The sequence below is a fragment of the Ranitomeya variabilis genome, chromosome 1 (assembly GCF_051348905.1).
Source record: "Ranitomeya variabilis isolate aRanVar5 chromosome 1, aRanVar5.hap1, whole genome shotgun sequence".
Classification (NCBI taxonomy): Eukaryota; Metazoa; Chordata; class Amphibia; order Anura; family Dendrobatidae; genus Ranitomeya; species Ranitomeya variabilis.
In genome coordinates, this window is record NC_135232.1 from 585,486,721 (window position 1) to 585,558,809 (window position 72,089).

A 72,089-nucleotide genomic window follows, 5' to 3' on the forward strand; every position below is an offset into this window, starting at 1 on the left:
GTCAGATATTTGGATGACACAGCTGAACCTACAGCCAGGCATGGTCGTGTGTGACAACGGCCGGAACCTGGTGGCAGCTCTGAGGCAAGGTGAGCTCACACACGTACCTTGCTTGGCCCATGTGCTTAACCTCATGGTTAAACGTTTTCTGAAAAGCTACCCTGAGCTGCCGGATCTGCTAGTGAAAGTACGCCGTCTGTCTGCCCATTTTAGAAAGTCAGCTACAGCTTCAGCCGTCCTTGCCGTGCTTCAGCAGCATTTGCAGCCAATGGCTCACCGACTGGTGTGTGATGTCCCCACATGCTGGAACTCTACCCTGCATATGTTGGAAAGAATTTGTGAGCAGAAGAGAGCAGTTGTTGACTACCAACATCAACAAGGCTGTCGATATTCAGTTCAGACTCCACACATAAGACCTCAGGAGTGGACATGGATGTCAGACAAATGTGCCTGGGACAGTTTTCTCAGACCCTCCCATTGTGACGGGACAGAGGCAAGGGGTGCTGTCACAAGAAGTGCAATGTTTGGGAAGATGCTGAGGGAGTTCCTTGCAGATCGTACAAACGTCCTCTGAGATTCCTCTGTGCCTTTTAATTATTGGTATCCAAGCTGGACACGTGGCATGAACTGGCTCTCTACGCCTTGGACGTCCTGGCCTGCCCTGTTGCTAGCGTTCTGTCAGAGCGCATCCGCCTGTCAACTGAAAATGCTGACAGGCTGACTCTTATAAAAATGAACAAGGGCTGGTTTGGGAAAGACTTCTGTACACCAAGTGAAAACAGCAAAACATAACCTCAAATACATTCACTTTTTTGGGGAGGTGTATTCTCATGCACCTCTTCACAACCACACATGGGTATACGCTTCCAGATTTGGTCTGTTTGTTGTTATCCTCCTCCTTATCCTCATCCTCATCATCCACAACCAGTAGAACACCAGGGTGAATGGATTCCGTGATGCCAAAGTCAATATTTTTTGTGCAAGGGTGTTTTTATGATGCCTGTTACTAATTGGAAACCAAAACAAATGTTACTCCCACAGGGGGAAATGTCATAAAAAAGAGATGTATGTCTAATATTCCCATTTATTCATATACTAGATTGTGGCCCGATTCTAACGCATCGGGTATTCTAGAATATGCATGTCCCCGTAGTATATGGACAATGATGATTCCAGAATTCGCGGCAGACTGTGCCCGTCGCTGATTGGTCGAGGCAACCTTTATGACATCATCGTCGCCATGGCAACCATTATGACATCTACGTCGATACTGTGCCCGTCCCTGGCGTCCCGCCAGGCGGCCTCGACCAATCAGAGACGCGGGATTTCCAGGACAGACAGAAAAACCCTTAGACAATTATATATATAGATTTTCCATTTTTCCTATCTCTGGACAGTCCTCTAATGAGGTAGTGTATACCTTTACAATAGAAAATTATTTAAAGACTTTTATATTACATTTTTAATTATAGCACTGTCTCTGAGCTGTTGCTAGGGACAAATATATCTCGTTGGACACATTCTGGCTTCAAATGTATGAACCTGTGTTCACCCCTCCCTTTTTTATTTACTTTCATTGGTGGATTCACATTTTGTATTTATTTGTTTGATTTCATTATGATTTATCTTTATGGCTCCTCATTCTCCACCACTAGATCACCAGGCTTAACGTCTTCTGTGCCGCTACAGGCAGTCCATTTTTTTGACAAGGGGGCATACAGAGTAGAATTTCAATGTTTGCAGATGACACTAAACTCTGCAGGGTAATCAATACAGAGGAGGACAATTTTATATTACAGGAGGATTTATATAAACTAGAAGCTAGGGCTGATAAATGGCAAATGAGCTTTAATGGGGATAAATGTAAGGTCATGCACTTGGGTAGAAGTAATAAGATGTATAACTATGTGCTTAAGTCTAAAACTCTGGGCAAAACTGTCAATGAAAAAGACCTGGGAGTATGGGTGGATGACAAACTCACATTTAGTGGCCAGTGTCAGACAGCTGCTACAAAGGCAAATAAAATAATGGGATGCATTAAAAGAGGCATAGATGCTCATGAGGAGAACATAATTTTACCTCTATACAAGTCACTAGTTCGACCACACTTAGAATACTGCGTACACTTCTGGTCTCCGGTGTATAAGAAAGACATAGCTGAACTAGAGCGGGTGCAGAGAAGAGTGACCAAGGTTATTAGAGGACTGGGGGGTCTGCAATACCAAGATAGGTTACTAGTACTACACTTGGGGCTATTTAGTTTGGAAAAACGAAGGCTAAGGGGTGATCTTATTTTAATGTATAAATATATGAGGGGACAGTACAAAGACCTTTCTGATAATCTTTTTAATCATAGACCTGAGACAGGGACAAGTGGGCATCCTCTACGTCTGGAGGAAAGAGAGGTTTAAGTATAATAACAGACGCGGATTCTTTACTGTAAGAGCAGTGAGACTATGGAACTCTCTGCCGTATGATGTTGTAATGAGTGATTCATTACTTAAATTTAAGAGGGGACTGGATGCCTTTCTTGAAAAGTATAATGTTACAGGTTATATATACTAGATTCCTTGATAGGGTTGTAAGAGGGTGGTGCTGTTATGGACAGTAACACGCTGCCACTTTAAGAAACAGCACCCCCTTGTCTGGTGTGATGGAATGTCCTGCTTCCCCCTGCTTTAGACTGTGAAGATGAACTGCCCTAGAATTAGGGGAGGAGTTGAGCCTGAACTGTGTGTGTGAGCTGAAGCTTCTAGAGAGAGAACTTTGTGCTGTTTGCTACAAGAAAGGTCCCCCAGCATGGGGAAGGAGTGTACTTGTGAAATTTGCAAGACTTTTCCGGGTACAGCAAAGGTGGCTGTTCTGTGCTAGCTCGTGAAGCCACGAAGATACTGAGAAAGGGACTTACAGTTTCCAGGAGCATCCCTAGGATCCAGAAGCAAGGAGAAGACCATGCTTCACAGAGCTGACAGAAAGCCGTGTGCACCACCATATTAGACTTCTGGGGGCCCCCTGGGACTGGACCTGAGTCCGCAGCATCACCGTGAATCTGTTCCTGTTTGGTGCACCTGTTAGAGCCTAGTGTAGGCTTCAGTAGTCAGTACAAGGGAGCCGTGTGGCCTGCTTAGTAAGGGCCAGGGAGGTTATACGTAGAGTAGCATCGTTATTTGTTTATTGTTTAAAGTTGCTTGTGAGACATATTCTGAGTCTGTAATAGTTGGAGCACTGTGCTATTTTATGGACAAGATAAAGTTTATAACTCTTGTAAAGTGTCTCTTGCCATTGCATACCCCTGTTTGCATCTTCCTCACCAACTTCATTCCTTGCCTCCCAATAAATCTACCCTTTGTTGTTTGCACCTCATCTTGTGTACAGTAGTCTTCCGGCACCGTGGTGGTCCCCCGGCCATCGCTTCAAGTGGCGCTGCGAGCAGGGTACTGTCACCAAGATGGAGGCAGCAGACAGCAATGGCGGGAATGCTAATGTTAATGGAGATGCTGTGGGCATTGGTGGAACCCCTGCAAGGACACTCCCTATGGGCACCATATTTAGTGTGCTACCAAAGTTTGACGGCAAGAATATGCCACTGTCCGACTGGGTGTCCCGGCTGCAAAGCACTCTGAGGATTTATAACATCAGCCCAGACCTTGAAGTGGACATTGCGTTAACTGCCCTAGAGGGGGAAGCCCGTAGAAACATCTGCCTACAATCAGAACTCACCCGCAGTACCCTGAAGGAGCTAGTGAAGTTCCTGAAAGAGATCTACGGCGAGACTGCTAGCGCCGGACACCTTCACTCCAAATTTTCCTCTAGGCGGCAGCGGGAAGAAGAAGGAATTTCTCAGTATGCAACAGCACTGCAAGAAGTGTTAGCAGAGGTGCAGAGAAAGGAGGTGGATGGATTTGGCGGCATGGGCTCTAAAGACCGGATACTCCGGGAGCAATTCATTCTGGGACTGCACAGCACATCCTTGAGGCGAGCACTGTCAGAACGGGTCCGGGCAGATCCGGCTCTTACGTTTCGTCAAATCCTGGCGGAAACAGTGGCCCGAAGTAAAGAAGAGAGCTATGTGTCTGGGGTGATGCGTGTCCAAGGCGTCAATACCAGAGGGGACCCAAACCATCAGGAGGTGCTGGTCCAGGTGGTGCAAGACTTGCAGTGGTCCCTTGTCAACGTGCAAGAGAAACTGACCCAGGTGGAGCGAAGAGTGGGGGAACTACAACAGTCTGACCCACCGTGCTCATGCAACCATTTTTCAGCCTGTCCGATAAGGGATCAGTGGGAGCAAGCCCCCTCCCGTCAGGCATCGGAGGCACGAGGACAGGCTCAAAGTATCCCCCGGCGAGGAGGAGGCATCCAATGCTGGGAATGTGGAGGACGGGGGCACCTTGCCATAGATTGTCAGAACTCTGCGGGGGAGGCGAGAAGAGAGGCCGCTCCATATCATAATGAACACTTGATTGCTGGGAGCCCCATCCTACGTGCTGAATTTGAAGGAGTTCTAGTGGATTGCCTGATAGATACCGGGTCACAAGTGACAACGATGCCAGAAGCGTACTTCAAGCAGCATTTCCAGGACCTGGCCAAGCCAGAAAAAGAGACATTGATACGGTTGTTTGCTGCCAACCAACAACCGATCCCGATCACAGGGGTCGTGTGGATGAGTATTCGAATCTGTGGGGAAGAAGTTGGGAGAAAAGGGATCCTGCTAGTCTCTGAGCCTATCAAGGAAGATGTGCCTGTAGTACTGGGAATGAATATCCTACGTGAACTCGATCAGATTATGTTTACCAAACGGGGACCTGGATATTGGAAGAAGGCTACTACACATAAGCCTACTCAAGAAGCCCTTCAACGACTGATCCGCGTCTGTGGGACACAGAAGAGTGTGCCATCTTATCAGACGGTAGGGGTCATCCGGGCTCCTGGTAAAGAACCTGTAATCCTACCTCCCGAGCGAGAAACTATAGTATACCTTCCAGTGGGGACTCACCGCAACCTTGATGGGTTGGAAGTGGTTGTTCAGCTTGTGGTAGGCAGAGGAGTGGACCAAGAAGTCATGATAGCTCGTACGATAGCTGTGGTCCAGCGAGGACATGTCCCCATAAGAGCTTTGAATGTGGGCCCCGGGGAGGTCACCTTGCCACGAGGAACAGATCTGGCCCTGGTGTACCTACATAAGGGTGAAGTTGTGAGTCAGAAGGAGATGTCTTTATCACCGAGAGAAGGCGTGGGGTGGACCCTAGCAGATGCTGCGGGGGACGAAGAGACACCATCCCCGGAGTGGAGTGGACGGGTCATCCTTGATCAAATGGAAGTGGATGTGAAGGCTCTGGGCCCTGAGCATGTGCAAGCAATAGAAACTATGCTGTGGGAAAATCAGGCCGCATTCGCCCATCACGCCGAAGATTTCGGCTGTACTGAAGCCATCACGCATGAGATACCGACTGGGGAAGCTCGTCCAATTCGAGAACGATACCGGCAGATCCCGCCCAAGATGTATCAAGAGGTGAAAACATTACTGAGGCAGATGCTGGATTCAGGAGTGGTGCAGAGTAGTTAGAGCCCTTGGGCAGCCCCAGTGGTGCTCGTCAAGAAAAAGGATGGGACCATCCGGTTCTGTGTAGATTACAGGAAACTCAATGCCTGCACTGTTCGAGACTCGTATCCGTTGCCCCGCATCGAGGAATCCTTGACAGCATTTGGGAAGGCCAAGTACTTCTCCACCCTGGACCTAGCAAGCGGATACTGGCAAGTAGCCATGGCAGAGAAAGACAGAGAGAAAACCACCTTCATCCTCCCTATGGGGCTGTTCGAGTTTAACCGGATGCCCTTCGGGCTCTCCAATGCTCCAGGAACCTTTCAACGGCTGATGGAAAAGTGTTTGGGAGACTTAAATTTTGAGGCTACCCTGATCTATCTGGATGACATCATTGTGTTTTCAGCCTCATTCTAAGAACACCTTGCCTGGCTTGGATAGGTACTCGGAAGACTGCGGGCCCATAACCTGAAGGTGAAGCCAAAAAAGTGCCACCTCTTCAAGAGAGAGATTGAGTACCTAGGCCACATAGTGTCACAAGATGGAGTTCTACCCTCACCAGAAAAAGTGGCTGCTATCCAGAAGTGGTCAGTCCCTCGAACAGTGAGAGAACTGTTGTGAATTTACCTTTTGGCTCCCTCTAGTGGCTACTAGTGATTTGACTCTGGGTATGTCATTCATCCCTTGTATGCTCACCTGGGTCGTTAGGTCAGGGGTGTTGCTATATAAGCTCCCTGGACCTTCAGTTCAATGCCTGGCAACGTTGATATCAGAGCTAATCTGTAGTGCTCTTGTCTTCTGATCCTGGTTCCTGTTTGATTAAGCTAAGTCTGCTTTCTTGCTTTTTGCTATTTGTTTTTGTTTGCATTTTTGTCCAGCTTGTATATATATATCTGTATCCTGACCTTGCTGGAAGCTCTAGGGTGGCTGGTGTTCTCCCCCCGGGCCGTTAGACGGTTCGGGGGTTCTTGAATCTCCAGCGTGGATTTTTGATAGGGTTTTTGTTGACCATATAAGTTATCTTACTACATTCTGCTATTAGTAAGTGGGCCTCTCTTTGCTAAACCTAGTTCATCTCTGTGTTTGTCATTTCCTCTTACCTCACCGTTATTATTTGTGGGGGGCTTGTATCCTACTTTTGGGGTCCCTTCTCTGGAGACAAGAGAGGTCTTTGTTTTCCTCTTCTAGGGGTAGTTAGCTCTCCGGCTGGCGCGAGACATCTAGCGACCAACGTAGGCATGTTCCCCGGCTACTTCTAGTGTTGGCGTTAGGAGTAGATATATGGTTAACCCAGTTACCACTGCCCTATGAGCTGGATTTTTGTACTTCGCAGACTGGCTGATATCTCTGAGACCCTCGCCATTGGGGTCATAACAGTTTGCCAGGCCCGTATTAAATGTTAAATGCATTGCAGAAGCGGGATTATAAGAAAGTTCTGAGGTTTTTTTTTTCTTTCTCTCATTTTTTTTTTTTCTTTTCCCCTTTACCTCTGAGTGGCTTGTGATTGCTGCAGACATGAATGTCCAGACCTTGATTACAAGTGTGGACCAGCTTGCTGCTCGTGTGCAGGGCATACAAGATTATGTTACCAGAAATCCTATGTCAGAACCTAAGATACCGATTCCTGAGCTGTTTTCCGGAGACCGATTTAAGTTTAGAAATTTCAGGAATAATTGTAAATTGTTTTTTTCCCTGAGACCCTGTTCCTCTGGAGACTCCGCTTAGCAAGTGAAAATTGTTATTTCTTTTTTACGGGGCGACCCTCAGGATTGGGCTTTCTCGCTGGCGCCAGGAGATCCGGCATTGGCTGATATTGATGCGTTTTTTCTGGCGCTCGGTTTGCTTTATGAGGAACCCAATCTTGAGATTCAGGCAGAAAAAGCCTTGCTGGCTATGTCTCAGGGCCAGGACGAGGCTGAAGTGTATTGCCAAAAATTTCGGAAATGGTCCGTGCTGACCCAGTGGAACGAGTGTGCATTGGCTGCAAATTTTAGAAATGGCCTTTCTGAAGCTATTAAGAATGTGATGGTGGGTTTTCCCATTCCCACAGGTCTGAATGATTCCATGGCCCTGGCAATTCAAATTGACCGGCGGTTGCGGGAGCGCAAAACCGCAAATTCCCTCATGGGGTTATCTGAACAGGCACCTGATTTAATGCAATGTGATAGAATCCTGACTAGAAATGAGCGGAAAATTCATAGACGCCAGAATGGCTTGTGTTACTACTGTGGTGATCCTACACATGTTATCTCAGCATGCTCTAAGCGTCCTACTAAGGTTGTTAGTCCTGTCGCCATTGGTAATTTGCAACCTAAGTTTATTCTATCTGTAACTTTGATTTGCTCACTGTCATCGTATCCTGTCATGGCGTTTGTGGATTCAGGTGCTGCCCTGAGTCTTATGGATCTGTCATTTGCCAAGCGCTGCGGTTTTGTTCTTGAGCCATTAGAAAATCCTATCCCTCTTAGGGGTATTGATGCTACGCCATTGGCAGAAAATAAACCGCAGTTTTGGACACAGGTTACCATGTGCATGACTCCTGAACATCGGGAGGTGATACGTTTTCTTGTTCTGCATAAGATGCATGATTTGGTTGTTTTGGGTTTGCCATGGTTACAGACCCATAATCCAGTCTTGGACTGGAAGGCAATCTCAGTGTCAAGTTGGGGCTGTCATGGAATTCATGGAGATTCCCTGCCCGTGTCTATTGCTACTTCTACGCCTTCGGAAGTTCCGGCGTATTTGTCTGATTATCAGGATGTCTTCAGCGAGTCTAGGTCAAGTGCATTGCCTCCTCATAGGGAATGTGACTGTGCAATAGATTTGATTCCAGGCAGTAAGTTTCCTAAGGGAAGACTGTTTAATCTGTCGGTACCTGAACATACCGCGATGCGTTCATATATCAAGGAGTCTCTGGAGAAGGGGCATATCCGTCCTTCTTCTTCCCCTCTTGGTGCGGGATTCTTTTTTGTGGCCAAAAAGGACGGATCTTTGAGGCCTTGTATTGACTATCGGCTTTTAAATAAGATCACTGTCAAATTTCAGTATCCTTTGCCGCTGTTGTCAGACTTGTTTGCCCGGATTAAAGGTGCCAAGTGGTTCACCAAGATAGACCTTCGTGGTGCGTACAACCTTGTGCGCATTAAGCAAGGAGATGAATGGAAAACCGCATTCAATACGCCCGAAGGTCATTTTGAGTACTTGGTGATGCCATTTGGGCTCTCTAATGCACCTTCAGTTTTTCAGTCCTTTATGCATGACATCTTCCGGAAGTATCTGGATAAATTTTTGATCGTTTATCTGGATGATATTCTGTTTTTTTCTGATGATTGGGACTCGCATGTGGAGCAGGTCAGGATGGTTTTCAAGATTTTGCGTGAAAATTCTTTGTTTGTTAAAGGCTCAAAGTGTCTCTTTGGTGTACAGAAGGTTCCCTTTTTGGGGTTCATTTTTTCCCCTTCTGCTGTGGAGATGGACCCAGTCAAGGTCCGAGCTATTCATGATTGGACTCAACCCTCGTCAGTTAAGAGTCTTCAGAAGTTCTTGGGTTTTGCTAATTTCTACCGTCGTTTTATCGCTAATTTTTCTAGCGTTGTTAAACCGTTGACGGATATGACCAAGAAAGGCTCTGATGTGGCTAACTGGGCTCCTGCTGCCGTGGAGGCTTTCCAGGAGTTGAAACGCCGGTTTACTTCGGCGCCTGTTTTGTGCCAGCCTGACATCTCACTTCCCTTTCAGGTTGAGGTGGATGCTTCGGAGATTGGGGCAGGGGCCGTTTTGTCGCAGAGAGGCCCTGGTTGCTCTACTATGAGACCTTGTGCCTTTTTCTCCAGGAAGTTTTCGCCGGCAGAGCGAAATTATGATGTGGGCAATCGGGAGTTGTTGGCCATGAAGTGGGCATTTGAGGAGTGGCGTCATTGGCTCGAGGGTGCTAAGCATCGTGTGGTGGTATTGACTGATCACAAAAATCTGATGTATCTCGAGTCTGCTAAACGCCTGAATCCTAGACAGGCCCGCTGGTCATTGTTTTTCTCCCGTTTTGACTTTGTGGTCTCGTATTTACCAGGTTCTAAGAATGTGAAGGCCGATGCTCTGTCTAGGAGCTTTGTGCCTGATGCTCCTGGAGTCGCTGAACCTGTGGGTATTCTTAAGGAAGGAGTTATCTTGTCAGCTATTTCTCCAGATCTGCGACGTGTGTTGCAGAGATTTCAGGCTGGTAGGCCTGACTCTTGTCCACCTGACAGATTGTTTGTGCCTGCTAAATGGACCAACAGAGTCATTTCCGAGGTTCATTCCTCAGTGTTGGCAGGGCACCCGGGAATTTTTGGCACCAGAGATCTGGTGGCCAGGTCCTTTTGGTGGCCTTCCTTGTCAAGGGATGTGCGGTCATTTGTGCAGTCCTGTGGTACTTGTGCTCGAGCTAAGCCTTGCTGTTCACGTGCCAGCGGGTTGCTCTTGCCCTTGCCTGTCCCGAAGAGACCTTGGACACACATCTCTATGGATTTCATTTCGGATCTTCCGGTGTCTCAGGGCATGTCTGTCATCTGGGTGATATGTGATCGTTTCTCCAAGATGGTTCATCTGGTTCCTTTGCCTAAGCTGCCTTCCTCTTCTGATCTGGTTCCTGTGTTCTTCCAGAACGTGGTTCGTTTGCACGGCATTCCTGAGAATATTGTGTCGGACAGAGGATCCCAGTTTGTTTCCAGGTTCTGGCGATCCTTTTGTGGTAGGATGGGCATTGAATTGTCGTTTTCGTCCGCTTTTCATCCACAGACTAACGGACAAACGGAACAAACTAATCAGACTCTGGAGGCGTATTTGAGGTGTTTTGTCTCTTCTGATCAGGATGATTGGGTGACCTTCTTGCCGTTGGCTGAATTTGCCCTTAATAATCGGGCTAGTTCTGCCACCTTGGTTTCGCCATTTTTCTGCAACTCCGGTTTCCATCCTCGTTTTTCCTCGGGACATGTGGAGCCTTCGGACTGTCCTGGAGTGGATTCTGTGGTGGATAGGTTGCAGCGGATCTGGAATCATGTGGTGGACAACTTGAAGTTGTCACAGGAGAAGGCTCAGCGTTTTGCCAACCGCCGCCGCGGTGTGGGTCCCCGACTTCGTGTTGGGGATTTGGTATGGCTGTCTTCTCGATTTGTTCCTATGAAGGTCTCCTCTCCCAAATTTAAGCCTCGATTCATTGGTCCTTACAAGATATTGGAGATCCTTAATCCTGTATCCTTTCGCCTGGATCTTCCGTTGTCGTTTGCCATTCACAACGTATTTCATAGGTCCTTGTTGCGGCGGTACGTTGTGCCTGTGGTTCCTTCTGCTGAGCCTCCTGCTCCGGTGTTGGTTGAGGGCGAGTTGGAGTACGTGGTGGAGAAGATCTTAGATTCTCGTCTCTCCAGGCGGAGGCTTCAGTACCTGGTCAAGTGGAAGGGCTATGGTCAGGAGGATAATTCCTGGGTGGTCGCCTCTGATGTGCATGCGTCGATTTAGTTCGTGCCTTTCACGCCGCTCATCCTGATCGCCCTGGTGGTCTTGGTGAGGGTTCGGTGACCCCTCACTAAGGGGGGGGTACTGTTGTGAATTTACCTTTTGGCTCCCTCTAGTGGCTACTAGTGATTTGACTCTGGGTATGTCATTCATCCCTTGTATGCTCACCTGGGTCGTTAGGTCAGGGGTGTTGCTATATAAGCTCCCTGGACCTTCAGTTCAATGCCTGGCAACGTTGATATCAGAGCTAATCTGTAGTGCTCTTGTCTTCTGATCCTGGTTCCAGTTTGATTAAGCTAAGTCTGCTTTTTGCTATTTGTTTTTGTTTGCATTTTTGTCCAGCTTGTATATATATATCTGTATCCTGACCTTGCTGGAAGCTCTAGGGTGGCTGGTGTTCTCCCCCCGGGCCGTTAGACGGTTCGGGGGTTCTTGAATCTCCAGCGTGGATTTTTGATAGGGTTTTTGTTGACCATATAAGTTATCTTACTACATTCTGCTATTAGTAAGTGGGCCTCTCTTTGCTAAACCTAGTTCATCTCTGTGTTTGTCATTTCCTCTTACCTCACCGTTATTATTTGTGGGGGGCTTGTATCCTACTTTTGGGGTCCCTTCTCTGGAGGCAAGAGAGGTCTTTGTTTTCCTCTTCTAGGGGTAGTTAGCTCTCCGGCTGGCGCGAGACATCTAGCGACCAACGTAGGCATGTTCCCCGGCTACTTCTAGTGTTGGCGTTAGGAGTAGATATATGGTTAACCCAGTTACCACTGCCCTATGAGCTGGATTTTTGTACTTCGCAGACTGGCTGATATCTCTGAGACCCTCGCCATTGGGGTCATAACAGAGAACTCCAGGCCTTCCTGGGACTCGCTGGGTACTACCGCCGGTTTGTTAAAGACTTCGCAAAGGTGGCAGGTCCTCTCAATGAGTTGCTGAGGGGGACCGCTGGAGTGCCGAAGACCCAGCGCATTCCCTGGGCACAGGGACAAGACGAGGCCTTCCAGGCTATAAAGAATACCCTTACTTCGGCCCCGATTTTGGCCTACGCAGACTTCGATCAACCGTTCCTGTTGTACACAGATGGTAGCCTTCATGGACTCGGTGCAGTACTTTCTCAGATACAGGATGGACATGAGAGAGTCATCGGGTATGCCAGCAGGTCCCTGCGAGACAGCGAAAGAAACCCTCACAATTACAGCTCCTTCCGGTTAGAGCTCCTGGCCCTGGTGTGGGCCATGACAGAAAAGTTTGCAGGCTTCCTGACAGGTACCAAGATTCAAGTTCGAACAGACAATAATCCCCTGGCCCACCTTGAGAATGCTAAATTGGGGGCCTTAGAACAACGGTGGGTGGCTCGCCTAGCCAAGTTTGACTTTACCATCCGTTATCGCTCTGCTACCGAAAACGCAAATGCTGATGGGCCGTCAAGAGTGCCCGTGGAGACTCCAGTGGGGGATCTTGATGAGCAACTCGAAGAGGAGGAAACCTCAGACTTTAATAAGTTTAAGCCCCCAATGGTTGCGGCCCAGTCAAGAAGGGGGGCCTGCGCATTACCCCGGTCCCTGGGGAGAACCAATGAGGAATGGGGACACGTTCAGGATGAAGACGAAGGGCTGAGACAGATGAAATGGGGGCTAACGCAAAAGCGGAAGCCTGGCAAACAAGAGAGAGATGATCTGGACTCTGAAATGAGGAGTGTGTTGCACCAGTGGGATAGACTGGAAGTGCGAGAGTCAGTGCTATATCGTAAGAGGCAACAGCCAAACGATATGGAAGTAAGGTGGCAAGTGGTCATCCCAGGAAGAATGGCCCAAGAAGTAGCTAAAGAAGCCCACGAATTCAAAGCACACTTCGGTGCCACAAAGGCCTACGCATGTGTATTGCCCCCGGTTGGAGCTTGTGGTAGAAGAGGTTTGCCGGCAATGTCGAGTATGTGACCTCATTATGAGTACTGAACAGAGGGCTCCCATCCAGACCATACAAACTAAGGAACCGCTGGAAGTCTTGATGATTGACTATCTCCTCGTGGGATACTCGGCCCGGGGGCTGCAATACTGTTTGGTGATGACCGACCATTTCTCTAAGTTCGCAGTAGTCACTCCGACTAGATATCAGACTGCGGAATTGGCGGCGCAAGCCATCTGTCAAGACTTCATCCGGGTGTATGGGTGCCCAAAGCGCATCCACTCCGACCAAGGAGCATGTTTCCAAGGCAAGGTGATGGAAGAATTGTATCGCATGTATGGCATCGAGCGGTCCCGGACCACCCCTTACCACCATCAAGGCAACGGAGCTTTTGAACGCTTCAACAGAACCTTACTTCAAATGCTGAGAACGTTGAAGGAGGATAAGAAGGTGTGTTGGCCAGACTATCTGCCAGAATTGGTCTGGACCTACAACAATCGTGTCCACTCCACCACGGGTTATACCCCCTATCTACTGTTGTTTGGAAGAGCTGGACGAAAGATCATTGAGCTGAATTTGGAACAGCCAGAGGAGCTGATGGAGTGAACTGTCACCTCATGGGTGAAAGAGCATAGGCAACGATTGCAAACGATATGGTGGTTGGCGGGTCAGCAACTGCAAGAAAAAGAACATACAGGCCGCAAACCGACTCAAGAGTTACTGCTCCAACCTGGAGACCGAGTATTAGTCAGAGAGAAACGTCCTAAGGGAAAACTAAGTGAGAGATGGGAAGTACAGCCGTACAAGTTTATCGAGCGAGTGTTTGCTAACGGCCCTGTCTACAAGGTACAGATTGAGAATGGGGCATCTGCCCCTAGAGTACTTCACAGAAATATGCTGAGGTCTGTTCTACACCATTGTCGCCTGAAGGCGCCACTCCACTTCCTGAATCTGTCATGCCTGATGGTGAAATCAATGATGAGTGGTGGACCATCCCTGACACAGTAGGGGGTCCTCAGCCACACAGAGACGGTAGTCCCATGGATGTACCAGTACCGCCATGCGAGGATGAGACCAGACAAGAGCTCACAATGTCTCCTGCAACATGTGTTTCTCTGGAAGATAGTCAAGCCATGTCTGACAGCCAAGAGCTTCGGAGATCCCAGAGGTCTAATGCAGGGTTTCCACCAGTCCGATATGTAGAACAGTGTGCTCTATCTGTTTGTACATCTTTGTTGCCTCCTCTATAGGTGCTGTTCTGCATTGCACGTTCCTTCATTACGCTTCAACCTTGATTCTGTGATGGTTGAGGACAACCATCATTAAGAAGGGAGGCATGTAAGAGGGTGGTGCTGTTATGGACAGTAACACGCTGCCACTTTAAGAGACAGCACCTCCTTGTCTGGTGTGATGGAATGTCCTGCTTCCCCCTGCTTTAGACTGTGAAGATGAACTGCCCTAGAATTAGGGGAGGAGTTGAGCCTGAACTGTGTGTGTGAGCTGAAGCTTCTAGAGAGAGAACTTTGTGCTGTTTGCTACAAGAAAGGTCCCCCAGCCTGGGGACGGAGTGTACTTGTGAAATTTGCAAGACTTTTCTGGGTACAGCAAAGGTGGCTGTTCTGTGCTAGCTCGTGAAGCCACGAAGATACTGAGAAAGGGACTTACAGTTTCCAGGAGCATCCCTAGGATCCAGAAGCAAGGAGAAGACCACGCTTCACAGAGCTGACAGAAAGCCGTGTGCACCACCATATTAGACTTCTGGGGGCCCCCTGGGACTGGATCTGAGTCCCCAGCATCACCGTGAGTCTGTTCCTGTTTGGTGCACCTGTTAGGGCGTAGTGTAGGCTTCAGTAGTCAGTACACGGGAGCCGTGTGGCCTGCTTAGTAAGGGCCAGGGAGGTTATACGTAGAGTAGCATCGTTATTTGTTTATTGTTTAAAGTTGCTTGTGAGACATATTCTGAGTCTGTAATAGTTGGAGCACCGTGCTATTTTACGGACAAGATAAAGTTTATAACTCTTGTAAAGTGTCTCTTGCCATTGCATACCCCTGTTTGCATCTTCCTCACCCACTTTATTCCTTGCCTCCCAATAAATCTACCCTTTGTTGTTTGCACCTCATCTTGTGTACAGTAGTCTTCCTGCACTGTGGTGGTCCCCCGGCCATCGCTTCAGGGTGTTGATCCAGGGAACTAGTCTGATTGCCGTATGTGGAGTTGGGAAGGAATTTTTTTCCCCAATGTGGAGCTTACTCTTTGCCACATGGGTTTTTTTTGCCTTCCTCTGAATCAACATGTTAGGGCATGTTAGGTTAGGCTATGGGTTGAACTAGATGGACTTAAAGTCTTCCTTCAACCTTAATAACTATGTTACTACAGTATATATGATGCCCATAGTATATTTTTAAAAAATTTACCCCCCATGGGGAAATGTTTGTCAGCCCATACACTTAGTGTATAGGCATTACAAGTCTTGGAGACCCGCTCCTTTAAATTGGGCCTAGTTTAATGAGGACTTCAGCAATGGCTCCTCATTCTCCACCACTAGATCACCATGCTTAACGTCTTCTGTGCTGCTACAGACAGTTAATTTTTTGGCAAGGGTGTCTATGATGCCCATAGTATATTTTTTAAAAATGTACCTCCCATGGGGAAATGTTTGTCAGCCCATACACTTAGGGTACCGTCACACAGTGAAATTTTCATCGCTACGACGGCACGATTCGTGACGTTCTAGCGATATCGTTACGATATCGCTGTGCCTGACACGCTACTGCGATCAGACATCACGCTGAGAATCGTACGTCGTAGCAGATCGTTTGGAACTTTCTTTTGTCGCTTGATCACCCGCTGACATCGCTGGATCGTTGTGTGTGACACCGATCCAGCGATGTGTTCGCTTGTAACCAGGGTAAACATCGGGTAACTAAGCGCAGGGCCGCGCTTAGTAACCCGATGCTTACCCTGGTTACCAGCGTAAACGTAAAAAAAACAAACAGTACATACTCACATTCCGGTGTCTGTCCCCCGGCGTCTCAGCTTCTCTGCACTGTGAGCGCCTGCCGGCCGGAAAGCGAGCACAGCGGTGACGTCACCGCTCTGCTTTCCGGCTATGGTGCTTACACAGTGCAGAGAAGCAGAACGCCGGGGGACAGACACCGGAATGTAAGTATGTACTGTTTGTTTTTTTTACGTTTACGCTGGTAACCAGGGTAAACATCGGGTTACTAAGCGCGGCCCTGCGCTTAGTAACCCGATGTTTACCCTGGTTACCCGGGGACTTCGGCATCGCTCCAGCGCCGTGATTGCAAAGTGTGACCGCAGTCTACGACGCTGGAGCGATAATCATACGACGCTGCGACGTCACGGATCGTGCCGTCGTAGCGATGAAAATGGCACTGTGTGACGGTACCCTAAGTGTATGGGAATTACAAGTCTAGGAGACCTGCTCCTTTAAATTGGGCCTAGTTTTTAATGAGGCCTTCCTCCACCTCTCATTATTTTCCACAACTAGTTCACCAGGGTTCACGTGTTCATGTGGATTTTCCTGTGGCCATCCAGTACCTGGGTTCAAAGGCTTACTGGGGTGCATTTGACTTGATAACAGGACAGGCCTTGCAGTTAATATATAAGAAAACAGTATGGCAGGACCAACTGAGGAATGTGAAGTGGGTTTTCCTGTGGCCATCCAGTACCTGGGTTCAAATGCTTATTGGGGTGCATATAACTTGATAGCAGGGCAGGCCTTGCATTCAATGCAACATTTTTTCAGGAAGCCCTCCTGTACCTCTCATGAAAGGGGTGTCGTGGTGCGTTGTAATTCTTGGCAGCCCAGCCACTCACTGCATAGGCATAGGAGACCCACTGTTTAATAATGGCCCTTTAAGAATATTAATGCCGCCTGATGCCCCTCTAAAAATAGGCTTTGTGACTTTAAGAGTCCCTCCTTCATAAATGAAACAAGATGGGTCTGCTTATGTGTCGCACACCACATGGCCAGCTAGGGTTGTTAAATGTTACACTGACATTTCCCAGTGAATGCATTTGTATTGGTTGAAAGCAATGTTAAAGTTGAAAAACGCATCAAAAACGCCGCGTGTGAACATAGCCCAAGTGGTGAAGGAACATTTCGGTCTGGGGTAAATTATTTTGCCTTATATACAAGTCATTACCCTGGAAAGGATGTACCTTAATATATTTCCCAGCAAAATCCATATTGGGTTTTTTTTTGTATGTTTTTTGGTGCACCTGTAAAAATGGCGTGAAACTCTGACATTGCTTACAGCTTTGACCTTGGAGTCAGGAATGCTTCCAGGGGCGATCCCCATGAGGTTCCTGTGTCATTTGAGCAGTGTTTCCATCATTTTCAGACGTTTTTAGACCTTAAAAGGACCCCCGGAGGGATCGCGGTAAAAATACTCGGGTTTCCCATAGACTTGCATTGGGCTTGTTGCTCGGGTCGAGTTCCAGAGTGTTCCAATTTGCTCGACCCGACCAACAAGCACCTGAGCATTTTAGTGCTCGCTCATCACTATTCATTGCACTTGCTTGTTTATTATTGTCTCTTATAGATTGTGCTGCCAATGATACACATGATCATTTTTTATCAGGATTAGCTCTGACTACCTTATTGGTGTTCTTCACTGTGACTATATACAGATCGCTATATATAATATGTGATAATGGCCGTTATCTTGTGGTGGCTGTGAGATTTAGCAAGCTCACACACATACTATGCTTGGTTTACGTGCTCAACCTGGTGGTTCAGCGGTTTCTGAAAACCTACCCAGATTTGCCAGAGCTTCTGGTCAAGGTATGCTGCATCAGCCCCCATTTACGTAAGTCGGCTACAGCTGCCGCCGCTCTGGAATAAAAATAAGGAATAAGAGCTTGTACAGCTCGGTAAACGTCAACTTTAAATTTAATTTTTTTTAATTCTCCCCTTTTTATTTTAAAATATATAATAAATGTAATGTTTTAATGATTTTTGCGGTTGCTAGATTTTTCCTTTTTTTTCTCTCTGGCTCTTTGCTCAGGAAACCAGCCTGACGTCTCCATGCACCGCACTCTCAATTCAGGCATTTCTCAATCTGGTGAGCTGATAAATGGTTTGTTTTTTTTCCTATTTGCATCTCCCCTTCCTGAGGCAGAGAGGTCTACTAAAATGGTGCTATACCAGAAGGCCATTGTGGAAAATATGTTGAAAAAATTCCCATCAGACAATGCTAGCGGCAGGGGGCAAAATTCCCAACCTGGAAAGGTCTCACCCGCATTAATGTCACCACGGACATAACCTTCATCGGATGTGCTGGTGGACCACTTCATAAGCCCCCTCCCGATGCGTTTCACTGCTGCTCTTCAAGGGATATACTGGGGTCAAACATACTCATGCCGTGAAACAGACGCTGTCATAGTGTGACATTAATGCGGGTGAGACCTTTCCAATTTGTCTAAAAGATGCGCATTGTTCCATGTGTCAACCCCCTTGATATATATATGATTTAAAACAAAGGGAAAGATTGCAAGAGGTACATAGACTCGGAAAAAGTGGCATTACTGAGTAGTACCGTCCTTTTGTTTGGCACATGTGACATTGTTAACCCAGTTTTCTCCCGGTGTTGGCTGGTTGAGAGGGTCTTATTTGTGGAGGATTGTTGGACTAAAGAGATGATTAAGGTCTTCAAGCCATAAAAGGTCGCACTCATAGACAAGGAATTTGGCTCTGTGATATACATCCATTTTTATGCAGTAGTGAGTGTTTTTTGACTATTCTTTACACCGAGAGAGTATAAATATGGGGGATGTGATCTAAGTACCCACCATTATTGTCTGATCTATACAGAACATACATACACCCCATACCCTATCAATTTGTGTCTGAAAAAAAGGGGGGGGTTATATTCTAGGATATAAATAGAGCAAGAGAGAAGAGTTGCATATAGTGTCACTCTATGCACCTAGGATATATCTCGGTTTGTTTTTTGTTTTTTGATTGTTGTCTGTCTTTTGCAACTTGCACTTTTTTCATGACTATATGTGATATTTGCTGATTTTAACGGCTATATTAAAGGTTACTTTTTATCCAAGTTAAGATTTATATGTAGCCAATTTGACAGCAAAAATAATGTCTTTAATGTATTCACTCCAGTGTCTAGGTTTACTGTAGTTACGGTTGTTTTCAGGTAGAGTGGGGGTCCAAAAGTCATGGCATAACTTCTCTTCTCACAGATGCATTGGTATACACTTGTAACGACATGTGGTATACACATGTGACGAGCATAATGTTAAAACACAGAGACACCACAGATTACAGAAAAATATATATATTCTTATTTAATTAAAATAATAAAATCAACTAATCACGGTGCTCTATGTAGGTTGGTGACTACCACCACCACGTAGAGAGAAGAACCCAATCAACCAATCTATGGACAGCCAGGAAACAACCCAATCCAGGATTTATATCAAAATATGCCTTTATTGTGTAATCCTTGTGGCAACAATTAAAAACAATATCATATAAAAACCGTAAATATGTACGCATCACAGGACATATGAAACATATTTCATGACATAATAATAGCAGACCCAATACAAAAATAATAAGTCCCTTACTAGATAGAAAACGAGGTGTAATTCAATACAACTCCTATAACAAAATATATAGCACTTAAAAAAATATATAATATGTGCAGTGCATAAACATTGCATGTATCCACTCCAGAGTTAATCATATACACTGTGTTCCAAATTATTATGCACAAAGAGTTCAGGAGTGATAAGGTTAGAATTTTTTTGTTTGTCATTTAAACTTATTGATGGTGATGTGTGTCAGGGCTCTTTATATCACTGAAAGCAATTGCAGATACCTGTGCAAATTAGTTTGGCAGGTGTGTCCAAATAAAGGCAAGACTACTTAAGAAGGCTGTTCCACATTATTAAGCAGCCTACACTTTTTGCCAAGATCGGAAAGAAAAAGGATGTGTTGGCTGCTGAGAAGCAACAAAGTGTGGAGTATTTAGGTCAAGGCATGACTACAATCAACATTGCCAAGACGCTTCATCATGATCATCGCACAATCAAGAAGTATGTAGCTGATTCCCAGCACACACGTGTGCGTGCTGATAAGGAAAAATTGAGGATGCTTTCCAACAGGCAATTGTGTTAGGTTAAAAGAGCAGCTGCAAAAATGCCTTGTCATAGCAGCAGACAAGTTTTTGAAGCTGCTGGTGCCTCCAACGTCCCCAGAACAAGATGCAGGGTCCTTCAGAGGTTTGCAGCTGGGCGTAAGCCATCCTGTCGACCACCTCTATCCACTGCACACAAGCAGAATCGGCTCCAGTGGGCCAAACGATACATGAAGACTGACTTCCAAACTGTTTTGTTCACCGATGAGTGCCATGCAACGCTCGATGGTCCAGATGGATGGAGTGGAGGATGGCTGGTTGATGGACACCCCATGAAAACACGGCTAAGGCGCCAACAAGGAGGAGGTGGAGTAATGTTTTTGGGCTGGAATCATGGCTAGAGATTGTCGGCCCCTTTATGATCCCTGAAGGGGTAAAGATGAACTCCATAATCTATGTGGAGTTTCTAAAACAACACTTCCTGCCATGGTTCAAGAGGAAGAACCGTGCTTTCCGCAGCAAGATCATTTTCATGCATGATAATGCACCGTTTCATGCTGCAAAAAACACATCTGCATCTCTGGCTGCTATGGGCATAAAAGAGGACAAACTTATGGTGTGGCCACCATCTTCCCCTGACCTCAACCCCATTGAGAACCTCTGGAGCATCATCAAAAGGAGTGTCTATGATGGCGGGAGGCAGTTCACATCTAAGCAACAGCTCTGGGAGGGTATTCTGTCCACATGCAAAACAATTGAAGCAGAAACCATCCAAAAACTGACAAATTCAATGGACGAGAGTTCAGAAGCTTCTTTCGAACAAGGGGTCCTATGTGCAAATGTAACATCACCTAGAATAAAGTTTTCACTTGAAAACTGTTTGATTTCATTTTGTAATAAGCTGATAATGCTTATAACTTCACAATTGACCTTTTTTTTGTTCAAAATAAAAAAAGGTTGAAAACTCTGCTGTGCATAATAATTTGGAACATGCATTTTGAGTGTTTATTTTATTTTTTTTAAAGATACTGTTTTCATAGGCAGTTTGTTCCAAAACATTGAAATTATACTAGAATAGTAGATGACTGGAAAATAACAATGACTGCAATTCAGATAGGTAATTTAGAGGAAATATGAGGAAATGTTATTTGCATAATAATTTGGAACACAGTGTAAGGTGCAATGTGCTAAAAAATCAATTGCATATATCCACTCCAAAATTAATGAAGTGCAATGTGCTGAAAGAGCAATGAACAAGCAAACCATGTGCTCGGATCTACAAAAGTGCTTTGTGCTAGAGGGGACTCAAGATGATTATGGGTATATACCTTTGAGGGTCGCCTTGTCCTGTGATAGCGCACCCTGACGCGCGTTTCGGACAATTTTCCTTCGTCGGGGTAGTTAATGTAGGTCCGAAAGATATTTTATACTGTGCGTCCTCCTATCGCTATCGCCCCCAGTATTGCCGGCGCATGCGTGGTCAGGAGGACCCGGAAGTCCGAGCACCCGCCCCACGTGACCGGACGTACGGGGCCGAGTACCCGACGTTTCCAAGGACACTGGGATGCGGCGTGCAAAGACTCCGGATCACAGGCCGGGCAGGCGCACTACCCGGAGCGCAGTATAGGAGGAGTGCATGAAGTTGTAGGTAACTATACTACATAGAAAAACAATAATATAATAACATAATATCTTATACTGCATATGCTTCTGGAAGTCTCACCAATATAATGACATTTATGCCAATATATTCCAATACCAACTCATACCTAACGTGTTAAATTAAAGTGATACAGTGACAATTTTTACTCCACATGGTGTCAATTACAAATGTGATATACAAAAAAAAATATATATATATATATAAAAAATATATATATATATGTATATATATATACAGTATATAAAAATAAAAAATACTAGTAAAAAAATATATATAAATTCATCACATTAATCCATCAATACACCATTCCATCAGCAATAATAAACTAGATGGGTCAGTATATAATGAACAAAATATAATAAAAATATTATAAAAATACAGTGGGGCAAAAAAGTATTTAGTCATTCAGCAATAGTGCAAGTTCCACCACTTAAAAAGATGAGAGGCGTCTGTAATTTACATCATAGGTAGACCTCAACTATGGGAGACAAACTGAGAAAAAAAAAATCCAGAAAATCACATTGTCTGTTTTTTTTATCATTTTATTTGCATATTATGGTGGAAAATAAGTATTTGGTCAGAAACAAAATTTCATCTCAATACTTTGTAATATAGCCTTTGTTGGCAATGACAGAGGTCAAACGTTTTCTGTAAGTCTTCACAAGGTTGCCACACACTGTTGTTGGTATGTTGACCCATTCCTCCATGCAGATCTCCTCTAGAGCAGTGATGTTTTTGGCTTTTCGCTTGGCAACACGGACTTTCAACTCCCTCCAAAGGTTTTCTATAGGGTTGAGATCTGGAGACTGGCTAGGCCACTCCAGGACCTTGAAATGCTTCTTACGAAGCCACTCCTTCGTTGCCCTGGCGGTGTGCTTTGGATCATTGTCATGTTGAAAGACCCAGCCACGTTTCATCTTCAATGCCTTTGCTGATGGAAGGAGGTTTGCACTCAAAATCTCACGATACATGGCCCCATTCATTCTTTCATGTACCCGGATCAGTCGTCCTGGCCCCTTTGCAGAGAAACAGCCCCAAAGCATGATGTTTCCACCACCATGCTTTACAGTAGGTATGGTGTTTGATGGATGCAACTCAGTATTCTTTTTCCTCCAAACACGACAAGTTGTGTTTCTACCAAACAGTTCCAGTTTGGTTTCATCAGACCATAGGACATTCTCCCAAAACTCCTCTGGATCATCCAAATGCTCTCTAGCAAACTTCAGACGGGCCCGGACATGTACTGGCTTAAGCAGTGGGACGCATCTGGCACTGCAGGATCTGAGTCCATGGTGGCGTAGTGTGTTACTTATGGTAGGCCTTGTTACATTGGTCCCAGCTCTCTGCAGTTCATTCACTAGGTCCCCCCGCGTGGTTCTGGGATTTTTGCTCACCATTCTTGTGATCATTCTGACCCCACGGGGTGGGATTTTGCGTGGAGCCCCAGATCGAGGGAGATTATCAGTGGTCTTGAATGTCTTCCATTTTCTAATTATTGCTCCCACTGTTGATTTCTTCACTCCAAGCTGGTTGGCTATTGCAGATTCAGTCTTCCCAGCCTGGTGCAGGGCTACAATTTTGTTTCTGGTGTCCTTTGACAGCTCTTTGGTCTTCACCATAGTGGAGTTTGGAGTCAGACTGTTTGAGGGTGTGCACAGGTGTCTTTTTATACTGATAACAAGTTTAAACAGGTGCCATTACTACAGGTAATGAGTGGAGGAAAGAGGAGACTCTTAAAGAAGAAGTTACAGGTCTGTGAGAGCCAGAAATCTTGATTGTTTGTTTCTGACCAAATACTTATTTTCCACCATAATATGCAAATAAAATGATAAAAAAACAGACAATGTGATTTTCTGGATTTTTTTTCTCAGTTTGTCTCCCATAGTTGAGGTCTAACTATGATGTAAATTACAGATGCCTCGCATCTTTTTAAGTGGTGGAACTTGCACTATTGCTGACTGACTAAATACTTTTTTGCCCCACTATATATATATATATATATATATATATATCTGTGAAAAAATATTATATAGACATAATAATAAACTAGATAGGTCAATACAGAATAAAAAAAAGATATATATGTGAAAAAAATATATTTTTAGTGGACATAAATTATACTAACTATAAATAATAATACATTATTTTCCATCTTTGCAATATCCAGTCCACACATAATCGCCACAGAGGCTAACGACTTCCACCAGGAACATCATTCCAATGAGGATCTCCAATCCGGTCCACAGACCATCCGGGATCATCCATACCACCAGAACATCCCCAAGCAGCTTAAAGTGCAAGGTAAGAAAAGATCTAAAAGAATAAAATATATATTAAAATTCAGACCACACTAAAACTCAATATACGATAATTGATAAAAGTGGTTTACACAAGAACCCTAAATCATAAAAAGGGGGCAAAACTAAGATTTTCATTTAAACCCATTGGTGACACTGTGTTTAAAATCCAGATCCATCTAGTCTCCATTTTTGCCAACGGTATACTAATTGGTCCACCACGCTCACTAGTTTCGATGGTATCAATGCCGATCACTTTAAACAAAGATGAATCACAGTTATGGTGGATCCTGAAGTGTTTGGGAATAGTTTTCAAGACTGAAATATCTACTCTTTCTTTTGCAGCCTGTATCCCTAACACGTGTTCTCGAACCCGTATTTTGAGCTGTCTAGTGGTCATACCCACATATATTAGAGAACACGGGCATGTGGCATAATAAATCACTGCCTTTGATGTACATGTTATATTATGCCTAATTTTAAAGGTACTTGTACCATTTCAATCACAAATACTCTGTGCCCTTGTTATATTAGGGCAGGCCACACATTTCCCGCATGATCTACAGCCCAAAGTCCGTTTGGCATTATCTAAGAAAGAGGGAGGAGCCAGATTGTGTGTATAATGGCTCTTTACCAGACAGTCCCTTAGATTCCTCGACCTCCTGTATGTTATATTCGGTTTCTCACCTATATATCGTGATAAAATCGGATCCGCTTTTAAAATTCCCCATGATTTACTTAATTGGGATCTCACCATTTCACTTTGCCCGTGATATTGGGTAATGTATCTAACAACCTGGTTTGTTTTGATTGGTTTAGTCCCATAAAGTGCTTGGTGCCGAGTTATATTTTTTGCCCGATTATAGCCTTTTTTTATTGATCGTCGGCTGTATCCACGTTCTAAAAATCTATCTTTAAGATCAGAGGCCTGTTTTTCAAACTCCATTTCATCGGAAGAAATCCTTCGCAGCCGCAAAAACTGGCCAATAGGGATGGAGTTTATCATTGTGGGAGGATGCGAGGATGTTGCGTGCAGAAGTGAATTCACGGCTGTAACCTTACGGAATATATTAGTATGCAAGCAATTATCATTCCCTCTATATACACTTACATCCAAGAACTCCATCACATTTATATCAAATTTGAGGGAGGGATTCCACTGAGCCTTGCCAAATAAAGAATAGAAAACATTTTTTTGTCAATGAGAACTCTAGCAACTGAATGGTGAACCGTCTCATTGATTCAGGCAAAAAAGATGATTCCAAAAAATATTTTACAGCCTTTTTTGGAATCATCTTTTTTGCCTGAATCAATGAGACGGTTCACCATTCAGTTATTAGAGTTCTCATTGACAACATTTTTTTTTCTATTTAAGGGGTCCCTCTACCTACAGCTCCAGGGCAACAGCGAAGGGCGCGGCCTTTGTGCCAGCTTATGCAAATGTATTCCTGGGGCTGTGGGAGAGGGACCTCTTTATGTCTGGGCCCATGCCATCAATGGATCGCATCCCATTGTGGGTGCGATTCATTGATGACATATTTTTTATTTGGCAAGGCTCAGTGGAATCCCTCCAGGATTTCATGTCAAAATTAAATCAGAACTCCCGCAACCTACGGCTAACATATAAATTTGATATAAATGTGATGGATTTTTTGGATGTAAGTGTATATAGAGGGAATGATAATTGCTTGCATACTAATATATTCCGTAAGGTTACAGCCGTGAATTCACTTCTGCACGCAACATCCTCGCATCCTCCCACAATGATAAACTCTATCCCTATTGGACAGTTTTTGCGGCTGCGAAGGATTTCTTCCGATGAAATGGAGTTTGAAAAACAGGCCTCTGATCTTAAAGATAGATTTTTAGAACGTGGATACAGCCGACAATCAATAAAAAAAGGCTATAATCGGGCAAAAAATATAACTCGGCACCAAGCAATTTATGGGACTAAACCAATCAAAACAAACCAGGTTGTTAGATACATTACCCAATATCACGGGCAAAGTGAAATGGTGAGATCCCAATTAAGTAAATCATGGGGAATTTTAAAAGCGGATCCAATTTTATCACGATATATAGGTGAGAAACCGAATATAACATACAGGAGGTCGAGGAATCTAAGGGACTGTCTGGTAAAGAGCCATTATACACACAATCTGGCTCCTCCCTCTTTCTTAGATAATGCCAAACGGACTTTGGGCTGTAGATCATGCGGGAAATGTGTGGCCTGCCCTAATATAACAAGGGCACAGAGTTTTTGTGATTCAAATGGTACAAGTACCTTTAAAATTAGGCATAATATAACATGTACATCAAAGGCAGTGATTTATTATGCCACATGCCCGTGTTCTCTAATATATGTGGGTATGACCACTAGACAGCTCAAAATACGGGTTCGAGAACACGTGTTAGGGATACAGGCTGCAAAAGAAGTAGTAGATATTTCAGTCTTGAAAACTATTCCCAAACACTTCAGGATCCACCATAACTGTGATTCATCTTTGTTTAAAGTGATCGGCATTGATAACATCGAAACTAGTGAGCGTGGTGGACCAATTAGTATACCGTTGGCAAAAATGGAGACTAGATGGATCTGGATTTTAAACACAGTGTCACCAATGGGTTTAAACGAAAATCTTAGTTTTGCCCCCTTTTTATGATTTAGGGTTCTTGTGTAAACCACTTTTATCAATTATCGTATATTGAGTTTTAGTGTGGTCTGAATTTTAATATATATTTTATTCTTTTAGATCTTTTCTTACCTTGCACTTTAAGCTGCTTGGGGATGTTCTGGTGGTATGGATGATCCCGGATGGTCTGTGGACCGGATTGGAGATCCTCATTGGAATGATGTTCCTGGTGGAAGTCGTTAGCCTCTGTGGCAATTATGTGTGGACTGGATATTGCAAAGATGGAAAATAATGTATTATTATTTATAGTTAGTATAATTTATGTCCACTAAAAATATATTTTTTTCACATATATATCTTTTTTTATTCTGTATTGACCTATCTAGTTTATTATTATGTCTATATAATATTTTTTCAGACATATATATATATATATATATATATATATATATATATATATGTATATATATATATATGTATATATATATATATTTTTTTTTATAATATTTTTATTATATTTTGTTCATTTTATACTGACCCATCTAGTTTATTATTGCTGATGGAATGGTGTATTGATGGATTAATGTGATGAATTTATATATATTTTTTTACTTGTATTTTTTATATATATATATATATATATATATATATATATATATATATATATATATATATATATATATACACATATATATATATATATATATATACATATATATATATATATATATATATATATATATATATATATATATTTTTTTTTTTTTTTTAATTTTTATATATTTTTTTTTTTGTATAACACATTTGTAATTGACACCATGTGGAGTATATATTGTCACTGTATCACTTTAACACGTTAGGTATGAGTTGGTATTGGAATATATTGGCATAAATGTCATTATATTGGTGAGACTTCCAGAAGCATATGCAGCATAAGATATTATGTTATTATATTATTGTTTTTCTATGTAGTATAGTTACCTACAACTTCATGCACTCCTCCTATACTGCGCTCCGGGTAGTGCGCCTGCCCGGCCTGTGATCCGGAGTCTTTGCATGCCGCGTCCCATTGTCCTTGGAAACTTTGGGTACTCGGCCCCGTACGTCCGGTCACATGGGGCGGGTGCTCCGGGTACTTCCGGGTCCTCCTGACCGCGCATGCGCCGGCAATGCTGGGGGCGATAGCGATAGGAGGGCGCACAGTATAAAATATCTTTCGGACCTACGTTAACTACCCCGACGAAGGAAAATTGTCCGAAACGCGCGTCAGGGTGCGCTATCACAGGACAAGGCGACCCTCAAAGGTATATACCCATAATCATCTTGAGTCCCCTCTAGCACATAGCACTTTTGTAGATCTGAGCACATGGTTTGCTTGTTCATTGCTCTTTCAGCACATTGCACTTTATTAATTTTGGAGTGGATATATGCAATTGATTTTTTAGCACATTGCACCTTATATGATTAACTCTGGAGTGGATACATGCAATGTTTATGCACTGCACATATTACGGTATATATTTTTTGAAGTGTTATATATTTTGTTATAGGAGTTATATTGAATTACACCTCGTTTTCTATCTAGTAAGGGACTTATTATTTTTGTATTGGGTCTGCTATTATTATGTCATGAAATAAGTTTCATATGTCCTGTGATGCGTACATATTTATTGTTTTTATATGATATTGTTTTTAATTGTTGCCACAAGGATTACACAATAAAGGCATATTTTGATATAAATCCTGGATTGGGTTGTTTCCTGGCTGTCCATAGATTGGTTGATTGGGTTCTTCTCTCTACATGTGACGAGCAGAAGATTTACTAAGATCACCAAAAGCTTTACAGCCCCATCGGCTGTTGGGTCAGGTTTTGTCCCAGTTACAAAATGGAGACATTTGCAGGTCACTCCATTCATTCTTTACAGAGCTGGCGGAAAAAGCTGAGTGCAGCACATCCTCTGCATCTAACGGGGGTAAGTGCTCCATTTTGCCGATCAGAGTGGTTCCCAGGGGGTGGACTCCCGCCGATCTTTCATGGATCCTTCTCTCCACAGCAATCCTTTGTTGTTTGGCCTCCATTCTTCATCAGATGGTATGCTGGTCCCCCTGAAATTGGCCGGATTGAATGACTAATTCAATCTAATGTGTATGGGGGTCTTAAAGCAAATACAGAACCCATAAAGACAGACTATAGATCCTGTAGCAGCCCGGGGGGCTACATGCATCCTGCTGTGCCATTTTCTGTGGCCCCCCTAAACCATTTGGTTAGACAAATTTCGGGTTTGGCAGCTGCCCACCAGTATCTTTTCCATGCCAAGAAGAAAAGTACTGGCTGAAAAAGGAATAAGTATTAATGGCATATTGTGTGGCCATCTCTGGGACCCCCCACATATTGGCAGAGTGGGGGCTTCTAAAAAACAAATAGAGATCTCCATACATGAATGTGGCTATCTTAATTTTAGTCTTCGTGGGGTATTAAACACTAAGTTCAAGCACTACAAAAATCCTCACAAAAATAAACACAAGGCTCCCTAAAAAGGAATATATAGCCTATACAAAATATATCACAGGCCAATCTTTGATAAATAATTTCATCAACTTCCATTAACCATGAGGGAGAAAGCTGCATACACGAAAGGTGTCTTCTGGAGGGCAAATGGTGAAGAGGGTGTCCTCCTCTCACCCGATGGGTGGGGCTCCTAGATATATAATCTCCAATTATCATACATTTATCTTATATACTTTCAATAAGCTATAAAATCCTAAGATGGTAGTACCCCTTTGTTTTTTGCGGCCCTTATCCACCTAAATTATCACCCTTAAACTAATAGAGACCCCAGAATAGGACCTATAAATAAATACAGACCTCAAACTTAACCCTTTAAATCGAGAACTATTGTTGGACTCCCAGTGAATAAAGCTTATGATTGATAAAGTTTTGTCTGATGCATTATCAATAAGAGAGCATTCAGGAAGTGGAAGTAACGTTTTCCATGCTCCTCGGGGGCGGAGTCTTCAGTCACTGTATACACAACACATTGCTGCATCAAAGTGTTTTCTTACATTTCTTTATTACAACTGTGTGTACAAAATACGAGCCTTGTGTTACCACAATATCTTTTAATTTTACATCAAAATCTTCACTGGAAAAACGTGAAGCCTTAAGTGCTAGATATAATAGGTTATAAAAAAAAAACTTTCTTGGCATCTGATACTTTTATATTCAGTTGAGCATCAGTACATGACCATATTGGTGGTGAGAATTGCAAAGCATTATGGGATGTTACCAGTACATATCTCGCATATGTTAGCGCAGGTTTCATCAATTCTTTCACACAGTAGTTAGAATAAGCTTAAATTGTGCCACTAATAGCCTAACCCCTCCCACTCACTCAGCTCCTCCCATTAACTCTGCGCTACAGATATAATCACTCATCACCCTACAGTGCCCTAGAGAGAATATCAAAACTGTAGAGAAAAAACTGTAAATGTTAAAATAAAAAAAAGGAAAATTCATGTCCTGGGTCAGAATGGGGCTGGTTGGGCTATATAGATCTGTCCAGTACTCTGTGTGTTGGGACTATCCTATTCCCCCCTGGTTCTGTGTGCCACAGCTACGGAGACGCTCTGCAGGTAGTAGGTGAAGCATTGCTCCTGCTCCGGCTCGTCCTTACTGCAGCAGTCCTGGGTGTCTTTCCACAAATCTTTCTTGGCTCCACACAAAATCTTCATAAACTTCCCTTTCTGTAAAAGGAAATTAAAAATATTTAAGTTCTATTAAAAGTAATATTTATTTTTCTTCTTCTAGTCCTTAGAATGAGGTTAAGTCAGACACAATTACGTGAACGCATCATTGGTGTGAAGTTTCCACAATCAGTGATGGTTTGGGGAGCCATGTCATCTGCTGGTGTAGGTCCACTGTGTTTTATCTAGACCAAAGTCAGCACAGCCGTCTACCAGGAAATTTTAGAGCACTTCATGCTTCCCTCTGCCGACAAGCTTTTTGGAGATGGAAATGTCATTCTCCAGCAGGACTTGGCACCTGTCCACACTGCCAAAAGCACCAATACCTGGTTTATAATCAACAGAATCACTGTGCTTGATTGGCCAGCAAACTCGCCTGACCTTAACCCCATAGAGAATCTATGGGATATTGTCAAGTGTAGGCTGAGAGACACGAGACCAAATAATGCAGATGAACTGAAGGCTCAGCAGTACCACAGGCTGATTGCCTCCATGCCATGTCGCATTGATGCAGTAATTGGTGCCAAAGGAGCCCCGACCAAGTACTGAGTGCATTTACTGAACATCCATTTCAGTAGGCCAACATTTCAGATTATAAAATCATTTTTCAAGTTGGTGTTATAAAGTATTCAAATTTACTGAGATAATGACTTTGGGGTTTCATTGGTGGTAAGCCATAATCATCAACATTAACAGAAATAAACACTTGAAATAGATCACTCTGTTTGTAATGACTCTATACAGGGCCGGCGTCACCACCCGGGCAAGTGCCGGGGCCCTAGCGAGATGGGGAGACCCATTTTGACAAGTGTGACCAACTTTTTATTATTGATGCTGCCTATGCAGCCTTCCTGCTCCTCGCGATGCTCCTGGCAGCTCCCGTTCCCAGTAATGCCTTGCGAAATGACCCCAGGTGACGTAGGATCACACGAGACTGCTACGTCATCACAGGTCTTTATCTCGCAAGGCATTACTGGGAACGGGAGCTGCCGCGAGCATTGCTAAGGCCTGGGCTGGATCCGGGGGCTGCCAGAAGGTGAGTATATAACTATTTTTTATTTTAATTCTTTTTTTAACAGGGATATGGTGCCCACACTGCTATATACTACGTGGGCTGTGTTATATGCTACGTGCGCTGTGCTATATACTACGTGGGCTCAGCTGTGCTATATACTACGTGGGCTATGTTATATGCTACGTGGGCTGTGTTATATACTACGTGGGCTGTGCTACAGTATATGCTACGTGGCTGTGCTATATACTATGTGGCTGTGTTATATACTACGTGGGCTGTGTTATATGCTACGTGGCTGTGCTATATACTACGTGGGTTGTTATATACTACGTAGCTGTGCTATATGCTACGTGGGCTCTTATATATTACATGGTCTGTGTTATATGCTACATGGCTGTGTTATATACTGCCTGGGCTGTGTTATATACTACGTGGCTGTGCTATATACTACGTGGCTTTTTTCTACAAATCTAAACAACTGAATGAACATCCTCCAAGACCGGTGATTCCATAACTTTTGCCAGGGGTTGTATATGAGTTTTACTTTTTATATTGAAAAACTGAAATAAATTAACTTTTTGATGATATTCTAACTTTGTGAGATGCACCTGTATGTTGAGGTGCCAATCTTGGCAACGTTGATATTGGGCACACAATGTTTGAGGGCTGGTTCACCGTTTATGAGTCCCCAAGTTGTTCTACTTAATTTTGACATTTTTTAACCTCTTAGATGTCACTGTCAATCAAGACTGCAGCATTTAAGAGGTTGAACTGCTGCGATCGGAGCTAGCGCTAATAAAATCGGTCATTCTCAGGTTCCAGATGTATAATACAGCCAGCACCTGTGCTGTATGAAGTGGCATCACAGAGAGATTCACACATTATATCTGTTATTGTTAGTTTTACTACAGTGTCAGAAGTGAATTTCTGTGCACAGCAGTGCTACAGTCACCAGCGAACTAGCAGTGCCCTCTAATGGAAAACGTATGTCATTGTAGCTTCGGAGAGCAGAGCAGCATCCTAAATGAATATAATATATTTAGTCGACTATATCAACTGTATGTCTGAGCATTAATCTTCAAGGTATGCTCAGACTTGTAGTTCTCCATGGCTGGAGAGCTGCAGCTTGGAAGTGTTTATGTGATTTTGTAGTTCTTGTTTTAGCTAGACTCGTACCTGTTCTGAGGCGCACAGCAGCTGCTCTTCCACGGGGAGGGAGCAGCACATTTCTCTGAGACTGGACACCAGTAATGGAAGCTGCTTTCTGAGAAAGAAAGGAGGGAAAGATTAAAATAAACTTTTAACCCTTCTAGTTTTGAAATACCTCAATCACTTCATTTTTTTATTATCAATTAGCAAAATACAAAGTGAATGAACAAAAGAGAAATCTAAATCCAAACCAGAATCTCAATTTGCAGACACATGCTTAACATGTCACTCTCCGCAAGGAGAAACGATACTTCTTGGATCCAGGTCAGACGCCTCTCAATCAGCCAAACCAGATCTCCACTTTGCACTGACGAGGGGCATTACCCCGAAACACAGTGTCTTCCAATTGAGATTCTGGTTTGACTTTTATCCTAAGTCATGTGACAAGGCTCGTTAAAGGGTTGACATTGACTGTTAGGATTGCTACTTCCAATAGGTAGCACTAGAGTTCTAGTCCTCTTCCTCTCTGAAGAGACAATTTGCATACATCCTAGAGTACTGAAAGATTTAGCAGAGGAAATTGGAGAACCACTAGCCAGAATATTTGCAAAATCCTGAAGAACAGAAGTCCCATAGGAATGGAGAAGGGCAAATGTTGTCCCTGTATTCAAAGAAATAAAAGAAGATGAAGCCAGGAAATTACAGGCCAGTGAGCTTTACTTCTATAGCAGGAAAGATATTTGAAAAAATTATTAAACAACATGTATGTAAGTGCTTGGATAAAAATCCAGTAATTAACAACAGCCAGTATGGGTTCGTAGCAAACAAGTCACACCAGACTAATCTAATTTTCTTCTATGATGGAATCACTGACTGGATGGATCAGGGAGATGCGGTACATATAGTATATCTTGACTTCAGCAAAGCATTTCATAAAGTATACCATACAATCCTTATTGATAAAATGACCAAGTATGGGAATGACAAGGCTACGGTTAGGTGGATTCATAACTGGTTCAGTGATTGTACTCGAAGAGTAATGGTAATGAATGGTTGAACATCCAATTGGAAGAGTGTTTCAAGTGGGGTACTGTGACAGGATCACTGGCTCCACATGTGAGGGGAGATATGTGCCGCGAAGGTTGTTATTCTGCATGATGTGTAACCCATACATTTTTCTCCAGCATGATATGTGCTGAGGGGTTAATCATCAGTTTCCAGGGTTTGGGTTTTGTTGTGAGTAGGTGTAAGAGGTGGGCGGGATGCCTGCTTACCATATCTCCAACTCAAGGGTGTGGTTGGAGGGAGTTAAATGTACAGCTACTGTTTTTTTTCCCCTCTAGTGTGTTTTGGAGGAAGGAAGTCTCCTGCCTCAAGCTCCAGTGGGAGCTGCAGTTGTTGTGGATTCTGTTTGTGGGCTCCCTCTGGTGGTTACTGCTGGTACTGGGTGACGTTGGTGGGTTGCGGCCTTTGGTTTCCACCTGTCCATCAGAGGCTGGGTGTTTCCTATTTTACCTGGCCTTTCTGTCATTCCCTTGCCGGCTATCAATGTATTCAGATGTGCTCTGTTTGGTTCCTGCCTACCTGCTCCCAGATCTTTCAGGATAAGCTAAGTTAAAATGCGCGCGTGTCCAGCCTCCCGTGACGTCACGGCTTGTGATTGGTCGCGTCGCCCATGTGACCGCGACGCGACCAATCACAAGCCAGAACGTAATTTTAAAATCCTGAAGGACCTGAAATTACGTCACGGCTTGCTGTGATTGGTCGCGTCGCGGCCACATGGGCGGCACGCGACCAATCACAAGCCGGGACTTCACGTAAGGAAGTAAACGCACAAATTTTAAGCAAAGAACGCTCCCGGTTCCCTCGGTAAGGTGCAGGCTGCGTCGGAGAGGTGAGTATAGCAATATTTTTTATTTTAATTCTTTCTTTTACACATTAATATGGATCCCAGGGCCTGAAGGAGAGTTTCCTCTCCTTCAGACCCTGGGAACCATCAGGGATACCGTCCGATACTTGAGTCCCATTGACTTGTATTGGTATCGGGTATCGGTATCGGATTGGATCTGATACTTTGCCGGTATCGGCCGATACTTTCCGATACCGATACTTTCAAGTATCGGACAGTATCGCTCAACACTAGTGGTGAGCTTTCCGTTAAAGGAAGTCTTCAAACAGAGGCTGGACAGACATCTGTCTGATATGGTTTAGTGAATACTGCATTGTGCAGGGGGCTGGACACAATGATTCTATGATCAAAATGGCAGAATCACTTAACCTCCCAAAATGAAAAAAAAGAATATCAGAGAGTCACATGGACACTAAAGTGGTGAAAAATATAAAAGATGAAAAATCTGGTACTGGGAGTCTTGCACCTGAGAGTCATAGGCTTGGGAGTAGGACTTACTGCTTAGAGAGGAGCTTGGACTCGGCACACAGCTTCTGCAGCACATCCTCCGTTATGTTCCCCAGGTTCAGGACCTCCACCTCTCTGTCGTATTCTGGGAACGGAGCCTCGCTGGCGAAGCAGCTGAACACACTGCTTTGATCTCTCTTCTTGCAGCATTCGTGGTGTTTGGTCTTTATCATCTGCTCTTCGGCACAAAACTTTCCAAGAACTTTTTTCCACTGTGTAATAAAGAAGAAACAACGTCAGAGTGAAATCAACCACTCCCAACATTAAATGGGTATTGCAACACAGCACACAACCTATACTCAGGGGTGGCGCTGTTCTGAAAGAAAGCAGCCATCTTTTTCTAATCCTGGTCATCTTTGATAGTAATACAAATATTCTACAACTCATCAATATCAGATAGATGGGTGGGATGTGTATGTGGCACTGATCTTACTGACCCCAGAATGAGCACAGGCCACATCCTCCGTCTTGCAGCATTTCTTGAACTCGCCCTCCATGCGTTGGATGGCTTTGGCACGGCGCACATAGTGATTGTAGCCGCTGTCCGGCAGCATGTTGTCGGAGTACAGTGGGCGATATTTCCTCAGCTTGCAGATGTTCTGGATGTTACCAGATTTGGGTTCTCCGGGAGGGAAGGCCAGCTCTGACAGCTGGTACCTGCTGTCCATATTCTTCTGGCACTTAGGAGAGTTAGGAGGGCAGACCTTCATGCTCCGACGACCCCCCACAGCGACAACGTCCTCATCTCTAATTTCCTGAAGGGCCGCCGACGTGATGTACTCTGGGTTGGGGGCCCCATCACTGAAGCAGGTTTCCCTCTGAGATTCAGACTTCCTACAGCAATGGAAATGTCGCGTTTTCACCGAGAACTCTGCATTACAGAAATCCTCTAATGTCTCCTTCCACTAGAAGAGAGCATAAAAATTATCTTCTAAAGCATCCATAAGACTTATATGTACCTTTAGAACAAAAAATTAGTATTGCTTCAATACATCTAAAGTACAAAAAAATACAAAGCTTGCTGTTTTGTGTATGCAGCTTCAGTGCAAATTCATGTGTATCTATAGTTAGACTGCACACTAACCCTTTGAGCAGTCTAATCTGCAGTCAGATGAAAGGGAGTTAAACATGACAAGGGGGCCTATAGCAGGTGCAGAGGTTGTTGTTGCACCCACCCAGGCCCTAGAACCAGTGCAGAAGTGGTGAAGGATGGGCACAAAAGGTTCAAATCTCCTGTGTTGACTTAAATAAATAAAGATTAAATGAAATAAAAAAAAGAAAACAATTATGTATTGTGGTAATGCACCTCACTCAGCTGCTCACAGAGGTAGATGAAGGAACGCTTCTTGGGCTAATCTTCTGCTGGTTTATTAAAACATGGCATAAACCAGTGCAGGATTTAACAAAATAAACATGGCCTTTCTGGCATAACGACAAAAGAAAACATATCTTATAGCACAGTCCAGATGTCTACAGCATTCACTCGCTCAGGACTCAGTAAACTTCAGCTCCCACTGGAGCTACCACTTGGAGACTTCCTTGTCTCCAAACACACAGCAGAGAAAAAACTCACAGTAGCTGCCCTTTAACTTCCCCAGCCACACCCTTGGGAGGAGATATGGTGAGTCTCGTCCCACCCACTTCGGACAGCCACTCACAAAAAACCCAACCCTGTAACGGCCGATAAACCCCTCAGCACATATCATGCTGGACAGAAACTTCTGGATTTCACATCACGGAAGGTAGCAATCTTCCACACATCTCCCTTCATATACAGCGCCAGTGACCATGTCACTATATATGCTACATATACACACACACTTTTTTTAATCTTTCAATTATATATAACATCTCTTTTCCCCAATTCAAAGTTAGAGAGTATTCGGTATTTCCACCTCTGCAAAAAGTCCAATAGATAAAAGTATACAGTTATTAACTCCATTAAGTACACTCGCAAAGGAAAAATAATCATGTGATCGAAACATCATCTGTACCCAAAAATTTCAGCTCGCCAGGCGAAAAAAAAACCATGCCCTCACACAGCTCCATTTATGGAATAATAGAAAAAAAAAAAAAATTTACGGGTCTCAGAAAATGGCAATACAAATCTTTTTTTTTTTCTTTTTACAAAGCTTAAAAATGTTTTTAGCCACTATTTTAATAATAAAAATCTATACAAGTTTAGTATCTCCTAACCCTACTGACCTAAAAAATAACGTAACTGGGTCATGTTTACCGTACAATCAAAAATGTAAGCTAAATTTGAAAAACAGTGAAGGAATTGCTTTTGTTTTCATGTTAAATTTTTTTTTCTTCACGATATTATATAGTAAAATGAATGGTGTCATTCAAAACTAAAATTTGTGCCGCAAAAAAACAAGTACCTGTGTTGCTATGGGGTCAGAAAAATAAAAAATGTTATGGTTCTCGGAAAAACAGGTAGGTAAAAATTAAAAAAAATAAAACAGCTTTTGTCAGTTTGCTTGAAGGCCCTGGTGAGCAGTGACTAAGGAGATGGCTACGTGGAGGAGGCACTAGAACACATTTGTCAAACCCTGGCTTACAGGCCAAAGCTGGAGAGCATATTTGGCTTGTGACAACGGGTGCCCCTCGCCCAGTATCGCACTTTCACCAGTATTTAGGATGCTGATACAATTGAAAGCAATGATAGAGGAGGGAGTGTCAGCTGACGCTCCCTCCACCATCATTACTTTTATGTGTCGGACGTCTCAATGCAGCGGGCGCCATAACATCACTGCAGCGCACACATTGTGCCGAGCATTGAAGTGCTTCAGAACGGAGCTGAGCAGCCGGGAACTCGGAGAGGTGAGGGTTTTTTTTTTATGTGAGGCCCATTATTCTATATGGAGGCCTATGTGGGGTCATTATAGTCACTATTAGTGATGAGCGAGTGTACTCGTTACTTGAGATTTCTCGAGCACGCTTGGGGGTCCTCCGAGTATTTTTTAGTGCTCAGAGATTTAGTTTTCATCGCCTCAGCTGAATGATTTACATCTGTTAGCCAGCATAAGTACATGTGGTGATTCCCTAGCTACCAGGCAACCCCCACATGTTCTTATGCTGGCTATCAGATGTCAATCATGCAGCTGCGTCAACAAAAACTAAATCTTACAAGCACTTACAAATACTCGGAGACCACCCGAGCGTGCTCGGGAAATCTCAAGCAACGAGTATACTCGCTCATCACTAGTCTTTATACTATATGGAGGACTGTGAGGGGGGTCACAGTAGTAGAATCATACCGTGATGGGGTCACCATTCTTTGTCAGTGGGGGTTGAAGGAGGGGGTACAGTAGGGTCATCAAACCGCATGTGTGGAGGGTACTGTGGAGGAATTTGCTGTTGGGGTATCTGTGTTTGGGGGGCACTTTTGTTGGAATAAAACTTTACCTGCATTATTCAAGAGTTTTTTATCCTTTGCTAATATATATATATATATATATATATATATATATATATATATATTAGGCCATTGGACCTTTTTCATTAATAAATCTTAGAATAAAATATTGGAAAAATATGTTATGTAAGAGCAGTAAAAAGAAAATGTACATTGTTTGTGGGACAACCCCATTAAGTTTGTTTCTATATGAAAAGGTTATATATTTGATAAGGAAAAACAGCCTCAATTCTAGACATTTTTTCAATATATATCAAGGTTGGCCAAACTTTTAATTTTGGCTCTTTTTGTATTTGACGTTGACTTCCCTGCACTAGAGCGACACTTCTCATCCTCCACCATCATTTTTGGATCATCCAGATCATGTCATTGCATTCAGTGGGTTACATACTTACCAGGTTCTCTGCACACTGTAGTTTGTCAGGTTTTCCACAACATGCGCTGAACCCTTTTTCGAGCGCATTAATAGCATCTCCTTGTCTGCTGAGGTAAGAATACCCCGTACTAGGAAGGTTGTGGAACCCGTATGAGGTTTTTGGACGATTCTTCCTGCAGATGTTTCCAATGTTGTCACCATTTGGTCGTCCGGGTGGGAAAGTTTTCAAGTTGTTGGTGGACGAATCCATCAACTCATCCAAAGGACACGGCTGGCGACCACCGCAAGCAGAGACAGGTCTTCTCCCGCGTGGACTAATCACAGAGTCTTCTGAGATCGAAGGCAGCTCAACTATATATATATAAAAAAGAAATATGGAGCTAAATTCGACCTTGATCCTATGGACCATCCCTCAATATCTTAGCGTTTTGGAAAACCCACCCATTGGCATTTTTTTCTTTTTAAACAAGCTGCAGTTGGGTGGTGTTGGACTTTTGGGGATCGTAAATTTATGCCAGTTGCACTTAACTAGTAAAATTCCATTAGGGGGAGTCGACTGAATACAGGTTTATTATAAAGTTCAATGTATGGACAGTATGCAGTGAGCTCCCCCTAGTGGTGAAGGTAACAAGTCAGATTTTTAGTATCCAACTAAATGCAGGGGATTTGGAGCTGTGTATCATTAAATATGGAGATCTTACAGCTATATAAAATGTAGAACATTTTCTGTAATTCTGGAACTCAGTCCTTTCTCTTTTAGGTGGGGTGTTATGTGAAAAGCCACCGATGGGAGGGCAATGTACTGGATACAACAGTACATGACCTCATTTAAAGGAAAACTATCAGGTTTTTGTGTTAAATTTATTGATTTTGACAATGTTTTAAACTATAATGATCTTTATTTTTAGAAAAAGTAATCTTACAATCTTAAATTCATATTTCCTGAACTTTCGGGAAGAGTTTATCAGTTTCTTTATCATCAGAGGCAGGATTACAGGTAATCCCTCTATACACAGCTGATAACACAGGATCTACCAATCACATTAGGTGATGTCATAGCTCCCATTTTCTTCATTATGACCACATTAGATGCTTCAAAATAAAAGATAGTGTCAGAATCTGACCACTTAGCTACTGGTATGTACAGTATGTATGTTAATTCATAGTTTTGATGCCTTTAGTGTGAATGTACAATTTTCATAGTCATGAAAATACAGAAAAATCTTTAAATGAGAAGGTGTGTCCAAACTTTTGATCTGTACTGTATGTATGTGAAACAGGAAGTTAGATTCTAACAAAGCCCAAGTGGCCAGTGTCAGAATTGCAAGATTTCTAAATTGTAATTCTTAATACAGATTATGATATGAATGATAATAAAAAAGTTCACAATGTAAAACAAAAAGAAAAAAAATTGACACAAAAACCTTATTTAAATAATAGGTAATATTGATATGTTCTTTTTACATGGGGATCTGTTGGCTTAAATTAATATAGAATTAAAGCCACTACTGGCATGTGGAGATCTCACGACGGTGCAGCCTGCACAGTAAACATAACCATGTGTGCTGTGGCATTGCCTGATGAAAGCTGGCTTACCGATAGAAGCTGTTCTGGCATATTGTGGGTAGCCAGGAACCAGAACACTGAGCAAGACTGATAATGGATTTGTAGAATTCGGTTTTCCAGTAGGGCATATCTGGAGGCGAAGCTTTGGCATAAAAGCTCTGGGCAGTGTTCCAGAGCTGTGGGTTTCATAACAGCAGATAAAGTACAAAGCTTTGTTTTGTTGTACATGCTCAGAGTTAGAGTACATGCGTTCTCGATTTCCCTTTGTGTATCAATAAGTATGATGTCCTGCCACCTCAACTCATTTTGGTGGAGTACTGAAATTCCTCTGAGGATTCCTCCACTCATTTTGGTAGAGTACCGAAATTCCTCCGAGGATTCCTCCACTCATTTTGGTGGAGTTCTGAAATTCCTCCGAGGATTCCTCCACTCATTTTGGTGGAGTACTGAAATTCTTCCCAGGATTCCTCCACTCATTTTGGTGGAGTACCGAAATACATTCGAGGATTCCTCCACTCATTTTGGTGAAGTACCGAAATTCATCCGAGGATTCCTCCACTCATTTTGGGGAAGTACCGAAATTCCTCCCAGGATTCCTCCACTCATTTTGGTGGAGTACCGAAATTCCTCCGAGGATTCCTCCACTCATTTTGGTGGAGTACCAAAATTCATCCGAGGATTCCTCCACTCATTTTGGTGGAGTACCAAAATTCATCCGAGGATTCCTCCACTCATTTTGGGGGAGTACCGAAATTCCTCTGAGGATTCCTTCACTCATTTTGGTGGAGTACCAAAATTCATCCGAGGATTCCTCCACTCATTTTGGTGGAGTACCGAAATTCCTCCGAGGATTCCTCCACTTATTTTGGTGGAGTACCGAAATTCCTCCGAGGATTCCTCCACTCATTTTGGTGGAGTACCGAAATTCATCTGAGGATTCCTTCACTCATTTTGGGGGAGTACCGAAATTCCTCTGAGGATTCCTCCACTCATTTTGGTAGAGTACCGAAATTCCTCCGAGGATTCCTCCACTCATTTTGGTGGAGTTCTGAAATTCCTCCGAGGATTCCTCCACTCATTTTGGTGGAGTACTGAAATTCTTCCCAGGATTCCTCCACTCATTTTGGTGGAGTACCGAAATACATTCGAGGATTCCTCCACTCATTTTGGTGAAGTACCGAAATTCATCCGAGGATTCCTCCACTCATTTTGGGGAAGTACCGAAATTCCTCCCAGGATTCCTCCACTCATTTTGGTGGAGTACCGAAATTCCTCCGAGGATTCCTCCACTCATTTTGGTGGAGTACCGAAATTCCTCCGAGGATTCATCCACTCATTTTGGTGGAGTACCAAAATTCATCCGAGGATTCCTCCACTCATTTTGGGGGAGTACCGAAATTCCTCTGAGGATTCCTTCACTCATTTTGGTGGAGTACCAAAATTCATCCGAGGATTCCTCCACTCATTTTGGTGGAGTACCGAAATTCCTCCGAGGATTCCTCCACTTATTTTGGTGGAGTACCGAAATTCCTCCGAGGATTCCTCCACTCATTTTGGTGGAGTACCGAAATTCATCTGAGGATTCCTTCACTCATTTTGGGGGAGTACCGAAATTCCTCTGAGGATTCCTCCACTCATTTTGGTGGAGTACTGAAATTCCTCCCAGGATTCCTACACTCATTTTGGTGAAGTACCGAAATTACTCCCAGGATTCCTCCACTCCCCGTCCTTCTCTTCAGTCTGGATCTTTCACGTCGTTAGATCTCGAACGAAGGGAAAAAAAAAAAAAGATCTTCTATGATCTGAGAATTGGGCATGGAGCTGGGCAGGGAGCTGTGGCACAAGACAGGTGAAGGGCAAAGCCTAGGACAGGTGTACTAGAATTATTTATTTTATTTTTTTTAACCCCTTCCCGGCCTTCAAAAGAACTGGGCACCATTTTGCCAATTTTGTGCTAATAGAATCCCGAAAAATACGGATTCTGGTAAATCTAAATTTTTTGTAGGAAATTTTTATCACATTTGATTAATTATGAATCAATTCGCTCATCTCAATTACTCTGGAATAATGTGCACAGTTCTGTAGAATGGGGATCAAAAGTAAAGTCTCCAAAAGAGAAATTGGGTCTTACCTTCACGTTGTCCCAGTGGAATCCGGGGCTCCACAATTCTTTGCAAGAAGAAGCGGTGGTCAACTGAAAACAGATTAGTAGTTGAGAAATATTTGGGATATATGTCTAAGGGAGAGATCTACCAAAAAAAAAAAATGTTTGTGGATCCATATATATATTTTTTTAATTGCATCTAGTTTTAGAAATTCAGGACCCTCATCTACTAGATGAGCGGAGAACAGCTACCAGAAGAATCTCTGGCTTCAGAGCTTCTTGGCTGATTTGTGCGGTAATTTCCTTAGTTTTATCGTCCTGTCTACATGACAGTTATGCAGTTTAATATTCATATATTCAGCGTTTACACCTTAGCGCACAGTGTCTGCTGCACGCTTTGATTTGTATATAATACAGTCACAGCTGTTTACACCTGTTCACGTTTGCTTCATGCTCTGGTGCATTACATAGACATGATAACACTGAATATTCTAGGGCGTTTAGGGTGGCTAGTGTTTTTTTTTTTTTTTTTTAACACCGATCAAAACACTTTTACTGGTTTGTTTGTTTCCTGAGGCAGAGCTCAATACCTCCTAGAACTCTAGGATAAAATTCTGTTTACCTGCAGTTACCACAAGGGGCAGCTGACTGCATTCAGATATATACATTAAAGGGAATCTATCAGCAGGTTTTTGCTAAGTAATCTGACAACAGCAGGATGTAGGGGCAGAGACACTGATTCCAACGAAGTGTCACTTACTGGGTGCAGCAGTTGGAACTTAATCAGTTTTCTCTGCTGCAGATCTAGCAGAGCTCTGATTGCTGAGTGGTGTATAACTTATTTACAGTTTTTTACATTGTGTTGTAGCTGCTAATTAATAATAGGGGTGTGGTTGGACTAGGAGGCACCAGACACCTAGTCCTATAGTGATAATCTCCTGCTGATAAAACACAGATTTAATTAAGACAGGAAAACACAGCCCAGTAAGTGACACGTCGCTGGAATCAGGGTCTCTGTCACTACATTGTGATATTTTCAGATTTAAACTCAGGACCTGTAGAATGTAAGCCCGCAAGGACAGTGTCCTCGCCCCTCTGTATCAGTCTGTCATTGTTAGTTTGCTTACTGTAAGTGATATCTGTAATTTGTATGTAACCCCTTCTCATGTACAGCACCATGGAATCAATGGTGCTATATAAAGAAATATTAATAATAACTAATTGTATGTATTAATATGCGATGAGCCTAATGGTGATTACAAGCATTTTCTAACTCCTCTTTCTCTGGAAGCAGGTTTTGGTTTTTTTTAATATTACATGCGCAATTCAGAGCCCTGTTCTCGGGATCGGTCAGACCTTCTAGAAGTTATTGTCTTCCATATGGATAAGCAGTATCTTGCCAAGATGGGAATAACCCTTTAAATAAATCTAGAATCCTCAATAATATGCGAAGCTCTGTAGGAGGGTGAACAATTCTCTTACCTTCACGCTGTTGCATTGGAAACTCGGGCAACACCTCCCTCTGGAAGATGTCATCATAGTCATCCTCTGCAAAATGCAAAAATTAACCAGTTGTGAAATATTTCGTATGCATGTGTCCAAGTCTATTGATTTGATTAGGCCTGGTGTAATTCCTTGTTTCTCCTCCAGTAGTGCTGTAGGGAAATTAAAAACTTCCTCTGATTGCAGCTAGTCCCTGGGGTTTTAGCAATGGTGCACCATGAAATAAAACTCTTTCATTGAATTGTTTGAAACAAAGCCCCTTCTAATTCTACTGAAGGGAATAAAAGTATTTATACAAGTATATCACTATGTCTGGGAGTGGGAGTTATATGTGAACAGAGCTCAAAATCTGCATAGTGAAGATGTTGGATGATAAAATCTCCTCTACCTGCAGACACCACTAGGAGGAGCTCACTGCATTTATACATTCCCCATTGAATTCAATACTAGTTGTATACATTTACAAGTGAGGAGCTCCCCCTAGTGGTGGCTGCAGAATGATTTTTATTTTTTTATTTTACTTTTTAGTTAATTGAAAACTCTCTACAATAGTTGTGTTCTTATAGATTCATAGCGACAGCCACCAGGTTTGTGATTGCAGCTCTGGTTGTGACTTGAGCATAAGACAATTATGAACAATATTAGTCCTTTGTATGGTGGTATACTTTACTGTAAATAATCTTAAACCAAGTATTTACCATAAATGAGTGTCCTCAAGGTAAAACAATGAAGTACATAAATCAACATTAAAACATTATTTGCCAAAATAGATAAAATCTATTAAAAATAGAAAGGTGCTAGGAAAGAAAAAAAGGGAACATATTCCAAGGTGTGCCAAAAAAACATGAGGTAGGAGTTCACAATTTAAAGTCAAAACAATTCAGGATTCACAAAAGATATTGCCTATGTAGATCACTGTTATAAAATGCCAACAATAAGGTGCATCTATAGTCCTGTGATCCAGACAAAAGGTGAATCAATCCTATGCAATCAGCTTGAAGTGATATGGAGCTAAACAGTCAGAAAGGGTTATACTCAACAGAATCCCTATACTAAAGTGCCATCCGTGTAAATGCAGCTATGGTCCTATGATTAAAGCAAGAGATAAGTAACATAACCTCCGGAAGAAGTGGAGCGAAACACGCGTCGGGGGCAGAGGGACACTATCATGTGCCTAGCAGTTCAGCCTGACAGGTATAAACATGTATATATTAGATTAGTTATCCCTTGCTTTAATAGGACCATAGATGCATTTGCACGGATGGCACTTTAGTATAGGGATTCTATTGAGTATAACCCTTTCTGACTGTTTAGCTCCATATCACTTCAAGCTGATTGCATAGAAGATTTTTGTACTTACCGTAAAATCTTTCTCTTTGCCTTAATTGGGAGACACAGGAACCATTGGAGCAGCCTTCTGGGTTCCTTCCTGGCTTTCATGCAACCAGCTCACCAAGTCTTCACATACCAGAAGCAATAGGTTCTCTTCTGCATGACAGGATCCCTTTTTGGGTATGTAGCCGTCTCCTCCTGTTCCGGAACGTGCCTGCTCCAATTGTTCCGGTGTCCTCCAATGAAGCGCCTGAGAAATGGAGATTATTCAATATTTTCAAATATTAAGAAAGGAGTCTCACCTAAATGTTGTCCCATCACAGGAAATTGCATCACCTCTCTCTGTAACATGTCATGGTGATCAGCTATTGGGATCTCATCATCTGCAAACATCAAGAATGTATGGTTTATGTGTCTTACAGATTCTAATAGATTGGCGTCATGTTGATGAAAATACTGGTCAAAGTGGTGCTCGCCCAGACATGTGGGACATATGCATTTCCTCTAGCTACCGATAATGCTATTTTTTTGCACCCCTAAGAACTTTTCCATCCTTTCCCAACGCCCTGTACCACTATCACAGTAAAAAATGCAAAAAAGGGTAAATGCCACGCTTTCCAGAGATACTCTATGTAGGGTTTCTTTTTTTTGGCTCACCTGTAGATTTACTCCATATTACACAGTAGCCCATAATACTCCATAATACACAAGAATTCTCTGTCGTCACAACACTGGCTATGAATAATCATGTAATACGTAATTACCAGACCAAAGTTCACATGGAAACTTCCCCAAAACCAGTCCAGAACATGGAGCAGATGGAACTGACTCATGGCTTGGTTCCCCTTTATTTTTGTCAAGTCGACAACTTTAGGATTTATCATAATCTTATTATGAGCTGCCATATAGGATGCACTATCAAATTGAGGGGATGTGTTAACATTTGCAACGGGCTTATTCTGGGTTACAAGTGGTTGGGCATGTTTAAGAACAGCTTGCGCCATCCAAAAAAAAAAAAAAGAAATCGAGAATATGATATTTAGCCAATGAAATGATACAACCCCTGGCAAAAAATATGGAATCACTGGCCTTGGAGGATGTCCATTCAGTTGTTCAATTTTGTAGAAAAAAAGCAGATCACAGACATGGCACAAAACTAAAGTCATTTCAAATGGCTATTTCTGGCTTTAAGAAACACTAAAAGAAATCAAGAACAAAAAATGTGGTAGTCAGTAATGGTTACTTTTTTAACCAAGCATAGGGAAAAAATTATGGAATCAATCAATTCTGAGGAAAAAATTATGGAATCACCCTGTAAATTTTCATACCAAAAAAATAACACCTGCATCAAATTAGATCTGCTCGTAAGTTGGCATCTAAAAAGGAGTGATCACACCTTGGAGAGCTGTTGCACCAAGTGGACTGACATGAATCATGGCTCCAACACAAGAGATGTCAATTAAAACAAATGAGAGGATTATCAAACTCTTAAAAGAGGTTAAAGCATCACGCAATGTTGCAAAAGATGTTGGTTGTTCAGTCAGTTGTGTCTAAAATCTGGACCAAATACAAACAACATGGGAAGGTTGTTAAAGGCAAACATACTGGTAGACCAAGGAAGACATCAAAGCGTCAAGACAGAAAACTTAAAGCAATATGTCTCCTAAACAGGAAATGCACAACAAAACAAATGAGGAACGAATGGGTGGAAACTGGAGTCAACGTCTGTGACCGAACTGTAAGAAACCGCCTAAAGGAAATGGGATTTACATACAGAAAAGCTAAACGGAAGCCATCATTAACACCTAAACAGAAAAAAACAAGGTTACAATGGGCTAAGGAAAAGCAATCGTGGACTGTGGATGACTGGATGAAAGTCATATTCAGTGATGAATCGCGAATCTGCATTGGGCAAGGTAATGATGCTGGAACTTTTGTTTGGTGCCGTTCCAATGAGATTTATAAAGATGACTGCCTGAAGAGAACATGCAAATTTCCACAGTCATTGATGATATGGGGTTGCATGTCAGGTAAAGGCACTGGGGAGATGGCTGTCATTACATCTTCAATAAATGCACAAGTTTATGTTGATACTTTGGACACTTTTCTTATCCCATCAATTGAAAGGATGTTTGGGGATGATGAAATCATTTTTCAAGATGATAATGCATCCTGCCATATTACAAAAACTGTGAAAACATTCCTTGAAAAAAGACACATAAGGTCATTGTCATGGCCTGCAAATAGTCCGGATCTCAATCCAAGTGAAAATCTTTGGTGGAAGTTGAAGAAAATGGTCCATGACAAGGCTCCAACCTGCAAAGCTGATCTGGCAACAGCAATCAGAGAAAGTTGGAGCCAGGTTGATGAAGAGTACTGTTTGACGCTCATTAACCCCTTTACCCCCAAGGGTTTGCATGTTAATGACCGGGCCAATTTTTACAATTCCTTTATGAGGTTATAACTCTGGAACGCTTGCATGGATCCCTGTGATTCTGACATTCTGACATTGTTTTCTTGTGACATGTTGTACTTCATGTTAGTGGTAAAATTTCCTTGAGTTTATTTGTGAAAAAAATGGAAATTTGGCGAAAATTTTGAAAAATTCACAATTTTCCAACTTTATATTTTCATGACCTTAAATCACAGAGATATGTCACACAAAATACTTAATAAGTAACATTTCCCACATGTCTACTTTACATCAGCACAATTTTGGAACCAACATTTTTTTTTTTGTTAGGGAGTTATAAGGGTTAAAAGTTGACCAGCGATTTCTCATTTTTACAACACCATTTTTTTTAGGGACCACATCACATTTGAAGTCACTTTGAGGGGTCTATATGATAGAAAATAACCAAGTGTGACACCATTCTAAAAACTGCACCCCTCAAGGTGTTCAAAACCACATTTAAGAAGTTTATTAACCCTTCACGTGTTTCACAGGAATTTTTGGAATGTTTAAAAAAAAATAATGAACATTTAATTTTTTTTCACAAAAAATTTACTTCACCTACAATTTGTTTTATTTTACCAAGGGTAACAGGAGAAAATGGACCCCAAAAGTTGTTGTAAAATTTGTCTTGAGTACGCCAATACGCCATATGTGGGGGGTAAACCACTGAAGTTTATAATGTAAAGCCGTAAAAATAAAAAATCTTATTTTTTTCACAAAAATTATTTTTTGCCCCAATTTTTTATTTTCCCAAGGGTAACAGGAGAAATTGGACCCAAAAGTTGTTGTACAATTTGTCCTGAATACGCTGATACTCCATATGTAGGGGTAAACCACTGTTTGGGCGCATGGCAGAGCTCAGAAGGGAAGGAGCGCCATTTGACTTTTCAATGCAAAATTGGCTGGAATTGAGATGGGGTGTGGTAGTCAGCTGACACCCGGCCGCGATCGCTGCCCTCCCCCCGTGAGCATGGCTGATCGCGTTAGACATAATATCCAGTCGGTGGTCATACGGGCCCATACCACCTCGACGGGATAGTACATCTAATGTCCATTCCCCAGAGACTGCAAGCTGTTATAAAGGCCAGAGGTGGTGCAACAAAATACTAGTGATGTGTTGGGGTGTTTTTTTGTTTGTTTGTTTTTCATGATTCCATAATTTTTTCCTCAGAATTAAGTGACTCCATAAATATCTCCCTTTGCTTGGTTAAAAAAAAGTAACCATTACTGACTACCACATTTTTGGTTCTTGATTTCTTTTAGTGTTTCTTAAAGCCAGAAAGTTGCCATTTGAAATGACTTTAGTGTTGTGCCATGTCTGTGATCTGCTTTTTTCCTACAAAATTAAACAACTGAATGAACATCCTCCAAGGCTGGTGATTCTATAATTTTTGCCAGGGGTTGTATCATAGCAAAAGAGGACAGCCACTAAAGCATAGCTCCCAACCGTCCCTCATTGTGCGGGACTGTCCCGGTTTTGATGCTTTGCCCCGCTGTCCAGCACGGGACGCTCTGATCCCGCAGACAGCAGGAGAACCAACCGACAAGCCCCCTTGTGTTAAGCCACGGCACCTGAGCAAGGATTTTTTTGTTTTGTTTTGTTTTGTTTTTTTATTAGTCCTGGCCTGGTCACCTCCCGACCGACCAACCACCCCCCCGCCCCCCCGGCCACCCGCCCGCCTCCCACCCACCCTCCTTGAAGACGATACTCACCTTGCTCCTGCGATGCCTGGTCTCGGCGTACACAGCTCGTCCTGAATGAGCGGTCACGTGGTACTGCTAATTAAGGTCATGAATATGCGCATATTCATGACCTTAATGAGCGGTATCACGTGACCGCTCACGCAGGAAGGTGCTGCGCCAGGAGTAGGGACAGAGCGAGAGGGATGTCGGCGCGGCCGCGCGATGTGGGACAGGTGAGTATGAGGGACAGGTGAGTATGAGGGATGGGGGACGGGGGGATGAAGGAGGACATAAGCCGGCGCGCCATGCAAGATGGGAGCAGGAGCGGGAGCGGGGGGGGTGGAGAGATAAGCCATGCATTCAGGGGGGGGAATATTAGCCATGCATTCAGGGGGGAATATGAGCCATGCATTCGGGGGGGGGGGAAATATGAGCCATGCATTCGGGGGGGGGGGGGGAATATGAGCCATGCATACAGGGGGAGGGGGAATATGAGCCATGCATACAGGAGGGGGGGGGAATATGAGCCATGCATACAGGAGGGGGAATATGAGCCATGCATACAAGGGGGGAATATGAGCCATGCATACAGGAGGGGAGAATATGAGCCATGCATACAGGAGGGGGGGGAATATGAGCCAGGCATACAGGGGGGGAATATGAGACAGGCATACAGGCGGGGGAATATGAGCCATGCATACAGGGGGGGGGGATTATGAGCCATGCACACAGGGGGGGGGGGATATGAGCCATGCACACAGGGGGGGATATGAGCCATGCATACAGGGGGGGGAATATGAGCCATGCATACAGGGGGGGAAATATGAGCCATTCATACAGGGGGGGGGAATATGAGCAATGCATATAGGAGGGGGAATATGAGCCATGCATAGAGGAGGGGGGGAGGGATATGGGCCATGTATATGGGATGGGAGGGAGATGAGCCGTGCATACAGGAGGGGGGGTCATTATACAGTATTGAGCATCATGTGGGATCATTATACAGTATGGAGAACTGTGTGTGGCATCATGTGCGGTCATTATACAGTATGGAGCATCATGTGTGGTCATTATACAGTATGGAGCATCATGTACGGTCATTATACAGTATGGAGCATCATGTGCGGTCATTATACAGTATGGAGCATCATGTGTGGTCATTATACAGTATGGAGCATCATGTGCAGTCATTATACAGTATGGAGCATCATGTGCGGTCATTATACATTATGGAGCATCATGTGTGGCCATTATACAGTATGGAGCATCATGTGCGGTCATTATACAGTATGGAGCATCATGTGTGGCTATTATACAGTATGGAGCATCATGTGTGGCTATTATACAGTATGGAGCATCATTTTGTTTATAATTATTGTATATGAAACAGTGTGATCAGCAGTGCTAAATGGGTGTGGTTGGGACATGGATATGGGTGTGACTAATTATGAATGGGTGTGGTCAGAGGCGTGGCCCAAAATTTGCGTGGCGCGCATTGCGCGCCGCAAACTTTATCCCTCTTTCCCATCTTCAAAAGTTGGGAGGTATGACTAAAAGATCTGTGGCAGGTTGGCTGTTACCTCCCAGGATCTAGACGTGTGACTGCTCGGATGCTACGTGGAACGATCTAGGGCACTTATAAAATAATCCTGCGTGAGATTATTACTATACAAAAAACCTTGTCTCTAGTGATTGTAAGTTATCCCGAAGTGAGTCATCTCGGCCAAATATGACAGGATCCTGGAAACCCTCACATTCTAAGTGTCTTCCTTGGTGTTCCACTGGGGATGATGGTAGCCATTTGGGATTACCCGCCCTGTGTGAACGTACCCCATTTATTAGAAACATTGCTGTGAGCTTTGCTCTGACTACTGGGGGGCCAAACGCAGGTATAGTGTGCACATCCCCAGTGTAGTGAGGCCATGGTCCTACAACTATGTTTGCAGGTTCCTAAAGTTCCGTACATTCTTACCCTTTGATCTGTTAATTCCGGACTCTGGTTTCTCATCAGCGAGCTTTCCTGCTGTCACATAACAGAACTGCTGATTAGAACCCTGGGCCTTTCCACAGCTGTTTGCAGGTGGCTACAAAACAACAGCACATTCTGCTCTGGAGTGTTGTGGCTGTCTGCAGGAAGCCGGAGATCACAGGAGGGACATCATCTGACCATCATACAAAGCTTTGTGTTTGTGGCCCAGTTTGGACAATTTACATGTGGAACAATTTTGCATCTAATAAAATCCCAGTGATTTTTTTCTAACAGCATCAAATGACAGACACAGTCTAGTTACAATGACAAACAGTGGACCTGTCAATTGCCATAAATTGGTATTTTTGTAACCTGGTGTAAATGCTGTCATTCTCCCAAATCCGGCAATGTTTTTCTTTTCTTCCTGTGCCTCTTCATTCCTGAGATATGGCCTCTGTCTCTTTGTACGTATATAGAAATCTATATATAGTCTATTTAGCCAAGTGGGTGTAGTCCTCAATGAAACACCCAGAGAAGAGTTGCAGACCACACTCACTTGGCTATCAAGACAAAGATTTTTCTACAAGGAAGAGGAGGTCATATCTAAGGAACGGAGAGGCACAGAAAGAAAAGAAAAACATCGCCGGATTCAGAAGAACAGCGGCATTTACACCAGGTAAAAATAAAATTTCATACAACAGGTCAAATAAGCATGTCACCAAGCTTCTAAATACACTGCTCAAAAAAATAAAGGGAACACTTAAACAACAGAATATAACGCCAAGTAAATCAAACTTCTGTGAAATCAAACTGTCCACTTAGGACCGCTACCTCAGCCTTTGTGCTAGGAGGAACATTAGGAGCACTGCCAGAGCCCTGACCTCCAGCAGGCCACAAATGTGCATGTGTCTGCACAAATGGTTAGACACCAACTCCATGAGGATGGTCTGAGTGCCTGACGTCCACAGATTGGGGTTGTGCTCACAGCTCACTGTGCAGGATGATTGACATTTGCCACAGAACACCGAGATTGGCAAATTCGCCACTGGCGCCCTGTGCTCTTCACAGATGAAAGCAGGTTCACACTGAGCACATGTGACAGACGTGACAGAGTCTGGAGACGCCGTGGAGAGCGATCTGCTGCCTGCAACATCCTTCAGCATGACCGGTTTGGCAGTGGGTCAATAATTTCTCACCGTTGAAACTGCTAAGACTCTTCCTGCCGTTCTTATTCATTCTCGTCTGGACTACTGCAACTCTCTTCTAATCGGTCTCCCTCTTACCAAACTTTCTCCTCTCCAATCCATCTTGAATGCTGCAGCCAGAGTCATATTTCTGTCCAGCCGCTTCACCGATGCCTCCATCTTGTGCCAGTCATTACACTGGCTACCCATTCGCTACAGGGTCTAGTATAAACTCATCTCTCTCACCCACAAAGCCCTCCACAGTTCTGCACCGCCTTATATCTCCTCTCTCATCTCTGTCTATCGCCCTACACGTGCCCTCCGTTCTACAAACGACCTAAGACTAACATCCCCTGTAGTCCGAACCTCACACCTCCGTCTCTAAGACTTCTCTCGTGCTGCGCCAGCTCTCTGGAATGCACTTCCCCAGACGATCAGACTGATACCTAGCCCCGACCTATTCAAGCGAGCTTTAAAAACCCATCTCTTCAAACAAGCCTACCACACCAACTACTCAGTAAACTAACTTTGCCCTGTTCCCTCCCTCCAAATATTACTCTGAATCTGCACCCTACTATTCATCTGTCTCCGCACCCTCCATGCACATGATAACTGCACTTGATAGTTGACTATTGCACTTCAACACACGGGCTGATGACCGGATCATGCAGCTTTGTATGAAAATCCCTATGTATTATAATTGCCAGACCTGAAATAACAAGCACTTTTCACCTACTGTGTCCCCCCATTTCCTTGTAGATTGTAAGCTTGCGAGCAGGGACCTCACTCCTAATGTCACTGTTTAAATTGTCTTAACTCGTACTGAATTTGTTTGTACATGTCCCCGCTTAATTGTAAAGTGCTGCGGAATATGTTGGAGCTATATAAATAAAAATTATTATTATTATTAATTATTATTATTAATAATGGTGTGGGGTGGCATTTCTTTGGAGGGCCGCACAGCCCTCCATGTGCTCGCCAGAGGTAGCCTGACTGCCATTAGGTACCGAGTTGAGATCCTCAGACCCCTTGTGAGACCATATGCTGGTGCGGTTGGCCCTGGGTTCCTCCTTATGCAGGACAATGCCAGACCTCATGTGGCTGGAGTGTGTCAGCAGTTCCTGCAAGATGAAGGCATTGAAACTATGGACTGGCTCGCCCCTATCCCAGACCTGAATCCGATTGAACACATCTGGGACATCATGTCTCACACCATCCACCAACGTCACATTGCACCACAGATTGTCCAGGAGTTGGCGGATGCTTTAGTCCAGGTCTGGTAGGATATCCCTAAGGAGACCATCTACCGCCTCATCAGGAGCATGCCCAGGCGTTGTACAGTAGGGAGATCATACAGGCACGTGGAGGCCACACACACTACTGAGCATCATTTCCTTGTCTTGAGGCATTTCCACTGAAGTTGGATCAGCCTGTAACTTCATTTTCCACTTTGATTTTGAGCATCATTCCAACTCCAGACCTCCGTGGGATATTAGTTGTGATTTACGTTGATCATTTTTAGGTTTTATTGTTCTCAACACATTCCACTATGTAATGAATAAAGATTTACAACTGGAATGTTTCATTCAGTGATATCTAGGATGTGGGACTTTAGTGTTCCCTTTATTTTTTTGAGCAGTGTATATATACAGTTATATGAAAAAGTTTGGGCACCCCTATTAATCTTAAGCTTAATGTTTTATAAAAATTGTTTTTTTTGCAACAGCTATTTCAGTTTCATATATCTAATAACTGTTGGACACAGTAATGTTTCTGCCTTGAAATGAGGTTTATTGTACTAACAGAAAATATGCAATCTGCATTCAAACAAAATTTTTGTTTACTGAAATTTAATTAATGTTTCATGTAAAAGGTTTGGTGGGGATGAAGCTTCAAGATGCCTCCTGTAAGGAGAAACTAGTCGCAGGCATTGCTCGGGTGTGATGTTGGCCCATTCTTCCACACAAACAATCTTAATATCCTGAAGGTCCCGTGGGCTCCTATAAACTGAGCTTCAGTTCCTTCCATACATTTTCTCGGCCATTCTAGCAGCTTTATTTTATTTCCTGAAACCAACTGAGAATTTCCTTGGCTGTGTGTTTGGGATCTTTGCAGAGGTGTAACTAGGGGTTCAGCTAAGGGGGGCAAAATATCTGAGTGAGCCCTTGTCACCCAGTATACTTCACTCCCAATAGTCCTCCTCCATTATAAAAGAAAAAAAAAACCTTTAGATGAGCGACATGATATTTACAAGGGGCACGTTGGGTGTTTGGCCTGTAGAAAAATACTGATCCTGCTCGCCCCATAGTCCTTCATACAGTATACTGCACTCCCCATAGTCCTCCATATAGTATAATGACCACCACACTTTAATGAGGTTCCATACTGTATGTATCTACAATGTTTGAGGGACCCCCATAGTAGTATCTACAATGTATGAGGGGACCCCATACTTTGATGAAACCACAGTCACACCTTATGTTTCAATTAAAATAAAAATCATCATATACTCACCTATTCCAGGATCCTGACAAGTTCTACTGCAAAGCGCCGATTCTCGCACTAGACATCAGATTCATGGCCCGCCGTGACAATGTCACCATGCCAGGACTCTCAGCAGACATCCGGCATGTCTGTCTAAAGAACAGAGAGCGGTATTGCAAGGAGATAGTGTCTCCCTGCTCTACCCAGAGATTAACTATATTGTTTAAGGGTAGTGTAGCTCCAGCTGGGCCCCTCAGACTGTGGGACCCAGGGTGACCACACATCTACCCCCACTTGATAGCTACCCTACTGGATCATTGTCTTGCTGAAACGTCCACCTTTGTTCTATCATCTTCCTGGTAGACGGCAGCACATTTGTATCAAGAACGTCTCAGTACATTTGTCCATTCATCCTTCCTTAATTTATATGAAGTTAGCCAGTGCTTTATGGTGAAAAGCAGGCCCACGCCATGATGTTTCCACACGTAAACTGCACTGTTGGCATGGTGTTTTTGGGGTGATATGTAGTGCCTTTTGGCCACCAAATATGTTGTGTACTATGGCATCCAAAGGGTTCAATTTTGGTCTCATCTGACCAGATTATATTCTGTCAGTATTTCACAGGCTTGTCTAAATGTTGTTAAGCAAACTGTTAACGCGTTTGAACATGCTTTTGGTTCAGTAATAGAGGCTTGCGTGGTGAGCGTGCATACAGGCCATAGAGGTTGATTGCTTTACTTACAGTTTTCTTTAAAATAATTGTACCTCCTGATTCCAGGTGTTCCTTGGCTTTTGGACAACTCTTCTGATGATTTTATTTTCACTCCTTTGTCTGAGATCTTACGGGGAGCACCTGGTCGTGACTGGTTTATGGTAAAATGATGTTCTTTCCACTTCTGGGTTATGGCCCCAACAGTGCTCACTAGAACCTTCAATAGTTTAAAAATTCTTCTGTAACCAATGAAATTAGTATGTTTTGCAGCAATAAGGTTGTGAAGGTCTTGAGACAGCTCACTGGTTTTACCTATCATGAGATGTTTCTTGTGTGACACCTTGGTAATGTGATACCTTTTTATAGTCCATTATTTGAACCAGCTGACATTATTTTACACTAAGTGGTAAGATTGCTTTCTAATTACTGATAGATTTCAGCTGTTATGACTGATCATGGCTTTTTGCACCTCTCTTTCTTCATGTGTTCCATACTTTTTCCCTGTATCATTTCTCATTATTACACAACTTAATTTATGGACATCTATGGTTTGATTTTTCTGCCTGTGTGCATTGGATGGGTTGTTCCTCACATCTTGCCTACCATCGAAACCTTCAAAAAGAGCCTGAAGACCCACCTCTTCCTACAAGCCTACAACCTGCAGTAACCACCGATCAACCAAACCGCTGCATGACCAGCTCTATCCTCGCCTACTGTATTCTCACCCATCCCTTGTAGATTGTGAGCCTTCACGGGCACGGTCCTCTCTCCTCCTGTACCAGTTATGACTTGTATTGTCTAAGAATATTGTACTTGTTTTTATTATGCATACCCCTCCTCACACGTAAAGCGCCATGGAATAAATGGCGCTATAACAATAAATAATAATAATAATAATAATAATCTGGTGAGAATGGCATGTCATTAGCACCCTTAGAAATAGATTTGCTTAGAAAATTGGTGATATGTTCAATAGTTCAATCACCCATTGTACTTATGGCAAGTGACAGGTCCTCTTTAAGCTAAAGAGACAGTGATAGGATTTCCATTAACAGCGTAAGCCACTGTATGAAATGACAAAAAAACCCAACCAACAGCAATTGGACCCCTTCACTAGGGCTTTGGCTATGTCACAGAGAGGTCTATCAAGTGTTCTCAGTCTAAAAGGATAGAGAGGAAATGTATGTCTATACAGTGCTGTCCGTCAGGTAATCTTCCCCCGATGACAAATACAAAACGCAGTGTGAAGCATTAACAGGCCAATACATTGAGAAATCTGCGCTTACTGCATAGCAGGGAAAACAGAGACGGTGTCTGTCCTGCAACTCCAAATAGTAGTTATACAAAGTCATAAATGTAACCAAATATTAGATAACATTCCTTTATAATAAAAACCATTAAAGTCTTATATAAAAGGAAATTCCTAACCCCAACCCCCTCTCGACTACCAGTAATTAAAACGCAGCATAAAAATTTTGCAATTTATTTCTAGGACATCATGAGTATTAAAAACGAAGCCAATAACAAATGGGTGTGTGGCATTAATAAGGTAGGTCAAGTTTTAGGATGGGAAATGAAATCATTAAAATTCCATTCATGCAGAGAAGCTTGTAAATGAAAGGTGCAAACATATGTAGACACATACGAATATGTTTTAGCCATGGGCACCTCTTGACCTGGAGGGCCTCAATAATTGGACAGATTGATTTGTATAGTTGCCTTGTAATACCTAATTTCTCCTGTGGCGGCACTACAGTTTAAACAGTTGCACTTGGGTACTCAGGTCGATCAAATATGGTCAATAGGGGTCTATACCCTGTAAGTAGTTAAAATTTAATGGAAAAACTCGTTCTAACATGGCAATGCTTGTACAAAAATGGAGCCATTCACAGGTGGGAACTTTACAGGAACTTTCGGGATACATAGAGTGGCCACTTATAGAGTACTTTGGAGCCAAGTAATTAGCGTTCATGTAGTTTTTTTTTCAGACATTACGTAAATGGTTAAAGTAGTGTGTGTGTGTGTGTGTGTGTGTGTGTGTGTGTGTGTGTGTGTGTGTGTGTGTGTGTGTGTGTGTGTGTGTGTGTGTGTGTGTGTGTATATATATATATATAGAAAAAAATCAGGCAGCACTCCAGTTCAAGGAGAAATTGTGCGCTTTAATCCAGCACCAAGTGGTGCAACGTTTTGACCTCACATCACGGTCTTTGTCCAGCACACCGTGATGTGTGGTTGAAACACTGCACCACTTGGTGCTGGATTAAAGCGCACAATTTTTCCTTGAACTGGAGTGCTGCCTGATTTTTTTCCATTTATAATTTGCGTTGGACAATTGCACTATTCAGGAAGTATTGCACCCAAAACCTGCTCAAGTTTGTGCTGATATATATATATATATATATATATATATATTACAATTAACAAACGTTCCCTACATCTGTCCATACACTAGTAGATCCTTGTGTCTTACCTGTGCATACAGAGCAGATTAGCAGCAGCACTTGTGCCGCTATCCCCAGCACTGGGCGTCTCATGGTTGCAGCCTGTTAGTCGGTGTCTATGCTCCTGGATGAGCAGTGCACTGAGTGCTACCTCTCTAGTATATGAGGGAGTGCAGCCCCACACCCCTCTGTCTGGTGAGTCACGCCTGCTGGGTCACTGCCCAACTCTGTCTTGTGATCTCAGTTACAGCAGCACTTTCTGGTATTTGGATTCTGGTAGCCAACAATGTAAAGGTGCAAATGATACAGATCCTGAGTGACTCATGGACCTGGGGCTCTACAATCTGCAGCATGCTGATGGGTTTCTTCCACAAGTTGCATACTGTAAGGCCATGTGCACACGTTCAGTATTTTTCGCGTTTTTTTCGCGTTTTTTCGCTATAAAAACGTGATAAAAACGCGAAAAAAACGCTTACATATGCCTCCTATTATTTTCAGTGTATTCCGCATTTTTTGTGCAAATGTAGCCTTTTTTTCCGCGAAAAAAATCGCATCGCGGAAAAAAAAGCAACATGTTCATTAAAATGCGGAATTGCAGGGGATTCCGCACACCTAGGGGTCCATTGATCTGCTTACATCCCGCACGGGGCTGTGCACACCATGCGGGAAATAAGCAGATTATGTGCGGTTGGTACCCAGGGTGGAGGAGAGGAGACTCTCCTCCACGCACTGGGCACCATATAAGGGGTCAAAAAATAAGAATTAAAATAAAAAATAGTCCTATACTCACCCTCTGATGGCCCCCGAAGTGTTGGCGCCTCTGTGCTGCACGCTGGCTTAGGTTCCTGTAGCTGGTGTGCGGTGAAGGACCTTGCCGAATGACGTCACTGTCCTGTGATTGGCCGAGACAGCTCACGTGACCGTGACGTCATGGAAGGCCCTGCGCGCACACATCAGCTATACGGAACGGACGCCGGTGAGGAGATCTGATGTCTGCGGGTGAGTATAAGCATTTTTTTTATTTTTTTTTATTATTTTTAAACGTTCTATCTTTTAATATAGATGCTGCAAAAGCAGCATCTATAGTAACAAGTTGGTCACACTTGTCAAACGCTATGTTTGACAAGTGTGACCAACTTGTCAGTCAGTTTTCCAAGCGATGCTACAGATCGCTTGGAAAACTTTAGCATTCTGCAAGCTAATTACGCTTGCAGAATGCTAAAAAAACGCAAAAAAAAAAAAATGCGGATTTCTTGCAGAAAATTTCCGGTTTTCTTCAGGAAATTTCTGCAAGAAATCCGCAACGTGTGCACATACCCTAAGTCCCTGGGGCTCATAAAAATTGATAGAGACTTGTCTAAACATTCACAGCACACGCAGACATGAGGGATTCCTGCTCTCCTGTCTCCATGTAAGACCCAGAGATGAGGGATTCCCGCTCTTCTGTCTCTATGTAACACACAGACATTAGGGATTCCCGCTCTCCAGTCTCTATGTAACACACAGACATGAGGGATTCCTGCTCTCCTGTCTCTATGTAACACACATAGTAAATATAGAAAAACTGACTGAACAGCCATCTAGTCTGAACTGGTGCATAACCAAAAAGTCTTACATAGCAAATAGATAATGGCTGCACTCAAGTTTATTGTGCTAAAGCAAGGAAATGTGCAATACATGAAATGTGAACAGCATAATGGCTTGTGAAATTTATGAAAAAATAAATTTCACAAGCCATTATGCTGTTCACATTTCATGTATTGCACATTTCCTTGCTTTAGCACAATAAACTTGAGTGCAGCCATTATCTATTTTCTATGTAACACACAGACATGAGGGATTCCCGCTCTCCTGTCTCTATGTATTACACAGACATGAGGGATTCCCACTCTCCTGTCTGTAACACACAGATATGAGGGATTCCCACTCTCCTGTCTCCGTGTAACACACAGACATGAGGGATTCCCATCCTCCTATCTGAATATAACACACAGACATGAGGGATTCCCACTCTCAATGCAATGGGGTACTCGGCACCGGGTCCTGCGGTTCGAGGGATGTCACGGTGGCTGACCCGGTCCGTGGCCCTCCGGGGTGTCCAGTAAAAGAGTTTATATATGGGCAAGGTGCAGTAAAGAATGAGGAGACAGGTTTGCAGTGTTTTACCTTGTTTACTGAAGACTTCAGATGGTATCCTCAGCCAGGAGCGCCAGATGACAGGGCAGGCAGAGTCTGGTCGGTCTGATGGCAATTCCAGAGTCCCCTTATCCAGGTGGAAATCAGTAGCCTTCCTACTAGCGCCTGTGTGTTGTAGTACCTCCCTGCAGAGCTTTTCGGTAAGGTCCTCACAACTCTTGTAGATGGTCTAGATGTTATTTCTTCCTCTCTGTCCCCCAGATGGTATGGATAGGACAAACCCGTATGACTGATGGCCTGAGGCTTGTTTATAGGGACCCTAGAGACGCCCCGACCCCACAATTTGCCACCGTGTCTCCTAGGTATTAAGGTCGGGCAGCCAACTTGGAATTGACTGTCCTGCCGGTCTCTGGAGCAAGGCTTGTAGACGGTTGCTCCCTCAGTGTTCCTGGCTACCGACTTCTGTGCCTCAGAAAGGAGCAGCTTGTTCCTGGCTGATCTCCCTCTGGTATTTCTCTCCTGTGCTCTGCTTTCCTGCACACTCTGCAGTATGTTCACCTTTTTGTGTCTTTTCCCAGGAGTTGCAGCACTTCATGCCAGCAGAGCTCCTCTCCTTCTGTCTGCCTGACAGGAACTGAACTCCTTTTCCCTCCAGATCAGGATGTAAATAGGGGAGTTCACCCTAAACAGGCTTAGAGCTCCCCCTTCTGGTCTGGACTGTGAACATGTTGCATGTGTGTGATACCTGAATGTGGTTGTCTTTCATTGCCTTCAGACATGACATCACTTCTCCCCTGAAAGGATAATGACATCACTGCGACGACCAGGACACTGGGGCGCCGCATAACACACAGACATGAGGGATTCCCACTCTCCTGTCTCTATGTAACAAACACTTTGGGCACTTTTCCATGTTTGAGCTGTGCTGCATGCTCTAATGTGACAAAGGCAGAGAACATCACCCACCCTAGGACGGGCAAAAGTTACCCCATTAGGGGTTATTTTACTTGTGACTCGAATTTTGTGATCTACGTGATAAAATGCCCTTGTGGTCTACTGTACGTGGGTGAGACCACTCAACATGTACGCGACCGTATAGCGAGCCACAAGTCTACAATTCGATGCGGGAAAAATTGGCTCCCATTACCTGATCACTTTTCGAAGCATAAACACTCGGTTGCACAATTGCGTTTCCAGGTTGTGGAACAGGTGCCACGCCCAAGGAGAGGTGGAGACCACATTAAGCTCCTGAAACAGAGAGAAACATACTGGATATACACTCTGGACACCCTAGAACCGAGGGGTCTAAATAGGGAAATAGATTGGCATGTATAAATTCCTTTACCTCAGGTATTATTAACCATCTCCTCTTTTCTAATTTTCAGACACGCTGACTTTGATCCTCCATTGGTGAGTCCGTGCTTGACAAGAATCAGTATTTTGGTCTATGTGAACTATTCATACTAGTTCCTCATGGTCATTCCATATTATTTTATTATTTTTCTATTTTATTTTTTTATTTTTCTATTTTATTTATCTTTTATTTTTTATTTTTTATTTTCATTTTTATCCTTATTATTTCTTCTTTTTTAATTTTTATTATTATTTTTCTTTTTTTCTTTTTTATATTTTTTCTTTTTTTTTTTAAATATTATTCAATTTTATTATTACATTGTTCCATTACTTTTGGATATTGTATTCTAATGTTGCATACTACTAGTACCTTTCGTACAACACATCAGTAACATTATAACCATTTTTTCTTCTTTCTTTCTTCTTTTTTCAACTTATTTTTTATTTTTTACTTTTATTTTTAATTTTATTTTTATTTTCTTAATTTTTTTCTTATTTTTCTCCTTATTTTCCCTTATTTTTCCATAGTATTTGTTTTTTATTCATTGTTTTTTACTCATTTTTTATTCATTATTTTATTCTTTATTTTCCTCTTGATTTACATTTTCCACATATAATAAAAGGTCAGATTAGGTTTTTCCCTCTATTAACTAGATATTCCCATTTTTTAATGAGTTACATTGAATATATATTCACATATTGGCCAACATGTCCTAGCCACATCTGATAGAGAGACTTCTATGCAGGGCTTTACCAGACTCCCTTGTCATATTGGAGCGCCCCCACACCACCGCAGGGCCGAGGGGTACCCGGAGCCGGGCCTCTAGGTCTCAGTCCTGGGGTTGTCACGGTGGCTAGACCCGGTCCGTGGCCCTGTCTGTCAGTGGGGGACGTCCGGTGCAATAAGTGATGTTGTAGCGGTGCAGTTGTGGGGTGCAGGTCGCGGTAAATAACGAGGACACCAGGTTGCAGTCTCTTTACCTCTTTACTGAAGCTCTCTGGGTCCTCAGTCCGGAATACGGCTCACCAGGCTGCGCAAGTCCGGCCGGTCCAATGGCACTTCCAGAGCTCTCCTTGCAGGTGGAAATCGGTGCCTTCCTTCTAGCGCTATGCGTTGCAGTCCTTCCCTGCTGTGCTTACGGAAAGTACCCCACAACTGTTGTGTCTGTTTCTCGTGTTCCCTCACAACAACTTAATTCGCAATGATCTTTCTCGTCCCTCCAGATACTATGGTAGGAACGCACCCGTATGACGGGGAGGCTCGGAGATCTTCCGGGACTCTATCTGCGCCCCTCTCCTGTTGGTACCCCCCTTTGCCTTCCTGGGTGATGCGTGAGACAGTCCGCCTCAAGCTAACTGCCCTGCCGTAGGTCTGAGGTATGGCTTGAAACTCTTTACCTCCTCGGCGTTCCGGCCACCGGTAGTGCGCCTCAGTAAGGTGCTGCCTCTTTCAGCACAACCCTCACTGGTCTCTCCTTTCGCTTGATTTCGTTTCTCACTCAGCACAATCTATCTCGCTTCTTAGTCCTTCCTTGGGCACCGCCGCTATGCTGAGCAGGCACGGTCCCTTTACGTTCTTTCCATGCCAAGCCTCTGCCAGGATCCCACCCCTGGCAGAGACCCTACAGTCTCTCCCTTCACAACACCCTCTGCCACCAGGTGTTGCTCCGTTCAATCCCGTCAGCGTTCTCTCTAACTTTCTGCCTGACCCCCAGTTTACCCACTATGGTGGGGAGTGGCCTAATGAATAGCACCCTTAGCTCCCCCCGGAGGCCCAGCTGTGAAATGTCTTGGTGACTGTGATACCTGCTCAGAGAACTCCTTCCGTGCCATCGAACGCAGCATGGCCCCCCCTTAGTGGCTGAACCATGCTACTGCAACGACCAGGACTCTGGGGCGCTGCAATATTATTCCTAGGGCACCGCCGGACATCTCTGCGCAGTGCGCATTAGCGTTATGGCCCGTACAATAGAACGCAGCACCGCTGTAACAGCGGCTATGTCACTAGGGCTCTCTGCGCGTGCGCCCAGCCGGCGGTTCACATCATTATCCAGGGTAACAAGGACGCTAGCGCTTTGCATTATGGGCGGTCACGCATCATTTCCGGGGGCGGGACCGACCGGACAGCAGCGTTCATTCAGAGGGGTATATAAGGGGCTCAGTTATGGACGGGGACACGCACAGCTATCCACAGCAGGGCGCGGGAGCGCTGCTTTTTCAGGAGGGCTTTTTAAGGTAATTATCCTCGGTCCTACACATATATGAACATTCTATCCTCAGAGTAGGATTAACCCCTGACACACTGCATCTTTTATGCCATTACTCCATAGGTGCATCTCATGTGTCATATTCCCTACACAAACGCTGCTATCCACTTACCTAGGTAACATATTATTATTATTATACTCTCGTGTGCTCCATGCACTAAGCTTTCTCTAATCCATATACTATCTCCCACAGCATACGGACTAAATACGTTGATTTGAGACCCCTTTTGGGTATACTCATATACCACACATCACTCTACTAAAGGTAATTCTTATAGTGCTCTCTCCTCACACAAGTGTGTTTTAAGGTGATTTATTCAGACACGGCTTTATATTGGTGTTACTTCTTTATTTTAGATTTTTTGGTCCTTAGGGAAACTATTCTTGGGTTCCGCAGCCTATTGTGTACCATATACTATGTACATGATGTTATGTTTATTTATGTTTATTTATTTTTTTGTAGATCTGTATTATTTTATATGTGGCATGTTTTTTCTTTTTCTCTCCACAGCGATATATGATTAAGGACCCGGAGGGTCCGAAACGTCATTTAGTTATAACGCTTTATATTTGTATTCTGTACAGTGATGCTATATTATTGTTGTACACAATAAATTGTCTAATTTTTGCATGATATTCCACTTGTGAGTGCGGTATAATTCTATAACTACTAATATTTGGGACAATTGTCCACTATACCAGCACCACCTTTTACGTTTACCGAAAGAGTGCAGACCAATCATACTTATATTGTCTATGTAACACACAGACATGAGAGATTCCCACTCTCCTGTCTCTATGTAACACACAGACATGAGCGATTCCTGCTCTCCTATATCTATGTAACACACAGACATTAGGGATTCCCACTCTCCTGTCTCTATGTAACACACAGACATGAGGGATTCCTGCTCTCCTGTCTCTATGTAACACACAGACATTAGGGATTCCCGCTCTCCTGTCTGTATGTAACACACAGACATGAGGGATTCCCGCTCTCCTGTCTCCATGAAACACGCAGACTTGAGGGATTCCTGCTCTCCTGTCTCTATGTAACACACAGACATGAGGGATTCCTGCTCTCCTCTCTCCATGTAACACACAGACATGAGGGATTCCTGCTCTCTTGTCTCTAACACACAGATATGAGGGATTCCCACTCTCCTGTCTCCATGTAAAACACAGACATGGGAAATTCCTACTCTCCTGTCTGTATGTAACACACAGACATGAGGGATTGCCGCTCTCCTGTCTCTATGTAACACACAGACATGAGGGATTCCCACTCTCCTGTCTGTATCACACAGACATAAGGGATTCCTGCTCTCCTGTCTCTATGTAACACACAGACATGAGGGATTCCCACTCTCCTATCTGAATATAACACACAGACATGAGGGATTCCCACTCTCCTGTCTCTATGTAACACACAGACATGAGGGATTCCCACTCTCCTGTCTGTATGTAACACACAGACATGAGGGATTCCCACTCTCCTGTCTGTATGTAACACACAGACATGAGGGATTCCCGCTCTCCAGTCTGTATGTAACACACAGACATGAGGGATTCCTGCTCTCCTGTCTGTATGTAACACACAGACATGAGGGATTCCCACTCTCCTGTCTCTATGTAACACACAAACATGAGGGATTCCTGCTCTCCTGTCTGTAACACACAGATATGAGGGATTCCTGCTCTCCTGTCTCCATGTAGCACACAGACATGAGGGATTCCTGCTCTCCTTTCTGTATGTAACACACAGACATGAGGGATTCCTGCTCTCCTGTCTGTATGTAACACACAGACATGAGGACTTCCCACTCTCCTGTCTGTATGTAACACACAGACATGATGGATTCCCACTCTCCTGTCTGTAACACACAGATATGAGGGATTCCGACTCTCCTGTCTCCATGTAACAGACATGAGGTATTCCCACTCTCCTGTCTGTATGTATCACATAGACATGAGGGATTCCCGCTCTCCTGTCTGTATGTAACACACAGACATGAGGGATTCCTGCTCTCCTATCTGTATGTAACACACAGATATGAGGGATTCCTGCTCTCCTGATTGTATGTAACGCACAGACATGAGGGATTCCCGCTCTCCTGTCTCTATGTAACACACAGACATGAGGGATTCCTGCTCTCCTGATTGTATGTAACACACAGACATGAGGGATTCCTGCTCTCCTGTCTGTATGTAACACACAGACATGAGGGATTCCTGCTCTCCTGTCTGTATGTAACACACAGACATGAGGGATTCCCACTCTCCTGTCTCCACGTAACACACAGACATGAGGGATTCCTGCTCTCCTGTCTGTATGTAACACACATACATGAGGGATTCCCGCTCTCCTGTCTCTAGGTAACACAAAGACATGAGGGATTCCTGCTCTCATCTGTGTGTCTCAGGAGCATCAGCATGGAAAATATTATGCAGCATACAGCATACAGAGGAGTGTAGCTTTGAATATACCTCTCCCCTCACCAATGACTTTAATAGGCACATGTATCCTGATCCCGTAGTCAGTACATTTTATCATGATGCGTTCAGTGGGTAGGAAGATAAATGGCACAGTGGAAAAAGAATATTTCTTTTATGAGACTTATTACAAATTTTTGTATATTCACCTGTTCTCTTGATTTATGCAAAGTCTTTTTGAAACAGTTAACACCATTTAAAAACATTTTGGGGGTTCAGATAACTTTAGGCTTTGCAGCCTCCTATAACATTGACCGTCTCCATGAAACACGCAGACTTGAGGGATTCCTGCTCTCCTGTCTCCATGTAACACACAGACATGAGGGATTCCTGCTCTCCTCTCTCCATGTAACACACAGACATGAGGGATTCCTGCTCTCCTCTCTCCATGTAACACACAGATATGAGGGATTCCCACCCTCCTGTCTCCATGTAAAACACAGACATGGGAAATTCCTACTCTCCTGTCTGTATGTAACACACAGACATGAGGGATTGCCGCTCTCCTGTCTCTATGTAACACACAGACATGAGGGATTCCCACTCTCCTATCTGAATGTAACACACAGACATGAGGGATTCCCACTCTCCTGTCTGTATGTAACACACAGACATGAGGGATTCCCGCTCTCCAGTCTGTATGTAACACACAGACATGAGGGATTCCCACTCTCCTATCTGAATATAACACACAGACATGAGGGATTCCCACTCTCCTGTCTCTATGTAACACACAGACATGAGGGATTCCCACTCTCCTGTCTGTATGTAACACACAGACATGAGGGATTCCTGCTCTCCTGTCTCCATGAAACATGCAGACTTGAGGGATTCCTGCTCTCCTGTCTCTATGTAACACACAGACATGAGGGATTCCTGCTCTCCTCTCTCCATGTAACACACAGACATGAGGGATTCCTGCTCTCCTCTCTCCATGTAACACACAGACATGAGGGATTCCTGCTCTCTTGTCTCTAATACACAGATATGAGGGATTCCCACTCTCCTGTCTCCATGTAAAACACAGACATGGGAAATTCCTACTCTCCTGTCTGTATGTAACACACAGACATGAGGGATTGCCGCTCTCCTGTCTCTATGTAACACACAGACATGAGGGATTCCCACTCTCCTATCTGAATGTAACACACATACATGAGGGATTCCCACTCTCCTGTCTGTATCACACAGACATAAGGGATTCCTGCTCTCCTGTCTCTATGTAACACACAGACATGAGGGATTCCCACTCTCCTATCTGAATATAACACACAGACATGAGGGATTCACACTCTCCTGTCTCTATGTAACACACAGACATGAGGGATTCCCACTCTCCTGTCTGTATGTAACACACAGACATGAGGGATTCCCGCTCTCCTGTCTGTATGTAACACACAGACATGAGGGATTCCTGCTCTCCTGTCTGTATGTAACACACAGACATGAGGGATTCCTGCTCTCCTGTCTGTAACACACAGATATGAGGGATTCCTGCTCTCCTGTCTCCATGTAGCACACAGACATGAGGGATTCCTCCTCTCCTTTCTGTATGTAACACACAGACATGAGGGATTCCTGCTCTCCTGTCTGTATGTAACACACAGACATGAGGACTTCCCACTCTCCTGTCTGTATGTAACACACAGACATGATGGATTACCACTCTCCTGTCTGTAACACACAGATATGAGGGATTCCGACTCTCCTGTCTCCATGTAACAGACATGAGGTATTCCCACTCTCCTATCTCAATGTAGCACACAGACATGAGGGATTCCCACTCTCCTGTCTGTATGTATCACATAGACATGAGGGATTCCCGCTCTCCTGTCTGTATGTAACACACAGATATGAGGGATTCCTGCTCTCCTGATTGTATGTAACGCACAGACATGAGGGATTCCCGCTCTCCTGTCTCTATGTAACACACAGACATGAGGGATTCCTGCTCTCCTGTCTGTAACACACAGATATGAGGGATTCCTGCTCTCCTGTCTGTATGTAACACACATACATGAGGGATTCCCGCTCTCCTGTCTCTAGGTAACACAAAGACATGAGGGATTCCTGCTCTCATCTTTGTGTCTCAGGAGGATCAGCATGGAAAATATTATGCAGCATACAGCATACAGAGGAGTGTAGCTTTGAATAAACCTCTCCCCTCACCAATGACTTTAATAGGCACATGTATCCTGATCCCGTAGTCAGTACATTTTATCATGATGCGTTCAGTGGGTAGGAAGATAAATGGCACAGTGGAAAAAGAATATTTCTTTTATGAGACTTATTACAAATTTTTGTATATTCACCTGTTCTCTTGATTTATGCAAAGTCTTTTTGAAACAGTTAACACCATTTAAAAACATTTTGGGGGTTCAGATAACTTTAGGCCTTGCAGCCTCCTATAACATTGACCAAATAAATATACATCCCATAATGGAAAACTTAGCCCTAGTATAAGCTCATAGTGCCTCTGATTTTCTCAGAGAGCTCAAAATAGCCAGCATTCCTTCAAAGAGCCAATAATAAATAAAATCTGCCTGCAGCCACCACAAGAGGGGTGTAAAGAGATTAGAGATCAAATAAGTCAGTCTCCACCTAGTGGTGGCTATAGGCAGCCAGGATGTGTAATCTGTGTGGGGGTGGATACATGAATAATGGATTGCATATGAGACGTTACGTACAGAAACTGTTTATGGAGACGCACATAACAACAGGAAACTTCTCTAGGAAACACCATCCTGCATTCACTTATTACAATTAGTCGCTTACTCATCATCATGACTATTACTTGGTTTAGTAATGAATTATTGCACCAGGCGTATCAGCTATTGGAAGCACATGAAAGAAATCATTAATTGTGAACCAATAGAGGTGTTGTACTCTCTGCTGACACTAGGGGGAGTTAGCGGAAGACAGATTTGTTATAGAGTTCAATTGGTGCTGTTCAAAACAAGCTCCCTCTAGTGGTGTCAGCACATAGACAGATTTAATGTATGAACTCTATAGGAGTAAGGAGCAGGGATTCAGCAACTAATGGAGCTTTACAGTGGGAAGAGCTCATCCAACAGCTCCACGTATCTGTTTCCAGTTCTCCTGTAACTGACCCTGTACGGTCCCATGTAAGGATGGGACTGTGAAGGAACCAGAGTATATCTTAATTACCCAGACAACTATGTTTTTGCAATCCAATAAGAACTGACTTTTTATCTGTATATTGGCTTGTGGATTTAAGACAGGCTTGCAAACTGATATACTGTTTAATATACTGTGTAAGTCTGTAATAGTGACTTGTACATAGTGTGTGTTTATCTTTCTTTATTGATGTGTGCTGATATGCTAATTGTGCATTGAGTTCTGGAACCAGCTTGCTGACTTTGAAAGCAGAGAGGGAAAGACTGTGCAAATAGATTGTATGGTCAAGTAGTGCTACTTGATCTCATCACCATTGTTTACCTTATCTTGATGTTGGACTGAAGGACACTGGGTAATTCTAAAAATAGCTTACATACTTGGGTATGAAAAGTCTCAGAGATCACATTATTAGATCTGAAGTAACACAGAGCTACCAGCCCGTCATCCTGCAAACCACCCATCGGACAAGAGACAGGACGGCAGCCTATTCATCATGGCACCATCAGGAGGGACACAGATCTATGATTCTATAGGAAACAACCTAGTGGTTTTCGGCTCCGGTTGGAAGGACACAGATCTGATCCAGTGACCATCTCTGAACCATTGATATGTTTGGAGAAAGCCAGGTTTCGGACCCGCTGGTCGCCTGGTTCCATGGAGATAGTCAGATAAGCCAGGTGGTGACTCTCATGTCAACTGGCTTTGGACCTTGTATGGACTCTATGGACTGACTGTTCTTGGTCATCTCCCTATGCTTGTCATTACCTCTTCTGTGTGTGTGTATCACAGGTGGAATAGTGACTCTGGCAGCTCTGATGTCATGTCAACTGGCTTTTGACCTTGTACTGACTCTATGGACTGTTCTCTGTCATCTCCCTATGCTTGTCGATATCTCTTGTCTGTGTGGGTACATCACAGGTGTAATAGCAACCCTGAGAGCTCTGACGTAACATCTACCATTATCCTGGTGAGTCAGCGGAAGGATGGCACCCTGTAATGTGCACCATCTTGGGGGTAATTGCTGGGACTGTTCTGTTTGCTATTGTGTGTTGTGGTTCAATAAAGTATTGTCACACTGTTTTACCCTAACCCTGTGTTGTCTGAGTAGCATTATGCCCACGTTTAATGGGAGAGCGGGCGTTAGGCAGGACGATCCCTGGTCCATGCGGTTTCGGCTAGCAGACTTGGGTGTCCGTCGACACCCTGTTTCCTCACAGGGACATTAAGGAGGGAGGGAAACGGGTGTAGTTATACTTAAAGGCTAAAATAAACCTTTTACCTGGCCAACAAAACTGGCCATAAGTAGTGGCAACGGCGGTAGCAATGCCATTGGTGCCCGCCTATTAAACATTTACATGCTGCACTTATCGAGAGGGTTTTATGTACCAATTTTCATTGAAAAAGAACAAGGGCGAAGATTGCTCCTTGACCCTACTGAGATTTACAGGAAGCACACTACAATCTCTGCCCCATAATTATTACTTCATTTTACATGTCTCTATTGCTACAGGTGACCAGACTCATACAGAGTTATTCCCCATAAAATCAAGGTATCCCCTATCCCTTGCAAAAAGGATAACTTACCCTCCCTGTGGTCCTGAGATAGGGGCAATGTAGCCGTGTCCTAAACGGAGCTGAGGTGCACGACCGCCACACCATTTCTAATCTATGGGACTGCTATAAATAGTTAAGCATCGTACATGGCATTCACAGAGATGAATAGAGTGGAGGTCGTGAAGGCGCCCCTCTGGTCTATTTAGGATTGGACTGCAGGGGAAGAGATTACAGAACCCCAAACACAAGATCACTGGAAGTCTCCAGAAATACACAAGTTATCCCCTATTCAATGGATACAAGTCATGATAATTACTAGATCAGTGCGGGTCAACACTGAGACCCCCACACCAACCACCAGAAGGTGGATAGAAATGGGGGTAGACATGCACAATGCCATTTCATGTCAAGTAGGACAGCTGGAGACCTCTTAACCAGTTCAATAGAGAATGAATGGAGCGGCAGTGCGCATGTGTGAGACTGGACCTCTGTTCTGGCAATCAGTGGTGATCACAGCAGTCAGAGCCTTTCTGATCAAGCGGTTATCACCGATCTTTGGCTAGGAGGTGAAAGAGTATGGTTACGGTAGGACAGCAAGCCAACAGTAAGGACTAGCTTTCAGCTAAAAGACCTCTTATCAAATCTGAAGGACACATGCCGATTTTTTTATTTGCAGCTTAGCCACGTGCCTGGAAGTTTGCATTGCCACCTGGCCAGTAAACTACTGGCAGTCAGTATTTTTGCATATAACCGTAAGTCAGGTAACTTCCTATCGGAATTGAATACTACTTTACTTTGGGGATCTTTATCTTGTCCGTGGTCATTATAAATGGACAGGTTTTACATTGATTTCTGATTGCAAGGAAAGGTTCCTGCAGCTGTTGGAGAGGACAGGGAGCTCTTGACAATGATGCTTCTTAGATTTGGGGGCTGTCTAAAACACAG

General features: G+C 43.5%; 1 protein-coding gene across 2 annotated transcripts; it reads right to left on the bottom strand.

Moving 5' to 3' along the window:
- Window positions 1–29,701: 29,701 nt before the first annotated feature.
- ECM1 (extracellular matrix protein 1) lies at window positions 29,702–58,376 on the bottom strand. 2 transcript variants are annotated; one of them, XM_077257778.1, is made up of 9 exons: window positions 58,233–58,376; window positions 45,578–45,658; window positions 43,923–43,988; window positions 42,468–42,530; window positions 38,790–39,121; window positions 35,411–35,878; window positions 34,965–35,185; window positions 32,585–32,672; window positions 29,702–30,393 (listed from the first exon to the last, which is right to left on the bottom strand). In XM_077257778.1, exons 1-9 carry the CDS (start codon window positions 58,294–58,296, stop codon window positions 30,235–30,237), a joined length of 1,542 nt encoding a protein of 513 aa, XP_077113893.1. In that variant the 5' UTR covers window positions 58,297–58,376; the 3' UTR covers window positions 29,702–30,234. The 2 variants fall into 2 exon arrangements, with proteins under 2 accessions (XP_077113893.1, XP_077113895.1); XM_077257780.1 differs by lacking the exon at window positions 42,468–42,530.
- Window positions 58,377–72,089: the final 13,713 nt, after the last annotated feature.

Bases quoted from the DNA above. Each gene is read 5' to 3' on its own strand.
- ECM1 (XM_077257778.1), bottom strand. From the start codon at position 58,296: ATGAGACGCCCAGTGCTGGGGATAGCGGCACAAGTGCTGCTGCTAATC. The intron at 45,659-58,232 runs GTAAGACACAAG...TGATGTTTGCAG, and splicing joins AATCTGCTCTGTATGCACAG to ATGATGAGATCCCAATAGCT. The intron at 43,989-45,577 runs GTGAGACTCCTT...TGCATTTTGCAG, and splicing joins TGTGATGGGACAACATTTAG to AGGATGACTATGATGACATC.